Here is a 72,089-nt window from a genome sequence, read left to right on the forward strand (position 1 = left end):
GGTTAAATGAGTCATATTCTACTATCTATTCACAAATCCTCTTGATGGACCCATTGCCCTCACTAAATAAGGCCTTCGCACTGGAAACCCAACACGAACGGCAGATAAGTCTAGCACCTGTCAAAAACAATGAAGGGGATAAAAGCAATGTGTTTGCAGGATTCACAAATGCACAGAACAAAGGATACAAACAGGGCAACTCAAGGTATAATAATCGGAAAACCAACAGCAAAAACTCATCATTGTGTACATATTGTGGCAATACAGGACATACGGAGGAGATTTGTTTCAAGAAACATGGGTACCCACCAAACTATGGCAATAGAAACAAAGGTAGTCCTTTCAGAACTAATCAATCCAAGGCGAATGCAGCAGTGAATCAGAACAAGGACAACGGAGAATCAGGAGAGGAGGATGATAGACAGCCAAACACAGAACCTTTCTCCCTCACTAAAGAGCAATACCACACACTAGTCGCTCTATTGCCACAGAAGCCTTTGGGAAAAGCTCCGGCCTCGGGGAGTAGTGTTAACACCTTCGTCAAAGGAGAAGGTTCTGGTAACGCTCAATATCCTAACTCTTTTTCATCATTTTGGATAATAGACACAGGGGCCACTGATCACATCATTTGTGATACTGGACTATACAGTTCGTATGCCCGAATAGAAAAGTGTTGGGCCAATTTACCAAATGGAGAAAGGGTTAGAGCCCAGTATGTAGGCATAGTGATCCTTAGCACACAACTTATACTACATAATGTCCTATGTATACCTGCCTTTGATTACAATCTAATCTCAACCAGCAAATTGTTGAAAACAGGAAAGTTGCGCATAGTAATAACGGGTTCAATGTGTGAAATATAGGACACAATAAGTTGGAAGAAGATTGGCTTGGCTAGAGAGCATGAAGGCCTATATTACTTGGAACACCCACTACCAAACACCTTTCATTCTGTTTTTTCAATTAAAGCCGATTTGTTGCATTTACGTTTCGGTCATCCCTCTTACGAGCGATTAAAGGGCCTTAACTTACCATGTAATGATTTCAATTCCTTCAAGGCAATACTATGTGATATTTTTCAAAGAGCCAAACAGAAAAAACAACCATTTTCTTTAAGCCACAGTATAGCAACATAATGTTTTGACATAATTCATGCTGACATATGGGGACCAGTAAAGGAATCTCACTCTAGCAAGCATTATTTTCTAACCATACTTGATGACCACAGCAGGTATACATGGGTAACACTAATGCAGACCAAAGGTGAGGCAAGTATAGCACTGCAACACTTTTGCAAATACATTGGCAATCAATTCAGCAAAACTGTAAAAGTGATAAGGATAGACAACGGCCCCGAGTTCATCATGAAGGACTTCTATGCCACAAATGGGATTATACATCAAACATCATGCCCAGAAACACCACAGCAAAACGGACGTGTAGAAAGAAAACACCTCGACATCATGAACACCACAAGGGCCCTCATGTTTCAGAGTTATTTACCAAAGGATTTTTGCTCAGAAGCAGTCAGCCATGCCGTTTATCTTATAAACAGGCTACCCTCAGTGCCTATTCAGGGACAGACTTCTTATGAACGTCTTTATGGGAAGCAAAGCAACTTGGAAAATCTCAAAGTATTTGGGTGCCTAGCTTACGCATCACCCTTAGACAGGCACAAGAACAAATTCATAAACAGAGCAATCAAGTGTGCCTTCTTAGGCTACAGACATGGCACAAAAGGGTTCAAATTACTGAACCTAGCAACTAACATTGTTTTTTTTCTAGGCATGTCAAATTCTTTGAGGATCACTTTCCTTTCAGCAAACAAACGACAGGCACATCATACTGCAGTGAGGAGGAACTAGACACTCTACACATGGCATCTATGAGTGATGATGAAATTGATTTAGAGGAAGAACAGTTGCCACACGAAGAGATGCAACAAGTGGATATCATGCAAGCAGAGAATGAAACAATAGATGAAACACATGAACAACCATAGCAGTTAACAAACAGACCAACAAGAATAAGGCAACCACCCTCATATATCAGAGATTACCACCTGGCCTTAGTAGAAGGCACCACTCTGCCTTGCCCTACGAATTTGCCGCATGCTCTCTCAAAGTATCTCTCTTATGACAAGCTGTCTCCCACCAAACGCACCTTCACCATCAACCTCACTTGCCACAAGGAACCTGCAACGTACAACGAGGCCAAGTCAAACATACAGTGGCAACATGCCATGCAACAAGAGCTTGATGCTTTGGAAATGAATCACACATGGGACTTAACTTCATTGCCGGCGGAAAAAAGACCCATTGGCTGCCGCTGGGTGTATAAGATCAAGCACAACGCAGACGGAAGTGTTGCACGATTCAAGGCCAAACTGGTGTCCAAGGTCTACTCGCAACAAGAGGGGGTGGACTTCACAGCTACATTCGCCCATGTAGCAAAATTTACAACCATCAGAACTCTTTTGGTTGTAGCAATATCGAAAAACCGACATTTACATCAATTAGATATTGACAATGCATACTTACATGGGGATCTTGACGAGGAAGTCTACATGCAGTTGCCACTGGGAATATCACCAAAGGGTCCTCACCAGGTTTGCAAGTCACAAAAGTCCCTTTACGGACTCCGGCAAGCCAGTAGGCAATGGAATGCTAAGCTTACAGTAACCATAAAAGCCATGGGTTTTGTGCAATCCATTGCAGACCCCTCTTTATTCACAAAACAGGTGAAGGGCACACAACAGCTCTTTTAATATACGTTGACGATGTTATATTGGCAGGGAGCGACATGCAGATGATTGATTTCGCCAAAAAACACCTCAATAAGTCTTTTCACATCAAGGATCTGGGGCACCTCCATTATTTCCTCGATTTCGAGTTTGCACGAAACAGGCATGGACTCCACATGTCACAAAGAAAATATTTATTAGAGTTGCTATAAGAAACAGATTTTCTAAATAGCAAACCAACCTCTTCACCCGCCTTACCAAACCACAAACCTAGCCAAACACAAAAGCACTCCCAGACATCACACCTTACAGACAACTCATAGGCAAACTATAATACCTCACACACACAAGGCCAGACATTTCATATATCATAAACCAACTCTCGCAATGTCTTACCCAACCAAGTACAGACGATCAAAATAGGGTACACAGAGTACTACGTTACCTCAAAGGGACGATTGGTCTGGGCCTCTTCTTTTCTGCATGCAACGATTTGCTCCTCCATGCTTTCTCAGATTCTGATTGGGAAACTTGCCCTGAAACTCGTAAGTCCGTCACTATCTACGCGGTTTTTCTTGGCTCCGCCATCATCTCCTGGCGTTCAAAGAAACAGAACACTGTTTCCCGTTCCTCCTCCGAAGCCGAATACAGAGCCATGGCGTCCACGTCGTGCGAGCTCCACTGGCTCACTAATCTCCTCAGAGATCTACATCAACCGCCGTCTACGGCGTCCCTTCTCTTTTGCGATAACACATCGGCTATGCACATAGCCCAAAATCCAGTCTTCCACGAACGCACAAAGCACATAGACATTGACTGTCATGTGATTCGAGAGCGTATTCAGGCCGGCCTTATTCGTCTCATGTCGATCTCCTCCGCTCTCCAGCTCGTAGATCTGTTTACAAAAGCACAACATGCACCGCATCTCCGCTTTCTCATTGACAAACTGGGCTTGAAGAATCTCTATCAAGTCTAGTTTGAGGGAGGATCTTACAGTAATAAAATAGAAACCAGAGAGGTTTTTTGTTACAATGGAAGGAAGAAGGCCGAATAAGAAGAAGAAGAAGAGAGACTTTTCGTTTCCTCTCAAAGTCCAAGGAGAAGAAAAAGGGGATCCGCATAATATCAAGTACAGAAGCCACATTAAGTACAACACGCCACTATCTATTTATTATATGATAAGTCAATTATTTTAATTAATTTTTATAAACCCACATTTTATAGCATAAAGAATGTAACTTAATGTGTATTGATCATATAATATGACATGTAATATGAAATGAAAAAAAAAATCTCTAGAAAGACATTTAATATGAAACGGAGGGAGTACCATTTAAAAAAATTGTTTCATTCATAATATATCGATATAAATAATTAAAAAAAAATCACAATCCAAAAATACAACAAAGGCTTAAATATGAATCTTCATTATCATAGATCGTGATAGAGTAATATTAGACCGTGTTTGAAAATGTTTTTGGCACAACAGCGAGAAACACACTTCATTCAGAATCGACTTCATAATCTTTTTCTCGAAAAATGTTTTCATTGTCTTTCAATGGGCCAGATCTATGTGATGATAGATAAAATTTGTTTGTTTTTCCATGAAAGAGCACATAACATCTATATAGAGAGGCAAACGACAATCACTCATATAAGGAGAAAGAACAAAAAATACTAAAAATAAAGAAGAAAGCAGCGGCGAATGGCGAATACAAGATTACTCACTTGGGGACCAAATTTACACATGCGTGTGGATTTTTTTTATATAAATCGAATTCGCTTATTTGTTTACATATATATACCTATTATTTACATCCGAACTTGATTTAGAGCAATATTAGACCGTGTTTGAAAATGTTTTTGGCACAACGACGAGAAACACACTACATTCAGAATCGACTTCATAATCTTTTTCTCGAAAAATGTTTTCATGATTTTTCAATGGGCCAAATCTATGTGATGATAGACAAAATTCGTCTGTTTTTCCATGAAGGAGAACATAACATCTATATAGGGAGACAAACGACAATCACTCATATAAGGAGAAAGAACAAAAAAACTAAAAATAAAGAAGAAAGCAGTGGCGAATACAAGATTACTCACTTGGGGGACCAAATTTACACATGCATGTGGAATTTTATTTTATTTTTTATAAATCGAATCCGCTTTTTTTTTTTTTTTGCGTATATATACATGTTATTTACATCCGAACTCGCTCAAATCAAGTCTCCAATTTATCAATTAAAATTTCTACCTAATGCGAGCTGAACTAGTAGCGAATATGCGCTCGAGGCAATCCCCACTACAACGGCTCTAGAACTAAGAGATAAATGTACCCTGTCATTATCAAGTAATAAATCTGGTTAAGTCTAGGTATCAAATCCATGAGATTTATACCCACAAGTATTAAACTACTCGGTTTTATACGTTATTTAAGCGATGAATACTTTAGATTGGTGTGGTAACAATTATAACTACTCCTAAACTATGGGTGAGATATGTATTTCAAACCCTTATGGAATGATATGGGTGGTGATAAGTTACAACATATGATAAATGAGATACTTTAGAATATATACGAGTAACAATTTACTCTTGCAAAGATGATTATTTATAGACCGAACAAATCGGTGAGGTTCTTAGATCGTGGTTCCTTCTTAAGGCGAGTCTAATTCTTAGGTTCAAAAAATAGGGCCTGTAAATTCCATGGCTTATCAATTCATACGGTTTTCGGTTTGTCAATTCCGGTAAGGCAATACTTATATGAATCCTATTGGATTTCAGAGTTCGTAAGCGACCTACACAATAATCAATTATGAGAATCAAAGCAAGAAATAAATATCAACACGTATAGTGAAACTGAAAACTGTAAATCATATATTATTACTATGAAAAGCGTAAATGTGGAATACAACCGAATCTAGCACATAGGAAGAGTACAAACTAGTTAACAAGGTAAAAATGGGAGAAGAATCAGCCCTTAGAACTAACTAATCGGACTCAAAGTCGTCGCTTCGAATTCGGAGGTGGAACTCTCGAGCTTCGTGAACGAGGGTGGAACGTAACTTCGTCGAGGAAGTGGGAGAATTACAACAAGCTCTCAAGGTGTAAGAGTTTTATTACACAAGAACTGAATATAAACTAATTAAAACTCCATGTAAACTACTCTAAAAACTCATCTTATATACTCTCCTCTATAGTTGGATTCTTACCTAGTTTATGTAGAGAAAATTACAAGCCATAGTGGCAAAATTGAAATTACATAAAGTAAGAAGACTTTGAATGTTGAAAGAAGACTTTGAATTTGCATGTTGAAGAAAGACTTTGAATGTGTATAAAAGTTGTAAGAAGACTTTGAATTTGATGTAGAAGATGGGCCCCACACGAAATAATGAAGCATATGATGCTTCATTATTTGCCTCTTTTCTCCCTTTCACACCTTGTTCCCTTTGCTTGTCTTTTCCTTTGACTTAGGTGTCTTTTCTCCTTGGTCTGGAAAGTTGATTTGTCGTCGCTAAAGGTCAATATTCTGTCGCTGAAAATCAACATTCTGTCGCCGAAAGGAACCACGTCGTCGCCAAAGATTGAGCTGCTGCCACAAAGCGCTCAGAATTCAACCAATTTCAGCACGGGCATACCCACACGTCGTGTCACTTAAGTGGCACGCCATGTGGATCGGTTTCTGACCTTAAGAGTGTATTTTCTTCGTGCCAGCTCCTCATGCCACTTCTTTGTATCAGACCCTACTTCATACGACGTGCGAAATGATTGGAATGTTGTGTGGGGCTGTTTTGTCCATTTTCTCGCTTGATTGTCCGTGCTTCGTCCCTCTTCCAACTCCCCTTGCTCGGACTCATATCCGTGAAGAGCAGTAATTTTCACATGCACCTTAATGAGCAAGTGAATTTTTTCATTCACCGTTAGATATAGGCTTATTAAATCTAAGCCTCGGGATGCTTTGAATCTCCACCTTAGGATTCTAATAAGCATAGATCTAACGGTGAATGAGCAAATTCTACATGCTCATTAAGGTGCATGTGATCAAGACTGCCGTGAAGAGATGCTCCGCATCACGTGGGTAAAACTAAAAAAAATGAAAGTGGATGAAAATGAACAAAATTAACTGAAAAATAACTAAAACCAACTAACTTTGACTCAAACTCACTAAACAAGTTCAAACAAATACTTTAACTAGAAATATAATAAAAAAAATGACTTAAATTAAGCCAAAAGACTCTAAAAATCGTAAAGATAGGGATAAAACGTCCCTATCACTACCCTAATTATCAAATTTTCAATTAATCAAATGTATCAACAATAAACAAAACCAAGTATTCTATAAACAAACCCAAAGATTCTGTAACCAACCAAAACAAATTGATATGACCTAACAAGTTAATTTTTGTCAAGTTCATTGAAGTATCCTCAATTGGCTTCCAAATCAACCAGACAACACATCAAATACATCAATTGAATCATAAAATTGCTCAAATTTAAAGGAAAAAAATTCAAAAATTACATGGTCTTACGAGTTGTTCACTTAAGAACCCTTGGTGGTTTTGAAGAACTCTACTTGGAAAATTCAGATTCTATATAACACTTTTGTGGTTCCCTTATGCTCTACTTATAAACTCCATTTTTTGAATAATACGACTTTACTTGATGCGCAAATATTCAGACATCCAACCTTGTTCTGACAAGCCATTTTTTTTTTATCTTATACCTTTACCAGATCTTTAGCTTCAGCGAACACGATACAAAGGCTTTGTGACAATTTGACCTTTTTTCTATTGAATCATGATTTTAGTGCTGACTTCTCTACTCGTTTGGCAACGTTAATCTTGTATTTAAATAATCCAACCTTTATGCAAGGTTCTATCACTCCAGTCTTTGAGTGTCGGGTTCTTTTCTTTTTCAGTAGCTTTTGCCTTATTATTTGATAACCCGACCTTTCGACAAGGTTTTACCAGATCTATCAGATAATGAATTATAGCACTGCTAGAAAAAACATCATTTGCAAAATGAAAATCATGGTTTCTTGTAACCTGTGAACCCGCTATAATTGTGGCCGTTACAAATAACTTTATAATGGGATTATACATGTTACTTTTATTTATATATATATCGTGTTTTTTTTGTCTTTAGATTTTAGTTTTTGTTATTTCAAAAAATAAAAAACTAAAACGTAAAGGTTAAAAGCACAAATAATATATTGATACAAAGTGCACACTGAATGCTATAAACATTAAACAAATAAAATGTGTATAATTAACCATTAGGATATGCATCAAATTACACAAAATCATTAAATGTGTATAAACATTAAATAGTTATATTAATCTTCAATATTACAATGTATACAATGTTATTTTAAAGTGAATTATTTTAGATATTGATACATATTTTAATTGTATTTATATGATAATTTATTTATTGGCAAAAAATATAAAAACACAAATCTGATTAAATTCCCGACTAATCCCCAATTAATTCATGAGGTCCATGTCTGTCCGACTAATGTTTAACGTTTTCTACAACCTTCTTCTCAGTTGTGTATGGACCCTGGCTCTGAAGCCTAATGTTAGTAAGATGAGAGTCCTCTTAGGATGTTGTTGAATAGTTTACACAATAGATTATTGCCTGCTCCTGCCATATCCATCCCGCCCTTATAGATCTTCACATGGGTGGTAGGATCCCCACCTCCTTCATACTCAAGCAAATTAGGTTGCCATTTTCTATCGGTAGGATGTTTCAGTATTTTCAAGGAAAAAGACAGATCTTCCCACTTTATTATAAGTTGGTTTGTAAGAACACCATACTAATCAAGGGCATTCTTAACCGTTTTTATGTAGGAATCATCGATCTCATTCGTAACTAGATGCATTGTATTGTTAGTATTAGGAGCAGGAGGTGTTGGTCTCGACCTTACTAGAGGTAGATGTGGATGATAGCCATAGGGATACATATAATGATAGTGGTGGAAATTTTTGGTCTCCATGGTGTAAAAGGCCTGAACATGATGCATGAATGGTGAAGAGAATGGACGTATCATCATAGTGACCGGCATGGTTGGTTGTGATACGATATCATCCTTGCACCAAAGGCAACATTCTCAAGCATGGAGGAAAAGACGAAAGGATTTCATGGAGTACCATATGGTGTGGCTGTCAGGAAAAGTTTCCTAACTAACCTTGATGAGGAGTTTCTATTCCCATTGGAGACTACATTGTGGATAGTAGTCTGGTAAGGGATGTTGGTCGTTGGGATGGTGGTAGTAGTTGGGGTACATCTGATAGTTTACCCCTCCTCCGACCTATCTTGAGGTCATCCTAGAAAGAAACCATATTAGATCACTAGCCTGCTCCAAATTCGGGATGTTAGTTAACCTCTGAAGGAACTATTCATATGGCTCTCTTGCCAATGGAGTGTTTCCCATAACTCTCGACAAGAAGAAATCACTGAGTACGTCCCAAGGGCATAGTTGAGACGCCAATACTCTCCGTCATAATATGAGAAACAAGGGTGATAAGAGTGACATCCATATGTACAGGGGAAGCCCTAAGGATTTGGTGGTGGTTGTGCTTGTGATTGCAGTCACTACTCTGATGTCGATGCCTGAAGTACTCATAATGATGGTCTTAAGTCCACGCTCACCATACAAATGATGATGTTAAAGGAAATTTTGACGTATAAGATCTGGAGATTGAGATATAAGATCTAGATATGTTCTTGAACCAGAGTAGGGTGTGTGGAAACCTGATGTGTGGTCTATCTTCCTTGCGTGAGTCCTGCAAAACAAACCTTAGTCGGATCCCTAACGAGGGATAATTTTGATGCTCTAGCCAGTCTTGACCTGGAGAGAGAGAGTAAAAAAGAAAGCAATTTGTACTTAGAGAGAGATAATATCGTATTGTAAAACAATGTCGTAATGTATCTTAATGAAAGGAGTTGGACTCCTTTATATAATAGTGGAGACTCCTAGTCCAAATAGGAGAAAATTGACTTTATATCTAATAAGAAAAAGATATTGAAAAAATCAACATTCTTTAATAGGTAGTGACATCTAAGCGCACCGTGTAGACTCCTAATTAGAACAAAATTTCTTATCTCGATTGGATAAGAAAAGAAATCTGACTAATGTAAAAGTAGAACCTGACTCTACTGAAGACCGAATCTTCAATATTCACCTACATTATCAACTTTAAATAATTAATGTTAAGTTGATCATGAAAATATTAATACTTAGATTAGAATTAAAGGTCGGAAGAAATGGGTATCTAAGTGTGAAATTATTTTCCAAAATGCGAGGACCCTTTAACCATGAGAGATCTCAGACCAATTGCTCTCTACAATGTGGTTTATAAGATTATTTCGAAAGTCCTAGCAAACAGGATGAAGCCCCTCTTGGCAAATCTCATATCGGAAAATCAGTCTGCCTTTATCAAAGGGCGCTCAATTTATGATAATGTCCTGATCGCATTTGAAACAATCCACAGTATGAAAAAGAATGTTAATAGAAAGAAGGGTGAAGTGCCATTGAAAATCGACATCAGTAAAGCTTACGATCGGGTTGACTGGAATTACTTATCTGCTGTGTTGACAAAATTGGGATTCTCTGAAGATCCGCTATCTCCCTACCTTTTCTTATTTTGTGTGGAGGGGCTCACCGCGTTACTGTCTGATGCAGAACAGAAAGGGCGTCTGCATGGGGTTCGGGTGTGTAGGAGGGCGCCTCCTATTTCTAACCTATTATTCACATATGACTCTTTTTTATTTTTTCAGGCTTCAATTGATGAAGCTCGAGTTTTGAAGGGACTGTTGGAGGACTACGAGTTAGCCTCGGGGCAGGCAATAAACTACAGTAAATCGGGCATATTATTTAGTAATAATGTCCATCCCTCTTTGTCAGAAGCTATCTCCAGTATCACTGGTGTTCACGCCCCGATCAACACTGGATGATATTTGGGCCTTCCATCGCTCGTAGGAAGGAAAAAGAAAGCCATATTTGCTCACTTCTGGGACCGTCTGTGGAAAAAGCTTCAGTTGTGGAGAGGAAAGCCTTTCTCTAAGGTCGGACGGGCTGTTTTGATCAGGTCGGCTGGGCAAGCTATTCTAGTTTACTTTATGAGCGTATTTTTACTCCCGATATCCACCGCTGAAGAACTACAGAGAATGCTAAACTCGTTCTGGTGGGGAAATAACTCAAATGGAGCGAGGGGGATCAATTGGTTATCCTGGGCGAAGCTGTGTGTTACTAAGAATGAAGGGGGGCTGAATTTCAGGGATTTCAATGCTTTTAATATAGCCATGTTAGGAAAACAAGGATGGCGTATGTCGTCTTCTCCAGATTCTCTTGTCAGTCGAGTTTCTAAAGCCAAATATTATCCGAAAGGGGATTTTTTGTCGGCTAGGCTAGGTTCCTCACCTAGCTATATTTGGAGGAGCATCTGGAGTTCCCAACTGGTGATTAATCGTGGGTATCACTGGAAGATTGGCAATGGAAATTCTATCAATGCTTGGAAGGACCCTTGGATCCGAGATAAAGCGATTCGTCGTATAGCATCATCGGTAATTTCAGGGCTCGAAGATATCAATGTCAGTGACCTGTTCATTCCAAACTCACTGGATTGGGATGTTGAAATGCTGCTGGAACTGTTCGCACAAAATGAGATTGATGCTATATGCAAAACACCGGTAAAATTGGTCAGGGGCGGAGGATCGTAGAATTTGGGATTACTCGGTGAATGGGATTTACACAGTTAAGAGTGCATACCGGCTGGCTACTGAATAGATTGAGGATAATTCGGACTTGAAAGTTGCAGGGGACTGGCATTGTATATGGAAGGCGGAGGTCCCATTCAAGATAAGGTATTTTTGTTGGCGGTTGGCCAGGGACTGCCTACCAACGTGTATGAAATTACGAGGGCGTGGAATTGACGTTGTCGGATGCTGTGCGATATGTGTGGGGGATGTCGAAGACCTCTGGAATTTTTTCTCCTATGCCCGCAGATTCAAGAGGTTTGGCGAAAGGCTGGTTTAATGGCGAGAATCCTTGAGTTTTCCTCGAGTGCAACAAATTTTGCAAACTTTTTCTTCAAACTAGCTTCAACTAATATGTGCGGTATAGCGATGGTTATTATGTGGTCTTAGTAGAGAGCACACAACTCTGCTGTGTGGCGTAATATTGAGCCGACTACTGAGGAGACGGTGTTTGAAGCAAATCGTTGCCTGAATGATTGGCGGTACTTACACTGTAACCAGAGGTCGTCGAGAGCGAACCTGACTGCTTCTCTAAGCTATGCTTCGTTGTGGCATCGTCCCCCTCCGAAAACCCTGTCATGTTGCAGAGTTGTGGCGTTGTTTGCGGGCAGAACAGCTGAGTTGATTGGAGTAATGGAAGTCAAGGAAGGGGAAGCCCTTGCAATTCTACAGGCGTTAAGGTGGGCGGTTGAGCGGGGGCTTTCAAAAGTGGTGTTTGAAACGGATTCCCAATTGGTATGTGCGGGGATTGAAGGGAGAGAGGCTGATTATTCTGAGTTCAGGGACATAATTGATCGTTGCAAACTCATTCTTAGTAATAATAACGGTTTTTCGGTCCGTTGTCTGAAAAGACAACCAAATGGACTGGCTCATGCTCTTGCTAGGTCGGTTCCACCAAATACTGGTCTTAGTTGTTTTGATGTTTTTCCGAGCTTTCTATCTTATTCTTTATTAAATTTCTTTAATAACATGATTCATTAATAAAGACTTGATTTGGTTAAAAAAAAAAAAGTGTGAAATTATTAATTGAAGTAATTAGATTAGAGATATGGTTTGGTTTGAATTGAATAAGTTATTGTGGAAATGAGTGGGAAAGAGTATGATCCACCAAAACCTAGGCTGGCTGTCTCTCTCACAATCAATCACAATGATACGTGCCTTTTTTCCTTCAATTGTGCTCTTTGGGGCCTTGAATAATTTCGGATCACCACATGACCCTTTCTTTCCTTTCTCTTTCTCTGTTTCCACTTTTCTAAACAAACCCGTTTTCTCTCTCCATCTTCCTTTTTCCATACTTGTATGGGTTTTCTCGATTTTGTCTTCTTTTTACCTTTTTAAGATTCTTTCTTACCTTCCCTCCCCCCATTTTTTTTAATTTATACATACAATTGGGTTTATCTCATTTCTTTATTTTCTAATTCTGGTTTCCGGGTCATTCCATTTCTTGTTCGCATTGTTAAATGCTGCAATTCTAATTCCTGTATTTGATGTGTTGTTAATGTGATGGGGTTTGATGAGAAAGGTGAAGAGGAAATTTCTGAGATTAAAAAAACTGGAAAAGAAGTTCCAGATGGACCTGAATCTGAAATTGGTGGAATTAGTAGAGACATGAGTGAACACTCTATTTGTCCTACTGAGGAAGAAGAAGATGATGACGACAGGAAGATTGAATTGGGTCCTCAATGCTCTCTTAAAGAACAACTTGAAAAAGACAAGGTTCTAATTTCTTTTCGTTTTTCTGCATTTCTTCATTTTCAATCCAATCTTCTTTCACTTTAATTCTGTTCAATTAATCAATCCCTTTTTCCTTACAGGATGATGAGAGCTTGAGGAGATGGAAGGAACAGCTTCTCGGGAGTGTGGATATCAATTCTGTGGGAGGTAATCATATTACTCTGCTGTTTTTTAATGGCAAAAAGCATCATCATATTCAGCCCCGACATTAAATTCGTTCATGGCCAAATTAGGTGGTTATGAACATCTAATTCAGTCGAAAACATTAAACATACTAACATAGTATAAATTAACTTTCAAACTTCAAAAAAATAACAGAATTTTATGTTTAAATGTGACAAAATCAGAATGATGATATGCATTTTGCATTTTTTAATTTTCTGAAAAGATGTAGGAAGAAATGAAGCATTCTTATATGGTAAATTATTGGATGAACAGAAACTCTAGATCCAGAAGTGAAGATCTTGAGTCTTGCAATAAAATCTCCTGGTAGAGAAGATATAGTTCTTTCAGTTCCTGAAGATGGAAATCCAAAAGGGACATGGTTCACCTTAAAGGAAGGCAGCACATACAGCCTCAAGTTTACTTTCCAAGTTGCTAACAACATTGTAGCTGGCTTCAAGTACACTAACACTGTTTGGAAAACTGGTGTCAAAGGTTCTATTTCTTCCTTCCATTCTCATTACTTAGATAAACCATCACTTTAACCCTTCAATTTGCCTGCATTTTGCTTCAAAATGGTTTTATGATATTACTTTAGTTCGCAGTTTGCCTTTCCGGGTTTCATTGGTCCAAAGTTAATTCGTGTTCGTTTAAATGTGTCATTTTGGACTAATTTGACAATAAACACATTACTGTCTAAAGTCTAAAGTTTTGTTTGAGGCAAACTAATCGATGCAAGCCAAGTTGAAAGTGAATACCAGATAGACGAAAATTTCGGTCCTAGTCTAGTTCTGAACCATTCAGGTGGTGACATATCACATGTAATCTTGTAAATGGTTAATGAATTGGTCTCGGACCATAGTAGAATTTGGCCTGTAGTCCCATTAAAAGATTGATTTGAGGTTGTGTATGATTGTGAATGGCAGTGGATAGTACAAAGGAGATGCTTGGAACTTTTAGTCCTCAGGGTGAAGCTTATACTCATGAGATGCCTGAGGAACATACTCCATCTGGTATGTTTGCTAGAGGATCTTACTCAGCTAGAACTAAGGTCAGTTGTCATTCCTCTATTCTAATCTATTAATTCCCTTCCCTAATTACATGCATGAATTAATTTAGTGATAGAAGAATTCAATTATGATTTGGTGTAGTATGTCATAATTGGGAATTGTTATGATTATGATATACTTATGATAATGAAGATTAGCATTACTAATTACTATTATTTAATTGTGACAATGTCAGTTTCTTGATGATGACAACAAGTGCTATTTGGAGATCAACTACACATTTGATATCCGTAAAGAATGGCTATCAACTTGAATTAGTTTTTAATTTTCAATATTTCATTTCTTTTTTCTTTTTATTTTTCTTTATAGCTCAATTTCATTTCTTGTTCAAATTACGATTTTATATCTTCATTTTGTTATTCTATTCACGGATTCTGCATGAAAATTGGTGCTTTATACAATGAGGACAGAATTAATTAAAGCAATGAATGTGGAGATACATATGTTTCTTTGGTACTCATACTTATGGTTAATTGAATGACACTACTAAATGGCTCAACATTGCATCCGGAATTTTGTCACAGTAGGGGTAAAATGGTCAAAGTTAAGGGTACCATTGTCATTTTGATTCCTTCGGCCGAAGGTTAATACACTTAGAGCATGTTTATCGGATATTATTTTTAGAGAGTGGACTTAGAGTCTTGTAGATGCACTTATCGCGTCTCCGCTGAGCGAGGGTCCGGGGAGGGGTCCCACCACAAGGGTGTACTGGGGGCAAGTCTTCCCCTGCCAATTTATTTGGCAAGAGACCGCTCCTAAGACTCGAACCCGTGACCTCTTGGTCACACGACAACAACGTTTACCGTTGCGCCAAGGCTCGCCCTCTTAAATGCTACTCCCTCCATTCCATTATATAGGTCATTCTAGCAAATTAGTTTTTTCCCTAAATATAAGTCATTCTAGGATTCCAAGAACTTTTACTTTAGTTTTTTGGTCCAAATATTAAATTTTTTGTATTGGTACATGTGCTTTTTAATATTCCAATGCTTGCTCTTCAATAGTGACATGAGAGAGAATTTTTTTTAATTAACCAATATATTTCTTAATTTGTGTGAAATACCCTAGAATGACTTATATAATGGAATGGAGGGAGTATTTGTTTTAAAGAAAAAAAAATGTTTCAAAATTTTCTTCTCTTCTGAGATTCAGTCTATGCATCTACTTGATTTTCTTTGGTTTCAGGTTTGCCACTCTAGATTAGAATGGGAAATTAGGGCGAATGAATTTGTTTTTTCAAATTTCAATCCAATGTGGAGATTTGTAAGTTCAAAAGCGTGTGTGATTTGAAATTAGACCATCAACCCACTTATAAAATATCATTTTAACTAGAGGTGGCAATTTCTGACACGAAAACACGAAAACAGAGCCAACCCGACTGACACGACACGATTGACACGAAAGTCATTTTTCTAACATTTATAACATATAAAACCATATGGAACATAAATATGAGATAACACGATTTTGACACGAAACACGACAATTGCCAGGTCTAATTTTAACCCCTTTTTTTGTTCACACGTTTCCTTATTCACGTGTAATTTTTTCCTTTTAAATATCTTGCATTAGCATATGTTTTATGCATCAAAGTAATTAACAATGCAATTACTAATTGAGATACTCTCCTAGAGAATTGCAAGGTTTTTGTTATATTGGAGTTAAGGATATTTGAGTATTATTTTTTTCATTTCGTTTGTATCACTTTCAGTTCTGTAACGAATAATTATCGATCTCTTTTATCCATGGAGTAAACACACTGTCGAACCACGTAATCATTATGTCATTGATTTTATTATTCTATTTAATTTATTGTTGTCATTTTATCTAACCAAAATAAATACTTTGTTCTATTGCGGGATTTTCCTAACAACTAATGAAAAACATATGTAAGATAAATGAATTAAAACGCATAATTTGTCCATAATTTGTTCCGTTGCGGGATTCTCTCAATTTGAATTTTAATTTGAAAGGTCATCGACTAAAAAATCAATCATTAGGTAACGAAATATTTCACTCATTTCACAATGGAAATATTTCATTGTGGATTTAAAATTTAATAATTTGTCAAAAATAATACCTAATTGGAATATAAAAAAAATAGAATATAATATTTTTTTAAAATAAATCATGTTTAATTGTCCTGCCGTTCAAAAGGGAGCATTCCTAAAACCATAGTAAGAACAATCACTGGCGCCATGAAAATTTTTCTATTCCGTCATCCTGTTAATCTGTAGGTAAAGTTTTTTGGATTAGCACGATCGATAAAACCTTTCTATTACTTGTAGAAGGCGTTAGATAGCCCCTACACGGAAAAAAATTGCATGCAATTTTTTCTTTCCAAGATGCAATTTTTATTTAGTGTGAAAATATTGTGTGACTAACAAATCAAACCTTGAATTGTCATCCAAATTATTATTTTTTACATACGGTGGAGGCACTCTTCCCGGGCGAATTTTCAATCCTAGCTTTACCACACTGACAGAGCATAAGCTTTCATCATAACAGTTGGATAAATCCGTACTCACAACTTTTCTAAATTCAACTTGACCCGATCCTCGTAGACAAATTGGAACATTTATTTTATATACGTCAGATGTTGACTTGGTTTTGTGCTTTTGACAATCATTTCGTCAACCTCAAATTGAATGCTTTTGCCAATTTGGTCTTTAATTAAACACCTTATTGACTCATATTTCTAGGTTGCTTTCTCATTCTTGAGTTCTATAACAGTGTAATAATATATCCTTCATTTTAGGGATCTAGTTAGGCTGCGGAGCCGCGCATGAACGGTTCGGTCTTCGTCTCGATAAAAGTTTGATCTTATTTGGCTCGATTTATAAACGAACCGAGATTGAGCACAACAAAACTCGACTTGAAAGGTCATGAGTGAAATCGATTATAGGTTCATAAACAAGCTAATGAGCAAGCTCAAGTATAATATTCATGAACAAACTCACGAGCCAACTTGGTTCGGTTATTATTTTAATAATGCATGCTACTATTTCTAAGAAGGTGAAAATGTAAAACAACGTAGTTGTGTAGAATTTAGTTTCATAAGTTTCAAAACTATGTAGTTTTGTGTTAAAGAAATTTCAAATCAATATAATTAATGGACATAATTAATGAATGGTTCGCGAGCAAAATTCATGAACCGAGCAAAGCTCGTGCACAAGATAGTTAACACGGATAATAAACAGACCTTGAAAATTCAAAGAAAACTACATTATAGGTTTAATTAACACGGATACTTGAGAAAGAAATTCACACATGATTTTCACAATTTCCCAAGGTCCGAGTTCAGTTGTATATCTACAGGTAGAGACTACATAATGACTAAAAATGTGCAGCCAGCCATCAACCTCAAAATCATGTCCTAAAGCCTAATTCAATATTTGTGGAGAGAGAGAAACATACTGCAAAACATATTTGACCACCAAAATCTTCTTCAATTTTCATCATCATCATCATCATAACTGGCATTGATATCATCTTCACAGTCATAAGTGCAATCCTCATAAAAAACTTCATCTTCACAGAATTCATGCCTCAAATCATTCGATTCTGAAGATTCACTGCTTGCTTCGTCTGCTTCATCTTCTTCTGATACATTAGACACTTCTCCACTCTTCTCGTCCTCTTCCGGTTCTTCTTCCTCTTCCTCAGATGTTTCATCAGGATACTCATTTCGTGGATGAGCCTCAGCTATTATCCATCAAAAGGGATGAAAGACAATAAAAAAAAATAAAGGACTTTGAATTTAAGAAAAGACACAAAAATAGAATTGATTATACCATTTGAATCCTCGCTTTCATAGTCTGACTCATCATCTGGTCCGTCATAGAAATCTTCTTCCTCCACTTTCACCCTGAAATAGAAGGTATCAAACACAATGGAAATGACTAGTTCTTTTCTTTTCTTATTTAAAGAAAAAAAAAATGGAAATTTCAACAAATATAAGGAATGTTATATTTACAATGGGAATGGGCTTAGAGATTCTTCATCGGCCAAATCCATGTCATCAGTTACTGTATAGTAGTCGTATACATATTCATCTGCAGAAGACATCAAAGGAACAAGAAGCCATGAAGCAATTAGAATAGAATATATTATTTGTGACACCAAGTATTAAGCAAAAAGCCCTAAAAAGCCATTATTGATAGTAGTAAGGGACAGAACCTGTCTTGGATAAGTAATCATGTATATCAGATTCAATATCATCTACAGCACTTGGAATAAACTCTCTAAGCATAGGCAGATATCTACTAAGCATCCTTTGGTCCTCCAAAGATATAACTCTGCAATCAAATCTTATTCAGCAACTTCAAATATATTTCAAACATAGAAAAAGCAATCAAATACCATAATACCAGAACTCACTTCTCTTGAATCACACTAGATCTTTCCTCAACATCAACACGTACAACATCATAAAAACGGCATATCTCTTTTACTTCTTTATCATGTGATGCCTCTTTGCTTACACCATGGATTCTCCGTATTTGTTCAAAACGAGCATTTTGAGCCAATATCTAATAGAGAAATGGACAAAAAGATAAAACAAAACTGTACAAGAAGAGAGAAGAGAAGCAACAAGAACTTTTTAAGCATGCCGAGAACCTCCAATATGAATATTTATCAACTGCGAATACATTCCAATTTAAAACCATGGATCTCACTAAAGAAGAAAGTTACTCGGGCTCAAATTCAAAATTCATAGAGTCCTAACTATACTGGTCTTGGTGTCTCAATCTTAAAACAAATCTCAAAGTACCTAATACAAATACCAAAATGCCTATCAAGTCAAATTCTTTAGCGCTCGACATTGAGGCTGAGCATGTTCAAATTAGATGGTAACACCATTATTCTCAGAGGTGATTTGGAGCGTGCTTTAGAACAAACCACTCAACGAGTTACAAGAGATCTGACTCTAACCTATAACTGAAATTCTTGCTCACTTTGCCAAGAATGTCAGAAAACAGATACAACATATCATATTGTTTACAAAGCAGAAAGGCAATATAACAACCTAATGAAGATGAAATAGTATGTAGATGTTATAACAAACTAATGAAAACAAAACATTATGCCTCAAGTCTCATTAGAGAAATCAAAATCTCATTATACCTCTTGATCTCTGGCCTTAGTAGAGAACAGCTCCTCTTTTTTCTGTAGGTATTATATTGGGAATACCGTATTAGATACATTAACATGGTTTCAGCCAATAAGAGCAAGTTTTGCTCGAGTCAAAGTGAGAGTACACAACAGACAGAAAGACAGAAACAAGGAGGGCTTACACAATCCTTCTTAACTGTCTCCTTCCACTCTTCAATTTTTGATACACCTTCAATAGCATCAGCAGAACCAGGCTGAAAAAGGAAGAACAAATCAATTGAGATGAGACCACAACTAAAATGTGATAGAAGATAGCAAAGGAAATGAACAAAAACAAATCATGGAAAAAAAAAGGATGAATGATGTATTCCAAAAGGGAAATCATGTGGATATGCTATTCTTGCAGTAATAGATGGTTGGAGATGGAAAAGTAACCACATACAACAAAAGATCGCAATCTCTCAATAGTGGCCTCCGAGCTGCTAATTGTCTCAACATGGTGTACAAAAACCTTCCTCTTCTTCAAGTCCTCCACTAAACAAATGAAGTACAATGCATTAATATATGCAACAGGGTATGTGCGCATGCAGTTCAATAGTAATTATCCAGATTGCATAAACTGAAAAACAAAAGAAGAATGTAAATGAATGATGCAGGAGCATTGTTTATGTTTTTTGCTTCTTTTTTTAATTTCAGTTTTTAACATTTAAGAAGTCATGTTACTAGCATACAACCTATGATGGTGAATGGTTAGAATTAGTTAGCCTTTTTATCACTTAAAGGCTGAATTTTATTTATTAACTTTAACACTAAGTAGTCTGAGATAATTGTTTTTAACAGGAATCCATGAACAAAAGGCAGAAACTAAGGCGTATTGCTCCATCCTCAGTCACTTAGCCTACTTTTTGGATTGCTATTTGTCTTTAACCTACTCTATCAATGATATCATCAAAGTCCATAAGATAAGTTTGATTTAGAAAAAAGCTCAACACGCTCAACCCCAAGCCCAAAAGCTATCTATGATTTTCAAACTCAACATTACATAGCCAACTAAGTACCTCCAAATTACAATCCAGCTTTCACTTCACAATTATTAACAGATCTAATTCATGAAAATCATAGCATTGCATGTTATTTTCAGTTTAACATTGTTTTAAAAGGACTAACAAATCATTGACCTAAATAGCATAAAAATAATAACAAAAAAAAAACAGGTCCAATACTCCGTACCTTTCTCATTAGTTGATTCACCATCAATTGACAACTTCTGAAAATCCAACAGAGGGCGCTTTGAGGGCCTCTCATTGATTTCCAGCCCTACAACATAATAGCATAATATTAAAATCCAATACCAATTTCTTAACGATCAAAGTATACAGAAAGTGTGGGAAGAGCAAACTGGGAGAAGAAAGTGAAAATGGAGAAGTAGAAAAAGAAAAATAGGAAAAAAAGTAATTAACTCACAGAAAGCGTCGAGTCTAGATTGGAAAGACTTTCGCTTAACCCTAACAACCACTGGCTTTTCTGCGGTCCATTCCATGGAAGTGGAAGAGCTTTCGCCAACGCTCGCCATGAATTCTAATTTGCACTTGAATTTTGTGTTGTATACTTGTTTTCCTCAAAAGGGAGGGAAGTCGGCCTTTGATTTAGCTTGAAAGGCTTATAGGGTTATCTCTCCGCTTGAAAGGGCGTTTAGTTGCTACTTTTCAAGTCGGCCTTTGATTTAGCTTGAAAGGCTTATAGGGTTATTTTTCTGATTGAAAGGGCGTTTGGTGGCTACTTTTCTATCTCCTGCCTTCTCATTTTAAAAATGAGAATTTGGTTACATACTTGCATTTTCAAACAGTAAATAACAAACAATACATAATCTAATGAAGTCTTAAATTTGTAATTCCAACCAGTGGCGGAGCCAGGACTCAAACCTCGGGGGGCTCCATTGTACGTAGAAATTTTTTTTTCGTACAAGAACTCAAGAATTTGATTCCTACTGCAAATGTATTTATATACAAAAGTTGTTTTGGATTTTTTTTTTTGGTATATTCACTGTTCAGTAGTAATTGATGAGCTAAAATCTAAAAATACCTAAACATGACCAATTCAATTCAATCAAAATCCCTAAAGCCCCTAAATATCACTTATTCAACTCAATTCACCAATTCAATTTAATCAAAATCTCCAAATATCACCAATTCAATTCAATTGACCAATTCAATCCAATGTAATTCACCAATTCAATTTATAATCAAAATCCCTAAAACCCTATAACATTATCAATTCTATTTAATGAAAACTCCTAAAATTTAACATATTATCAATTCAATTTAATCAAAACACTTAAATATCATCAATTGAATTAAAACTCATCACATTATCAATTCAAAATTTAATCAAAACCCCTACAATTTAACATATTATCAATTTCATTAAAACCCTAAACTATCAGATTATCAATTCAATTAAATCAAACCCCTAAATATCATCAATTCAATTAGAGACCCAACTATCACATTATTAATTCAATTTAATCAAAATCCCTAAAATCAAAACCTTAAATTAAAAACTTACCTCTATCTCCCTTCCCCAACTTCCGGCGGCGACGGCAGCGGAATCCCCCTCACCGGCAGCGACGAACGGCGGCAGCAGCAGGTTGAACGGCGGCGGCAGCAGCAGCAGCAAATCGATAAAAAAAGTTGGTGTGGAGGCCAAAAATTTTACTGCAAGGTTTTATATTTAATTAAGGGCAATTAAGTCATTTCTCCAAATTTTAAAAAACCCTAACATACACCTAAAACTACGTCGTTTTTCTTATAGAGGCTGCAAAAAAAAAAAAAAAAAAAAAAAGGTCGAAGAAGCTCTGCCATGGTATGGTACTAATTTTTGTAAGTATGGTACTAATAAAATAATTATACGCACGGATACAATTTTTATCAGTATGGTACTAATAAAATAATTATAGGAATTCTATCCCGTTAATTAACTGTTGCGCAGCGAAATTGCGGTTAAAAATATTAGAATATGTTAAGTTTTGATCTTTGTCCATTAACCATTGACTGAATAAAACCGTTTTGTCCATTAACCATTGACTTACCCGTTTTGTCTCTTTTAGACACTGCTGAATAATCTACAAAGTAATTGATCTCCGAAGTCTGGTGCAAAAACAGTTATCGAGATGTAACCGATGCTAGTCGAAGAACAGAACAGTATGAAGATTATTTTGACCTGGCCGAAATACCCATAGCCAATAGGGGCGAAATTTCTTATTGCGGTATTAGGTTTAACCCTAATAACACAATACGAAATTGGTCAATTACAAATTCAATCCAATTCTAATCTAATTACGTAACTAAATACCAAAAGTATTTATATTATGCAATTAATTATAACTAGATTAAATTTAATTACCACAATAAAATAAATTACACTAATTTTTTTTTTTTTGGTAAGAAGGGAAGAAAAAAAACAAACAAACAAAAACCTAACCCGGGATCAGTCTAGGAAGACTGACCCCAATCCTATCCTCAAGAAGAGAAGGTAACAGAAAAGAAGGAGGAACGGAAAGGGTAGAAACACCTAACATCCCCCATGCCCAGCAGCTGCCAAGCGATCCGCCACACGGTTTTGCTCCCTATAAATATGGGAGAAGGTAAGAGAATCGAAGGCAGGACGAAGCCTCAAGATGGCTTTAATGAGATTCTGACTCTTAAGACAAACAGCATGTCTATCCGAAATCCTGTTGATAGCCTCCAAATTGTCAGACTCCACCGAAAGTCTTTTAACACCCATGCGAATGGCGAGTTTAATGCCAGACAAGATCCCCCCAGAGCTCCGCAGTAAAGGAGGAGCCCGTACCTAAGTTATGGGTAAACCCAACCAGCCAGGCGCCACCAGCATCCCGAAGAAAATGAATTACACTAATTAATAAATTGACGTATTGATTTAATTAATTATTCACCAAATGTAATTCTATTAATTTGTGAATTAATTAATTACATCCTCCAAACTAATTAATCAATTAAATATTCAACTCCTAGATCCATTAATTGGTTACCTTGATACAAAGTAACAATTAACCAATTAATTTACCACTAATTAATTGTCTTGACATTTTACTGTCAATCAATTAATTAATTCTATCTCTCTAATATACCGTTCTATAAGTTCCAATTTAGATTTTCTATGTACATGATCCTACGGATCTGTCCTTAGTTAGCAATAGGCACAAGGCCCACAAACTGTAAGTGGGTTCTAGTAAATCATTACAGCCCCCAACTAAGACAGAGTATCAACAATCTAAAGATATAGAGACCTTGTAGGTATCTCTTTACGTTTTTTACCAATTGATATCGATATGATAAACAAGAGGCATGGCGACTGTCATCCTCTCTGTTGTTTATGATATTTATCTGAAGTAGATTGATGAATCAGATAGATAAGTAAACTACTTATGAGGGTATGGCCATACACTTATGAATCTCACTTATCAAGTGGCATGTGATATCATCTCACTATTACGTGAGTGGTAATTCCATCACTTCACTATCAATGTTAGTGTGTTCACTTGTTCGCCCAATCATACCCGTATTTGGCATTCTGTTACAGACCTGTTAGGCGTATGTCAAAGTGAACCGGATTCCACAATGAAATCTTGTCTGAAGACAATTAGAGACTGATAGGGGTCAAAAACCTCTATATTTTAGTACGGTTTTAGGGATGATTTTGTATCTTTTATTATCTTTTTATTTGCTTTAATAGTAATTTATCATTGTTTTGTCAATTTTAGATTTTTAAATTACTTTTTATCATTTTATTAAATATTCCTAACTTTTCAAGTATTTTGTCACTTTTGATAAATTAATCTCTACATGTTATTTTGAGCTTAATCTGTACCCAAAATTAAGGAATTAACCTACAAAAAATAAATCAATTTTGACTTGGGAATTAAAAAGGATTTTTGGTAGGATAATTAATTAATTTTGGATGAATTATCTAAATAATATTTTATGAGATTATGTGTAGTTTTTAGAGATAAAGGTGGAGATTTTTAAGGATCAGAATCATGATGCTTTTCTGACCAGATTCATTGGATTCAGCCTTTCTGACCAGATTCATTGAACCTACTCAAGAGTTCAAATTCAAATAAAAATCATGCATAATATTTTGGCAGATTTTTAGGGATTATCTTTGGGCTTTTTGTATTTAAATAATTGGATTTTTTTATCCCCAAAGATAAATTAGTTTTTATTAGATAATGTTAGAGTTAGTTTTTCATTAGGATAACTTTTTATTAATTAGTGTTTCATTAGAATAGTTTTTTTAATTAGTCTTTCATTAGAAATAGGTTTTATTAATTAGTTTTTTATTAGGGAAGTTTTTAGTTTTTTACTATAAATAGTTCCATTTTTTAGGAATAATCAGTCCAGTTTTTGTTAGCCAATTTTTATTAGTTAGCCAGTTTGTAAATTTAATCTTTTATTTTTTTGTAAAAACCCTAAGCCTCCTCCTTGAAGAATCCTCTCCACCTCTTCCATCCATCATTGAAGAACACTCAAGCTCCGCTCCCCGAGGATTATTCAAGGTTCATCCTTCAAGTCCTAAGAAGACGACTGCACTGGTCGACAGGTCCCCTGAAAGGGATTTCTTCTCTTTTACATTCTGTTTATCTCTGATCCAGTCTAGGAATCTTAGGCTAATTGTATCACCGTGACAAACAATTTCTCCATCTTTAAGGTTAATTCAATTTTCTGTTTTGTTCAATTGATTGTTCTATCTTTTAATCTTTGTCTTACGCTTTGCTTAATTGGTTTAACTCATTCATAAATCCAAACAAACACTTGGCACACATTATGAGCTGAATCTGACCTAGTCAGAGCTTATAGGATTGACGACCCTATAGAAGATTAAGCCCAAATTTCTGAGCCTTAGAGCTAGTTTCGGCCTTACAAGGGAATCACGAGATAGGAACCACATAAGGATAAATAGGGTTAATCGCCTTAGCCATAAGTGACTTAGATTAGATTAACAATTGGTTGTTCAAATAGGTTGAATCTGTCATTATCGTATCATTCCACTTTCCTCAGGGTAATTGCATCATTAAAAGATCACCTAGGAGTAGAATAACTTAGTTAGGAGTAGATTAATATAAAAACAAAACCAAGCTTAAACCCCCCAAAGCCTAGATAACACTAGAAACTGAGTAGCTTGATACTTGCAGGAGTAAATCATGTTGATTCGATACTTGGACTTGTCTAGATTATTAGTACTTGATAACGACGGGGTACACTTATCCCTTAGTGCGTCTACCGTAACGCTATCCATAGGCCCATCAGAGACCTACTTAAGAAAACGTATGACACAACCACCTTGTAGTTTTCTTGGACGAATCGATCCAGTCACATGTATGCAACATGTACCCATATTCGCAACTGATTTAACAAATACTATGGCTAATATGGATTACTACCATACAGTTATCAAATATATAAATATGTGGTCATAATCATTCCCATGATTAGAATAGACTTGGGATATGGTTTTACGATTATCAATCAATGGATTCTTTAATCATATTATAGCACAAGTTATAAATGAACTAGATTAATGTTTTTATTAATGTGATACAATAGTGTATATATACAAGAAAAAACAAAGTATAATACAAAATACAAGAACCAATACCTATGAACTAGGGCACACCAATAATAATGTGATCATCTAAACAATCCAGCCTATAACTAAATATGTATGGTCGGTTTATACGTAATGTAAAATCAGACTTACATTGGCTAACATGTGAACACATAGCACACCTTAGACTCGGAGGATAGAGTGATCAACTTTCTAGTTTTGGAAACTAAAAGAGAATATTGTAATAGGTTTACATATTTAGATATCTTAACAAGTAAGTTAAGTTGATGAAGCTCATTGGCTCAAATACATGGAATGTATCAGGTCCAATAGACTAAAGTGTATCTAATTGGATCAGAATGACAAACACACGAGTCAATGTTAAGTTAAAGGTGATTCTTCCAGATCCTTGAAAGAAATAGTTATTTTAAAACTTCTAGGATTTTATAGAAAACTAAAGTTACATTGGTATTGTTAAGAAATTTATGAACTTATAGAGCAATTGAGACTCAAATGATAGAGTGCTTGGTTCTCTAGTTTTAAAAAGTAAGCGAAATCTGTATAAGTTTATACCTTCTTAAAAATAAGTTTAAATTAGCTTTAGAAGTTAAAATTAAACTATAAAATGAACAGCTCAAATACATTGGATGTATTAAGCTCATCATGTACATGGTGCGTATATCATTGGAATGATAAAACGCACATAATGTCGATATACAACATGAATCTCCATTCAAAGACCTTATATTAATCAATAACCACTAAACGAAACAGACAATATTGGTTGGAAACATAATATTAGATATGAGATGTCCAACCAATGAGTGTTTTACAAGATTTAGAATCTTAAACATTGTTGTCCATTGAGAACAGATGGTTTGTTATCAACTGCTTTATGAAAAGGTGACATCACCACATATAGAAAGATACTGGGGGAAATATGGCGATAGAATTCAAGCAAGAAAGACTCATTAGATGAGAGCTTGAAAGTATCGCTTCTTTCAGAGGGAAGTGAAGTTAGGGTAAGATAACTCATCGGTTTATTTAAACACCATAATCTAATAAAGCTCGGATGAGATCCTTTTCTCCAAAAAGGTTAGTGGGAGCACGAATTGGATCCTTACATAGTTAGAACTAATTTTAATTTTGAAAGCCATTTAAATAACAAGATGTGTTTCCTGTTTGTAAGTTTCAAACAACACATCGTAGTTTAGTTTATCTAGAATATGGAGTATGTGGAAATATTGAATGTGATGGATGATATCTTGGATATCAAAGAGTATTACTAAATTAGGAATTGAAAAAATTACCATTCATATTTTTCATCCTAGTCACATTAAACATCTTTATGTGATGGAGACGGGGCAGATGAACGTGCTTTAGGAGCCCTAATCACAAAAATATATACACACACTCAGGGGATTACATCTTAATGCAACTTGATTGAATGTTGAGGATATAATAGAAAATTAGATTGGTTTTGACGTGATGGCCATATCAATGTTGAGGATCTAATAGAAAATTAGATCGGTAATGCAAGTGGGGGATTGTAGGAGTATGACCTAGTCCCGAGAGATTATACCTAACGAAATTGTTAATTGTAAGGCAATAATCTGTTAAGTCAGCTTACTTGTGCAAATTGTTTAATAGAGTATCCAAGATTAGTGATCTCCTCAAGTTTGGTAGGTTAATGACCTGGTCAAGTGAAGTCGTGAGGAAACAAGATACCAATCTAAATATCTCTTGTCTATTATTATCATGGGAATGATAACGAACTAAATACTAGTATGTGCCTTAATTGTAATGGTGTTTCACCGGTTATAGACATTGGATGTCAAATTAAGGCATTAGGGTTTATGAAATAGTGAACTCTAGATTGATTCGCTATGAGAACACCATATGATTAGAATAGTTGTAGGTGGTTCTCATGTAACACTGAATCCGTAGACTAAGATCACTATGGCGCCTAGATGGCTTACATTGTACTTTGATTAATCGCTTAATGGGCTTGTAATAAGGTGTCAAGTACAGGTTCAATTAGGTGCATTGTAAGTCATTCTTAGAAACCATGAGCGAAGCAAGGGATTGTTGAATCTCATATGGAGATCAGATCTCATTGGTCAATTGACTAGTGAGGATAAGAAGCGTGTTGATGTGATATCAAAAGCACAAGAGCATGGAACAAAGGAGCTTGGAGTTAAGGAGCCTAGTAGAAGCATGAGGGATCCATTGGAGCTGTCAATTGGACCTATGACGAAGAATCGTGCAAAGAAAGACCAACAAATGCTTAATGGACTCATCTTGAGCTTCTTTAAACAAGGAATGAATTCTAGCGAAGTCATTAAAGATGGTGTGTTTTTGTGTTGTATCCAAGCCCAAACCCATAATAGTGATATGTAAAAAGGTTGATCATATTTTAAGAGAAGCTTTGGACTTGCATGTGTTTGGCATGTGCAAAACCCATTGGGACTCATTAAAATTAATGCTATAACCTTATAGGTTTGATTGGGCTTATTTCTAGCTAATTAAAAGGCCCAAATAATGTTAATTAATGGGCTGAAATTGGGCTCTAAAGGACAAAAACGAATTTAATGTTTTTCCTTGTCTAATTAGGATTTCTTTTACCTTGATGCACTAGGATTCAACTTTCTTTTTAGTTTAGGTTTAGGTTTATTTTGTAGCCTATATAAAGGCTTGTATTCTTCATTATTTTCATCAATCAGAAATCAATATTTTTATGAACAAAAGTTCTTCTTTTCCTTTGGGAATTATTTTCAATCCGGGATTGAATTCTTTATTGTGAGCTTGAGAGACCGGGTCATCATTCTTGCAATATTATCTTGATCGTGAACAAGTATTTTGGTAAGGTACTTGTGAATCGCCAAACACTCAGGTTCCAATTTAATTATTCGAAGGTGTAAGGTCAGATCTCCTTTCATTGTCTTTAATTCTTTGGGATTGGTTTGTTATCACCAATTTATGTTTGTTATTTGATTCTATTAATTCCTTAAGATAGATCGGGAAAACTTGTTGATTTGGTTATTATCTCTTTTTCATAACCAATATCACATCAATTGGTATCAGAGCTTTGGCTCTTAAGGAATTTGTTGTTTTTGTTTTGTTTGTCGAAATTAAAAAAAAAAAAAAAAAAATTACCCCAATCTAGAGTCTTTAATTATTGATCGAGTTCCTCATATCTTTGCATCTAGTTATTTAGGTTCTTAGTTGTAGCGAACTGATTATTTTTGGATTCTATTCTTACTAGCCAAACCCATTTATGTGTGTGAATTTCTTCAATTTTTTTTTGCATGCTAAATCATTAGTGCAAGTTTAATTTGTTAATCAATTCCAATCTAGTTTAAAAAAAAAGGGGAAAAAAAAAAAGAAAAAAAAAAGGAAAAAAAAAGGAAAAAAAAAAGGAAAAAAAAAAAAAAAAATCGGCTCATTGTTTGTACTAAAGTTACAAGTTTTCTAGAATTTGCATGCTAAACACACATTCTTAAAATTTCTTTCAAACATTTGTCTCTTCTTCGAAAATCGTCTTTTATTCTATTCTTAGTGTGCTAAACTTTGGTTATCGTTACAATATTAGTCTTCTTTGCTTCTAGTTTCTGCTCTACTTTATTTTGTCATTCTTTTGCTTCATTGGCATTTATATTACCCGAGATAATCCTTGTGATCTATCAAGATAATATAAAAGAGTGATTGAACCGGTTGTGAGGTACTTCTTTTACTTTCTTTTTCTTCTTTTCTTGCTTTAGACTAGATTTCACTTTTCTTTCATTCTTTATATATTTTGTCATGTCTAACGAACCTAAAAAGGACAACGTTAACGATGTTGATTCTAAAGAATGGCAACAAGCTATTGTAGGTGAGATGAAGAGGTTAGGGGCTATTGTGGCTGATTTGGTTTCAAACCAAAAGAAATCAAGCCAAAAGAAAGGAGGACGCGGGAGATTGAATTTTGATGATGAACTATCCGAGTCTGAAGAGGAGGAGCAGTTTGGATACCGAAAAAGGGGTAACGATCGAAAAGATAGTAATCTTAATGCTATCAAACTTAAAATGCCTACTTTTCGAGGAGCTAGTGACCCAGAGGCGTATCTTGATTGGGTACGAAAGGTTGAAACAATCTTTGACATACATGAGTATTCCGAGGAGAAGAAGGTGAAACTTGTAGTATCCGAACTAACTGAATATGCGGCTGTTTGGTGGGACCAATTAAAGCGCACAAGAAAAAAGATGGTAATGAACCCATAAGAACATGGGGTGAATTGAAGAAGGTCATGAAAAAGAGATTTGTGCCGGCTCACTATTATAAGGAGTTGTTGAAAGAACTCCAATCCATGTCTCAAGGTAACCAATCTGTTGAAGATTATCACAAACAATTGGAGATGGCACTAATCCGAGCTGATATACAAGAAGATGAGGAAGCTACCATGGTTAGATTTCTCATGGGAATGAAGAGGGAGATTCGCAACCCTCTTGAGCTACAAACTTATTTCCACATGGACGAGATGCTCCATAAAGCGATAAAAATTGAGAGACAACTTCAAGAGGTTGAGAAAGGGAGATCAAAGTTCAAAGGCACTACTTCCACTCCATGGAAGTCAGATCCAAGAGGTAATTTCAAAACTAAATCTGAATTTAGCTCTAAAAGTGACCAAACGCCTCAGGTTGATTCAAAAGCATTTGGGAAGTTGCAAATTGGTGGAACTACTCCAAAATACAAAACTACTGAAAAACCCACAAGAACTCGTGAAATTGTGTGTTTTAAGTGCCAAGGGAGAGGGCACTATGCAAGAGAGTGTTCGAATCAAAAGGCGATGGTTATGAAGCATGGTGAGTTAATATCCGAAAGTGAGTCCGAGCATGAATCAGATGATATGCCCACCTTAGAAGATTGTAGTGATATAGAAGAGGTGGATAGTAAAGGAGGACATGGAGTTAACTTAGTCACTCGTAGAACATTGAAGATGGGAGTGAGTGGTGACATTGAGCAACGAGAGCACATCTTTCATGCTCATTGCAACATACTTGGAAAAACATGCTTACTAATTATTGATGGAGGAAGTTGTTGCAACGTGGTAAGCAATGTGTTAGCAAGCCGATTAGGGATATCAACAATTCCACATCCCAATCCTTATCGGTTACAATGGTTGAATGATAGTAACGAACTCAAAGTTACTAAACAGGTGCTTCTGAACTTTTCTATTGGTTCTTTTTCTGATGAGGTATTATGTGATGTAGTACCTATGCAAGCATGTCATGTGTTATTGGGGAGGCCTTGGCAATCGATCGATCAGCACTACATCATGGTCGAACAAATAAATTTACTATTGCTAAGGATGGGAAGAAGTATATTTTGCCACCTTTATCACCTGCTGAAGTGTTTGAAGATCAGCTCTACATGCAAAGAATGTTACAAGAACAATCTGTGAGAAGGGAAAAGGTTAAGGCGAGAGAAAATAAGAGTGATAAAATCAGTGAGGGTGTGAAGAGAGAAGAGGTGAGTGAAAAGGCATTAGTGAGGTCGAGAAATGAGGGTGAGAGGAGAGAAAAAGAGAGGAGCATTAACAAAAGCCAAAATCTATCTTTATATGCTAAATTGAGGGATGTAAAGCAAGCTGATTTTGAAAACAAAAATTTATTATTATTTTATTGTAAGAGTTTTTGTTTATCTTCTGTAAGTCAGTCTAACCTTCCTTCTAGTATTTCCCCTCTTTTGCAGGAATTCAAGGATTTATTCCCCGAAGAGATGCCTAATAAGTTACCCCCGATTCGAGGAATTGAGCATCAAATTGACTTTGTTCCCGGAGCACAAATTCCAAATCGACCAGCCTATAGAAGTAACCCTGAGGAGACAAAAGAACTACAAAGGCAAGTCGAGGAACTAATGGCAAAAGGGTTGATTCGTGAATCTATGAGTCCGTGTGCTGTACCAGTCATCCTAGTACCAAAGAAAGATGGAACTTGGCGGATGTGCATCGATTGTAGAGCCGTCAATAAAATCACGGTAAAGTATCGTCATCCTATCCCTAGGTTAGATGATATGTTGGATGAATTAAATGGGGCTGTTATTTTCACTAAAATAGATCTTAAGAGTGGGTACCATCAGATTCGCATGTCATTAGGAGATGAATGGAAAACGGCTTTTAAGACTAAGCATGGTTTATATGAGTGGTTAGTTATGCCTTTCGGTTTAACAAATGCACCTAGTACTTTCATGAGATTAATGAATCATGTTTTGAGAGAGTTTATAGGTAAATTTGTTGTTGTTTATTTTGATGACATTCTTATCTATTCTAAATCTGAGGCAGAACACATAGAACATGTTAAGGTTGTATTAGATGTTTTGAGAGAACAGAAATTATACGCTAACCTTTCTAAGTGCTCATTTTGCATGAAGAAAGTTGTGTTTTTGGGTTTTATTGTTTCAGCACAAGGAGTTTCTGTTGATATTGAAAAGGTGAAAGCCATTCAAGAGTGGCCAACGCCAAATTCAGTTACCGAGGTGAGGAGCTTTCATGGCTTGGCGAGTTTCTATAGGAGGTTTGTGAAGAACTTCAGTACCATTGCCGCACCACTAACCGAGGTAATAAAAAAGAATGTTGGCTTTAAGTGGGGCAAAGCACAAGAGGATGCTTTTGAGATGCTTAAGGCAAGACTAACTTCTGCCCCCGTTTTAGCACTTCCAAACTTTGATAAATCGTTTGAAATTGAGTGTGATGCGTCGGGAGTAGGGATTGGTGCTGTTTTAATGCAAGAGGGTCGACCTATAGCCTTCTTTAGTGAAAAACTTAGTGGTGCAACCTTAAACTATCCCACTTATGATAAAGAACTCTATGCATTAGTTAGGGCTTTGCAAATGTGGCAACATTATTTATGGCCTAAAGAGTTTGTGATCCACACCGATCATGAATCCTTGAAACATCTTAAGGGTCAACAAAAATTGAACCGAAGACATGCCAAGTGGGTGGAATTTATAGAGACGTTTCCTTATGTGATTAAGTATAAGCAAGGGAAGGAAAACGTAGTTGCTGATGCATTAAGTAGGAGAGTTAGCTTATTGAATGTGATGCATGCTAAGTGTTTAGGATTTGAGTATATCAAAGAATTATATGTTGATGATCTAGACTTTGCATCTATTTATAAAGCTTGTGAACTTACTGCTTTTGGAAAATTTTATAGACATGAGGGCTACTTATTTAGAGATAATCGATTATGCATGCCTAAATGTTCACATAGAGAATTTCTTGTGAGGGAAGCCCACGGTGGAGGCTTGATGGGGCATTTTGGGGTTGCTAAGACTTTGGACATGATTTCTGAACATTTCTTTTGGCCTCATATGAAACGTGATGTGGAAAGAATATGTGCTAGTTGTATTAATTGTAAGAAAGCTAAGTCTAGAGTTATGCCTCATGGTTTATACACTCCATTACCTGTGCCGAATGAACCTTGGACTGCTATATCCATGGATTTTGTGATGGCTTTACCTAGGTCTAAGAGAGGTAATGATTCCATATTTGTGGTTGTAGATCGCTTTTCTAAGATGGCACATTTCATACCATGCCATAAAACTGATGATGCTATTAATATTGCTAACTTGTTCTTTAGAGAGGTTGTTCGTCTGCATGGGATGCCAAAGAGTATAGTTAGTGATAGAGATCCTAAGTTTTTAAGCTATTTTTGGAAGACTTTGTGGAATAAATTGGGGACTAAACTGTTGTTTTCTACTTCTTGTCACCCTCAAACTGATGGTCAAACCGAAGTAGTAAATAGAACTTTAGGACAACTTCTTAGGGCAGTTATTCAAAAGAATCTTAAGTCATGGGAAGAATGCCTACCATTTATTGAGTTCGCTTATAATAGGGCTATACATTCATCTACTAACTTCTCACCATTTGAAATTGTTTATGGTTTTAATCCTTTGACACCATTAGACTTGATCCCTTTGCCTGTTGATGAAAGGAAAAGTTTAGATGGAAAGAAAAAGGCAGAAATGGTGCTTAAGTTACATGAACAAGTGAAACAACAACTGGAGAAGAAGAATGAGCATTATGCAAAGCAAGCTAACAAGGGTCGACAATGTGTTCTATTTGAACCCGGTGATTGGGTGTGGTTGCATATGCGCAAGGAAAGGTTCCCCGCTCAGAGAAAATCAAAGCTACATCCTAGAGGCGATGGTCCATTTCAAGTAGTCGCACGAATTGGGGATAATGCCTACAAGCTCGACTTGCCAGGTGAGTATAGTGTGCATGCAACTTTTAATGTGGCTGATTTATCTTTGTTTGATGTAGGAGATGAAGATTTGAGGACAAATCCTTTTCAAGAGAGAGGGAATGATGTGATATCAAAAGCACAAGAGCATGGAACAAAGGAGCTTGGAGTTAAGGAGCCTAGTAGAAGCATGAGGGATCCATTGGAGCTGTCAATTGGACCTATGACGAAGAATCGTGCAAAGAAAGACCAACAAATGCTTAATGGACTCATCTTGAGCTTCTTTAAACAAGGAATGAATTCTAGCGAAGTCATTAAAGATGGTGTGTTTTTGTGTTGTATCCAAGCCCAAACCCATAATAGTGATATGTAAAAAGGTTGATCATATTTTAAGAGAAGCTTTGGACTTGCATGTGTTTGGCATGTGCAAAACCCATTGGGACTCATTAAAATTAATGCTATAACCTTATAGGTTTGATTGGGCTTATTTCTAGCTAATTAAAAGGCCCAAATAATGTTAATTAATGGGCTGAAATTGGGCTCTAAAGGACAAAAACGAATTTAATGTTTTTCCTTGTCTAATTAGGATTTCTTTTACCTTGATGCACTAGGATTCAACTTTCTTTTTAGTTTAGGTTTAGGTTTATTTTGTAGCCTATATAAAGGCTTGTATTCTTCATTATTTTCATCAATCAGAAATCAATATTTTTATGAACAAAAGTTCTTCTTTTCCTTTGGGAATTATTTTCAATCCGGGATTGAATTCTTTATTGTGAGCTTGAGAGACCGGGTCATCATTCTTGCAATATTATCTTGATCGTGAACAAGTATTTTGGTAAGGTACTTGTGAATCGCCAAACACTCAGGTTCCAATTTAATTATTCGAAGGTGTAAGGTCAGATCTCCTTTCATTGTCTTTAATTCTTTGGGATTGGTTTGTTATCACCAATTTATGTTTGTTATTTGATTCTATTAATTCCTTAAGATAGATCGGGAAAACTTGTTGATTTGGTTATTATCTCTTTTTCATAACCAATATCACATCACGTGTGGCCACACCCGAATGGAGCAATGTGTAATTGCTCATTCAAACTTATCAGTTCACTAGATATCAATGAAATTTTCGAGCAACATATAAGGGTAACTTAACCGTGCCTCGTGTTGGACTTGATATCTCATAGCAAGGGATTACTTACGAGGTTACTATTAGGTTCTTGAAAGTTACATATGATATTACTATCACGATCGCTCACGGAAGAGATTGATCACTACGCCAAAACCCTCTTCAGACGACGGTTAAAAACCGTCGTCCCACGAGATGTAAATCTGATAATGGGGCTCGCTGCCGTCTATTGCACCTTCAGACAATGGTCAGGTTCTGTCATGTTTCGTCATCACACATGACATTAGCCTATTTTCTTACTGTCATCTTACCATTGTTACGATGCAGCTTATTTATTACTGTCGTCACCTTTAATGTCATCACATGACATTCTAACAATTAAAACCGTCAGGTTAGCGTGTGGGAAATCAGCATATTTAATTTGAGATGACAGTTCGTATAATAATTTCTGCCGTTATAGCCTGTTTAGATGGCACATGTCTTAATCAATCATGTCAAAGGATTTTTTTACATGTGACATAAACATTTATTTTAATGTCTTTTTATTGCTGTTTAGATGATATTTTTAAAAATTAAAATGTCACTTTATGCCTTCTTCTTCGTTTGAATTTCTGATTTTTATACCTGAATACAAAAACATTCTAAAATATGAAGATTAAATTCTGTATATCAATGGTTTTAATTTTATTGGAGACCAATACTCATAATATGTTTACATTTGTGCCTATAACGTCAATCCATATCTTGAATAACTAATACATTCGCATGGGTGTTAAAAAGCTCTCGGTGGAATCTGATAATCTGGAGGCTATTAACAGGATTTCAGATAGCCAGGATGTTTGTCTGAAGAGCCAGAATCTCATCAAAGCTATTTTGAGGTTTTGTCCTGCCTTTGAGTATCTTAATTTCTCCCATATTTTTAGGGAGCAAAACCGCGTGGCGGATCGCTTAGCAGCTGCTGGGCATGGGAGAATGTTAGGTGTTTCTACCCTCTCTGTTCCTCCTCCTTTTCTTTTGCCTTCTCTCCTAGAGGATAGGATTGGGGTCAGCCTTCCTAGACTGATCCCGGTGTAGGTTTTTTGTTGGTTTTGTTTTTTTTCCTTTCCTTTCTTACCAAAAAAAAAATACATTTCTGAATTAAAACACAAAAAAAAAATAACTAATAAGTCAATCCATATCTTGGAGTAATAATTAGGCCTATAATCCCAAAGGTCTTGGTATCTGCAAAAGCCAAGCAAGTCATTAATATTACACACATCCCTAAACCTCAGTAGTAATTATGTGACCCTTGCCCTTTCACGGCCTTTCACTTACCACAATCATATCACTATAAATATATGCATCATAATTCAGAATCATACCTTCAACAACCAGAAAACTTACCAAAGCTTTAGAGTATGCGTAATCAGCCACATGCTTAATGATCATTCATACATAAACTCTATGAGTCCTAGCTTCCTAAACAGTTATATCTAACCAATTAGTTCATACCAATCATTTCATCATCACCCACAACATCATACATATATGTAATCGTTCAGTCAAACCCACTTAACAATATATATACTAAATCAATGAGTTCTAGGTTCCAAAACAGTACATCAAACATACAGAATCACTTCTAAAGGCATGACCAATCAGTTTAAACCAACATAACATTAATATATATTCAGTAAGTTAAAGAAATCTTCCCATATGCTAAAGGCATGAACCGATTGACAATCTCTTCAGTCAGCCTTCCCATGTACTGAAGCATTCTTACTATCCCTGCAAATATTGTGTTCAAATAAAAAGGAATCAGATGAGTTCATACCATCTACTATATCCGGCACTGTCTTGCCCTAGATTAAAAAAGATAAAGACCGAAGCTTTACAGCAGTGAATCTAAATACAATAAAATCAGTGTAGCTAAGCGAGAGATCTAAACCTTTCAACGATAGGTCTGAAAATCACAAGATCCTTATACCAGTTGCTGAAATCCACATATACAAAAGTAAATCGGATGAGGAAAAGGTAGAGTAAGGAACAATGATACTTTAATACATCTAGGAACGAAGAAAATATGGCTTACCCAGTACCGTGTTTCGAGCTCACCCAGTGATTGCATGTTCAAATCAACCATGGAGATAGAGAGGGATGATAGGGATGAAGCTTACGTAACCTAAACTGGGGTTTGAGATTGGGAGAGGGTTTATATATCAGCTGAAATTTCAGTCAAATGATATAGAGCGCCTAAAATGTGGTATGGCCGCGTAAGTGAAATTTCATTTGCCATTTTTTTATTTTCGGCATACAATGACATTCGTTTATTAGCAGTGTCATCTGTTGAGCGCATCAAATTTAACGAAAAACGCGCGTTTTCTTTGGATGACAGGATTCTGTAATCGTAATGTCATCTGAGAATCAAGCGCATTTTTTATTTCGCCTTCAGATGACATACAGTTAAAATACTGTCACGAAAAATATTCAGACGACACGAAAACAAATGTTTGTCATGTATCTTGTGTCATGTGAAAGGGAAAATGGCATAGTGGGTTGGAATAGAAGGTTTCTTAGAATGTCTTCGAATACATATAAATGGTTAAATGAATCTAAGTATACTTAATTAGTGTTATGTGGACTTGGGTGAATAGAGGAATTCAATTGGATTTAAATCAAGTTCGGCCTGACCCAAGTAAACAAACAAAATGGGCAAAATTATCTTAATGGAATATATGGGTTCACTCCTAATGGATATTACTCATCCATAAATAAAAAAAAGGGCGGCCCGGTCGCATTACGCGTCCCCGCTGAGCGAGGGTCCGGGGAGGGGTCCCACCAGAAGGGTGTATTGGGGGCAAGCCTTCCCTTGCCAATTTAATTGGCAAGAGGCCGCTCCTAAGACTCGAACCCGTGTACATCAAATAGAGATTCTTTTTTTTTTCAATTAATGCAATTTATTATCCAACTATTTTACTCTAATTCATTTTCTCTCTCGTAATAATTTTTTTCTAGGAAATGAAAAATATAAATTTTGAAAGTTAGCGTCTTCTTGAAAAAAATAATTTGAATTAATTTTATTTCATGTGACACATCAACCAATAACAATTTAATTATGTATAATAAATTAGTTAATTATTTATATGAAATTCTAAACCACAAAATATAATTCTAGACCTTAAAATATAAACACTAAATCCTAAATTATAAGAACTAAACTCTAAATATGTAACATGTCATCAAATCATTGGTCTGATGTACCACGTTATCCATACATTGAACGTATATTAAAATTTCTCATTCAGTGGTGATAGAAAATACTGCTAGAAAATAAGCAATTTTTTTTTGCTTCATCATTACATCCATCCACACAGCTAGTAATTTGATGATAGATAGCACATCATTGCGTCGGGCTAATAATTTGATGACAAATAGTACATCAACCATTTAAAAAATTAACATATGCAATTAATGAATTAAATATTGATTTTATTCAAATAATATAAGGATCCATGTGTCCTCATCTTAAACCAACTATGATGTCCGAAGTAAGGAAGACCATTAGATTAAACTACACATAATTCATGAATAAACATCTCTGAATTCTCTTGAGATCAGAACCCTCCAATCACGCCTAACCATTGTATCATACTCTCCCATTGGAGAGAGTATGATAAAAAGTAATATTTATCAACCACTCAATATTTATTGAGCTTTTGCTTATTTATATATATATATATATATATATATATATATATTATTTTTAAAATAATATGAGTGGTTTAATTAATTGGTGGATCAATTATGATTGGTTTAATTAATTGGTGGATCCTTTGTGATTGGTGGGTCCATTATGATTGAGTGGTTATGAAGTTTAACCATTGGAGTTACATAGTTTAATAAAATGAAGTTTATTAAATAGATGATGTGGCATGTACATTGAGTGGTTGTGAGTATAAACCATTGGAGATGCTCTAAGAAGTATTATTGGAGATGATATGTCTTAGTCACTCTTAAATCACTAAGAGTCAATTATTTATATTATTTTTAGAGAGTGTACTAAGAGTCTTTTGGAGATGCTCTAAGTTATTTAAAAAATAGCATTACAAACCTATAAATGGAATAAATTATTATATACGTTGTTTAAAATAGAAATAACATTCATTCTCAAAATTAGGGCTTGTTTGGTTCAGCTGTTAGCTAATAGCTGTTGCGATTGCTGTTAGTTGTTTACAGTTACAGTAAGCTGTTAGTTGTTGCTATTAGCTGTTTAATTACTAGTGTTTGGTAAAATTATATTGAACTGTTGCACTTCGGATTTAAAATGTCTAATATGGGCATATTTTAAATTAATCAACAAAGAAATTATAAAAGAGAAAATGTGAAAAAATGCCCATAACGTTTACAACTAGGAATAATTTTACTTTTAACGTCTAAAATGGTACAATTTTACCTATAACGCTGGTAATCGGGTATCGAGCTACAATGGTCGGGATAGGACCCACTTCGTATTCGATAGCTCTTCGAGATGTCAAGTCCTTCGAATGTCGTCTCTGTGGGGGGATCGATCCCTATAGACACTCCGAAGATTAAGAAAGTTAGTGGTTATAGGTGGAATGTTTAGCATATAGTCGAAGTGCATGAAAAATGGAGAGAGCCTTACCTCTACTCACTGAGTGTATTTATAAGCTCCTGTAAATGAGCTTGGGCCTTAGCTTATACTTCGGTGGGCTTGATGGGACCGTTTCATATACTTTATCAAGTAGTCCCCCCCCCAAGGTCTTTTGTCGAGTATTGCATGCGAGGTGCCAACAACGTCGGTTGTCCTTCTGGTTGTGTAAAATGTGTGCATTTTGTCCACTCGTGCGGGATGCTATAAAAACCTTTGGCCTTCCACACGTGCGCCCCTATCTTTCTCTGCATTAAATGCTCTTGATAAATGCAATATTGCACACGCCGTCAATTTGTACCCATTGGTCCGTTGTGCCGGTGCTTTCATCACTATAAAAGGGGTTGAGGGGGTTCATACTCGTCTTTTCCTACTATCTGCACTTTTTATCCTGAAATTCTTTGCTCCCTTTATTTGTGTTCCTCGCTCATTTCTTCCCTGCTCCCGTTTGCCATTACCCGGAGTCTTTCTTGGTCGGTGTTCGTGCATGTGGGTGGGAAGAGCCCGTATTGTGTCGTTATCGCAAAGAGCGAGGTCAGTAACTCGTCTTATTCCCTGCATTTTGCTTTTTGTTTAAATTGGGGGGAGAGAGGATTATGTTAGAGGGTTCTTCGTGAGGAGCCTTAAAACGGTTGCCCCGTGTGACTGCGGGTGATTTTGCCCTTCAAGACGCGGCACACAGCCGCGTGCCGAAGCGTAAGGGGTGAGTAGATACAGAGGGCGAGGCCAACTCTCAGTAGCCTAAGAAAACAAAAATCTGACGACCTCTGATGCCTCGGCCCGAACCCAGTGTAGCGCGACCTTTGGGTGGTGTGGCGGCGGGCACCCACGAGGTGATCGTCGAGGTGCCTAAAGGATTGATAAAGGAGGGTGAAACCTTTGGAACCCTGTACGAGTGGATGAGGGCCAAGGTATGGTCAAGGTTGCCCGGTGCCGTGGGGTTCGACGGTAAACACTTCGACAAATCTAGACGGCCCAAACGGCCTGACAGTTATACCGTCGAGGACGCATACAACACGATACTATCCGCGGATCTAGCTTCTCTTTAAGTGGCCTATCGAGTAGGGGAGCCTTATGAGCCGAGTGCGTTACATGGAGAGGATCGTGCTTATCATACAAGAGAAGCTAATGAACTCATCGTTTATGAGGAACAAATGGAGTCAGGAATGCGACTGCCCTTATTACCATTCTTTGTCGAGGTAATGAGGGAGTTCGATTTGTGCCCTGGTCAGATCCATCCGAATGGGTGGAGGATGCTGGTGGGATTTTATTCCCTATACAGGTCTCCTGGTTTCCGAGCAACTAGTTTGGTCGTCTGTCATTTCTTCCATCCGAATAAAGGTCCTCGCTCGTAGCACATGATGTTCTCTCATCCCAAGTTCAACGTGCTCGAAGGGCTTCAAGAAAAGATCCATGAGTGGCGACACCGTTACTTTTTGGTTCGCTAGCTGCGTGGTGTCTTTCCTTTTCGGGTGATTTGGAATGAGGACCCCATGGATTCGAGTCGCTGGTTGGTAACCCGAGAGATGCTAGATCCGGAGAAATAATTAGTAACGTATCTGAAGGGTCTTCCTTGTGATAAGGAAAGCAAACAGGATGTTGATCGGTTGATCGGGCACTTTATGGCCTGTGGATACTCGATTTGGAACCAATGGAGGATGGCTCAACTATCGGGGTGGTCTTCGAAGGACTTTGAGTCATGGAAGAAAGGGCACCAGTTCACCGATGGGGAGTTGGCTGAGTTGGAGTCCATCACCGTGAACATGGCCGTCGTAGGTGAGGCATTCGGGTGTTTCGGGTAACTTTTAATTTCCTTCTTGACTTGTGTTGTTCCTAAATATCTCTTTGCTTTTTCGCAGAAGCCGGAGATCTGAGGGTTAGCATGGACTTCGATACTAACGAATTTCATGTTGGACTGGTTACTCCAGCCGAGGCATTCGAGGGGACCTCAGCTTCTTTAGCCTCATATACCTCTCTAGAGGATGCGAATCAGGTGGTCCAAAGTATGGGCGTGGTAATTGGTGTATCCGAGGATGGAGGGGTCGGTGATGTTATTCCCTTGCGATGCCTCTGGTGAGTTCGCAGGAGAAAGAGGTTGTTGGCGGGGCTGAAGTTGTGGTTATAAACGAGGAGGATGTGGAAGGGAAGTTGGAGCATTCTGGCCGTAGGAAACGGAGAGCAGGTCGAGAGGAGAATTCGAAGATGGTGCAAGGCGCTGGAAGCGAGGTATGGAAAGCTGAAGCCGATGGGGGAAAAGGCAAGAGCTCTAAGCGGGCACGTACTGAAGTGGAGTCTGAGCTGGCTGCCGACTTGGTGGATATGATTGGTGATCATCCTGAAATGGTTTCAAGGATGGAAGCAAAGGTAGCGCGATATGTCGATTTCATCCAAAAATTTCCAGTTGGGGCTGACACGATGAGTTCGGATCTCCCGTGTGCTCTAGTGAGATTCGAGAAAATTCTCGGAGAATCGAAGCGGATGGCTGACGTATCGAAGATTAACCTCGGGCTGGAGGTGTTATCTACCTTCGAAGTGGTAAGATCCTTGTATCCCTTTGGTTTGATTCGTAACTCTTGTTCTTAATTCCTATTATGGGCACAGGCTCTGGCCAATTCAAATCGAATATTCGATATGTGCGTGAATGATGAGCACTCCTTTCATTCATTGGAGGTCGGTATGCGGAATGCAATAACTTATTTGGAGAAAGCAAACGTGAAAATAGTGGAGGCAAACAAAGTCCTGGATGCGCAGGTCACCGAGTTGACGCAGGTGCGCGATCAGCTAAGTCTGGAGAAAGGGGAATGGGTTAAGTTGGAGCAGAAGATAGCCGAGGATCTGGAGGAGCTTCGTCGTCGCGAGTTCCTCCTGAAGAATGTTGTTCGCTAGGTACGGCAGGTGAAAGGGGCCTTTGTGGAGAAGAAGCCGCAGGTGGCTGCTCTGATTGAGAAGAAGACATCCTGGTTGGTGGAGAAACAAAGGCTCGAACGGGATCTTGAGGTGGATCATAAAGGAGCTGCTGACCTTTGAGCCTTTGCTGCGAAGCGCGAAGATACTCTAGTGAAGATGGACCAGATGATGGTCATTATTGCTGCGCATGCTGCTGGGTTCACCGTCCCACCCGAAGTGGTATTTTCTCTGAAGGTCTATTATCGAGAGGAGCAATCGAAAGCTGTTGCGTACTGTGAGTAGTTTAAGAAGAAGTAGCTAGGTTGATTAGACTAGCGTTTTGTAATCATAATTTGTGCTTATCTGAATCTTTATGTGGATTTTGCAACTCCTATTTTCAACCTTGGTATGATTTTCTGATTTGGATTTGACTGTTGCTTTTTAGTGTTGTCTTTCATATCGCTCAAGCTTGTTCTATAAATGGGTTCCTTTTTCTTCCCTTTAATGCACAAATTCCTGACCCTTGATGCAAGTGTGTTTTTTACTGCGATGTCTCTTCGTGACATAGTCAATTTTGCGAAGATCTTGGAAGTGCAGCAGGCTATTTCCGCGATGCCTCATCCCTATGTTTACCATCCTCCTCCGATCGTGGACTATACTAGAAAAAGGAAAGCTCGATATGCGTTGCCGGTTTGGATGGATCAAGGAGAGAGTTCCAAATCTCGGATTGTGGAGAGTGAAAACTCTGCTCCCTATACTGGCTCAACCACCGATTCGTGTGATGTCGTCGCGAGTGCTCTGTCTACTACTGATAAGTATGCATTGTACCAAGAGGGGATCGGGTTTGTGGGTCCGGATGAGATGGTCGTGCCCGTGTTGAATCCTCATCCTTCGTGGATTAGGAGGCTTCTAGCCGATGAGACGGATCAAGTGTTGACTCTGCCTTTGGAAGTAGACTATCAGTGCATGGGACGCCACACTTCGCCGTCTCGGCCTAATGGACCAACATATGTGGACCCGTTGAAGCCACTCAGTGTTGTGTTCTTGGAGTTTGCTAGACAAGGTGTGATAGGACCTATTCCGGCTAATCCTAGTCATCGGGTGACTCATGTTGGTAAGGCTTGCTTGTATCATAGACAGAATAGGCATAACACAGATGAGTGTCATGACTGGCGATCGGTACACCAAGCTTTGATGGATGATGAAGCCATTCCGAACCCGGATTACGTTGCCCCTTGCTAAATATTAGTCCAATCTTATGTGTGATCGACGTGCATTGCTAGCCTGTATTTGGAAATGTCCTCTAATGTTTTGTTCTCTTTGTTTTGTGGATTTATGATCTGCTCTATTGTAACCAGTGTTAATTGTCGTAATACATCGTCTTCCTGTTTTGAATTTTTTGAGACGTTTTGTTAGGTAGAAAAGTGCTTGCTACCCTCTTCCATGTCTCTTGAATGTGGCGGAGGGTGGCCTTGTCAGCTTGGTTTTCGACTATAACAAATGCTAAGAATGTAGTTTGCTGTACTACAACTCGTAGCATGCGCTTGAATTGTTTTCATTTTTCAACATGCGAGCAGCTGGAATTGTAGCTTCAGAATGGCCAAAAAAGCTAGTCCGCTAGGTTATAATTGACAATAACTTGGGGTTATTGAATTATTTTTGCTTTCGATATGCGAGTAGTTTAGATGATAGCTCGCTAGGTTATAATGGACAATAACTTGGGGTTATTGAATTATTATTGTTTTTGATATGCGAGTAGCTAAAATGATAGCTCGCTAGGTTATATAATTTACAATAACATACGGTTATTGAATTGTTATTGCTTTTGATATGTGAGTAGCTAAAATGATAGCTCGCTAGTTTATAATTGACAATAACATGCGGTTATTGAATTATTTTTACTCTCGACATGCGAGTAGCTAAAATGATAGCTCACTAGTTTATAATTGACAATAACATGTGGTTATTGAATTATTTTTGCTCTCGACATGCGAGTAGCTAAAATGATAGCTCGCTAGTTTATAATTGACAATAACTCGGGGTTATTGAATTATTATTGCTTTTGATATGCGAGTAACTAAAATGATAGCTCGCTAGTTTATAATTGACAATAACATGCGGTTATTGAATTATTTTTGCTCTCGACATGCGAGTAGCTAAAATGATAGCTCGCTAGTTTATAATTGACAATAACATGCGGTTATTGAATTATTTTTGCTTTCGACATGCGAGTAGCTAAAATGATAGCTCGCTAGGTGTGGAACTGTCGCTTTTTATTAATGTGGAAAGAACAAAGAGATTTACAAAAGCTATTGGTAGTACTTTCTTAGTGTCTAAATATTCCAGCTGTTGTCGAAGACAAGACCTTCTAAGGAAGCTATTTTGTAAGCCCCATTGTGGAGCACGGTGTGGATTTTGTAGGGGCCTTCCCATGCTTGACCTAGTTTTCCCTTGGCGAGAGGGGATTGTGAGGCGGCGGCGTCTCGGAGTACGAGGTCACCCACTTGAAAATTGTGAGGGCACATTCTCTTGTTGTGGTATCGCGCTAAGTTTTGCTTGTGAGTGGTGATATGTAGTAGTGCATTAAGGCGCTCCTCCTCCAATCTGTCTTCGGCTTCCCCGAGAGCCTCACTGTTACTTGCTTCATCGAAACTATTATAGCGTGGGGATCACAGTGTCACCTCGGAGGGTGCCATAGCTTCGGCCCCGTAGGTAAGGAAGAATGGTGTCTTTCCCGTTCCTGAGTGTGGGGTGGTTCGATATGACCATAATACGAAAGGAATATGGTCTGGCTAGGCTTGTCCTCTGTCGAAAAGTCGGGCCTTAATTCCCCGTAAGATGGTTTGATTGCTGACCTCTGTTAAGCCATTGCTTTGTGGATGAGCGACTGACGTATAACGGTCTTTGATGCCCCAGGTTGAGTAGAAGTCGTGGAATTGGGCACAATCGAATTGTCGCCCGTTGTCGGCAATGAATGAGTGAGGGACTCCAAATCTGTAGATAATCATTCGCTTAATAAAAGAGATTACGTTGTCTACTGTGATTTTGGCGATGGCCTCTACCTCTATCCATTTGGTGAAGTGATCGATTGCGACTACCACAAAATGCTTTTATGCTGGAGCGATGGGAAAAGTACCAAGTAGGTCGATCCCCCAGACAGCAAAAGGCCAAGGCGTGACGATACCTTTGAAGGGTGCTGCCGGGGCGTGGTAGGTGTTTTCATGGACTTGGAATGCTTGACAACTACACACTATTCTGACGGCGTCCAAATGCATGGTTTGCCAATACAGTCCTTGGAGTCGAGCCTTTTTTACGATGGAACGTGCACCCTGGTGCGATCCGCATACTCCTTGGTGTATCTCCTTCAGGCAATGATCCCCTTCCTCTTTCGAAATGCATTTCAACCAAGGCTGGCAAGATGCCTTGCGATACAAGTCACCGTCATGTATGGCGCATCACCACGATCGTCGCACGACGAGGGATGCCTGTACCTTGTCTTTGGGGAGGGTTCCATTTTACAAGAAATTGATGATGTCACTTCGCCATCCTAAGGCTGCAGCGTCGGCTTGGTCGATCTGTAGCAAACACTCCACTTTTATCGCGGGAGCGGGAGCAGGAGCGACTTCAATGAGAGTACTCATGTCACTAGATTGTTCTCCTGCTGCGAGGGCAGCTATGCCGTCTGCTTCCTCGTTCTCCTCTCGTGGGACCAAAACCAAGGTGAATGTAATTCCCTTCCTTGCAAGGTCCTGGAGGAGAGCCTTCGCCAATGCTAGATATAGGCACATGGTGGGGTCTTTAGCTTTGTATGGGCCATTGACATGGCACACTCTGAGCTTGGAGTCTGAGTAAATCATTAGGTATCCTATTACCCAGGTGATCAGATTCACCGAGCTTCCTGTGTCTATAAGCACTCGATGTACGTCGAAGTTTGTGATGCTCAAGGTGATGACGAGGGCCTCTGAGTGGCTGGTTCGGAGCGAGGGCTATAGTGTCAAGGTCTCATCTATCGCCTTTCTCTTACGGGGTGTTTTCGGAGAACCATAGTGTACTAGGGTCCCCTCTCGGATGACATGGATTTCCCCTTGAAACCTCAGCCTTTTGGCGTCTTCGGTTCGATTGGTGTCCTTCTGCTTCGGGCTCTGCTCTCTCTGTCTAAGAAGCATCGGAGGTGCGCTCTGCTCCGTGATTCTGTTTATTTCTTTCTGCAGCTGGTGACATTTCTTCGTTGAGTGTCCGGAAGACTTGTGATATTTGCAATATTCTTTTTCGACACGGGTTTAGCCCTTGTCTCCCGACGAGGTCTGATGTGTGTATCTTCTTGGGGCATGCTGCGAGGTGTAATGGACCTCCTTCCTATATGCTCTATCACCTTTTTTTGTTAAAGGTAACTGCTTCGATCCGCGGGTGGTAAGGGATGGGAGCATCTCCCGACACCTTACCTTTCTCTTCCCTTCGAGAATCTCCTCTAGCCTTGTCCTTCTCTGACTCCCCGTAGCCCGCTGGGCGGTCGCAATCGTCATACTGGATGAAAGTTTGTGCTCTGGTCATCAGTTCCTCGAATGATCAAGGCATCTTTCTGAAGCATTTCTGTTTGAGGGGCTCGCAGGACGTGCCCTTTGCTAGAGCGTCATGTTCCACCTCCAAGTTAAGCCCTTTCACCTGAGAGGCCATGTGGTGGAATCTGGAGAGGAAGTTGCGCAGCGGCTCTGTGGGTCGCTGCTTGAGGCCATTGAGGTCGGAGCTAATCTTTCTCACCTTCGCGGCCGCAGCGAATCTTGAGAGGAAAAGATCCTTCAAGAGATCGAAAGAGTCGATGGACTCGAGCGCCAAGCCCCGGTACCATTCTTGTGCGCTCTCGGAGAGCGTTGTGGGAAAAACTTTGCACATAATATCCTCATCCTTGGAATAGAGATTTATGGTGCTCATAAAAGAAGCTACGTGGTCATTGGGGTCCTCCGTCCCTGTATACTGCGATAGGCGAGGCGCCTTCCAGTCTCATGGAAATCTGGTCTCAATGATCCTTTGCACCAGCGGAGTTTTGCTGGATGTGATACTCCCCCCCATGACCCCTCTGAGGGCCCGCTTGTCTAGGAAAAGGCTGAATCTTTAGCTCCAGTAGCTCTTCGCTACTAGCGGTCACCGGGGGCTCGGGGCCCGCGGCTCTCCCTACCAGCGACATTATCGAACTTCTTGGCTGGCCTTCCGTAGAGTCGTTCAGGACGGCAAGTTCTCCAGCGGCCATGCCCGCTCGTTGTGGTTCTGCGACATCCTTGAGATACTGCCAGATTTTAGCGTTTTTGTCTTGCAGGCTTCTTTGCTGCTCCATGATCTTCACCTGAGCTGCTATGTGAACAGCTTGGGTGGTTTGGAAGCCGCGTATTGCGCTGAGGAGCTGCGAGGTGCTGTACGCTTCCTCCTCAGCCGGGTCAACCTCCTCCAACAGGGGAGCTAGGTTCCTGGGGGAGATGGGGAGCGCTGGCACGGATCGAAATTCATTTGTCATGGAGCTCGCCGCTCCGGTCGTTGGTTCCTTAGCTTGGGTAGACTCAGTTGGCGTCTGCATCCTTCTAATGTGCTGAGGTCACTTGTACTCCACGATCACCGCACAAAATAATCGGGTATCGAGCTATAGTGGCCGGGATAGGACCCACTTCATATTCGATAGCTCTTCGAGATGTCGGGTCCTTCGAATGCCGTCTTTGTGGGGGGATCGGTCCTTGTAGACACTGCGACGATTAAAAAATTTAATGGTTCTAGGTGGAATGTTTAGCATATAGACGAAGTGCAGGAAAAATGGAGAGAGACTTACCTCTACTCATTGGGTGTATTTATAGGCTCCTGTAAATGGGCTTGGGCCTTAGCTTATACTCCAGTGGGCTTGATGGGCCCGTTTCATATACTTTATCAGCTGGTTTGGTTAGGTTTATATAACCGTCGCGTTTTGCATTTTCTCTGGAATCTGCAGCTTTTTGGAGCTTTTCACAAAAAGTCTATTTGGAGCTTTTTATAATCAAATGTTTGTAGTTATTTGTTATTGACAAAATTATCCTTCTTATTTTCACAAAATATGTTTATTCTTTAACATTATTTATATTTCTACAACATAATTACCGGAAGAACAAAGTTTTGTTGCGTTCAATAAATTGTTTATTTTTTATATAGATTATTTTCATTAATTTGTGTGATACATTTTTTATTTTATAATAGGATAAGGTGCAAAAATACCCCTAAATATATAGTTGGGAGCAATTTTACCCTTAACGTCTAAAATGGTACAATTATACCCCTAATGTTGGGAGCCAATAGCAATTTTACCCCTAAACATTGACAAGTTGAGTCAATTTGAAAAATAATTTATCAAATTGTCTTCTTAATCATGAATATTGTCATTTACACTTCACATGTGCATCATTTGATCATCATTAGTAACAAACCACAAACATATGATTAGACGTGATTTTTTTTAAGAAAATAAAAAATATATATTGTCTTTTGTATGAGTTGGAAAAAAAAAATTCGAATATTTTGCCGAATTTATAAATATTAATTTTCAATTTTATTATTAAATCATGAAAAAATATGAAATTTCTTTTTTAGAGCTACTGATATTGTGCAATTGGTGTAGAATAACAAATAAAATATCTATGTTTTCTAATAATATCTGAAATTGACCCAACTTGCCAATGTTAGGGGTAAAATTGCTCTTAGCTACCAGCGTTATAGGTAAAATTTTACCATTTTAGACGTTAAAAGTAAAATTATTCCTAGTTATAAACGTCATGAGCATTTTTTCACATTTTCTCTTTTATAATTTCTTTGTTGGTTAATTTAAAATATGTGCATATTAGACATTTTAAATCCGAACTGTAACAGTTCAATATAATTTTACCAAACACTAGTAATTAAACAGCTAATAACAAACATCTAACAACTTACTGTAACTACAAACAGCTAACAACTATTAGCTAACAGATGAATCAAACAGGCCTTAATATGCACTTGATATTCAATTGTCAAACATGTTTATATAATTCAAATATTAATTAAATTAAAATTCATATAACAAAAAAAAACAATTAATAGCGCATCTAACATAAACTATGTATATTTTATACCAGAAAGCTATTATTCATCAATAAAAATGATAGAATGATCATGCTCACATCCGGTTTTGCTCACATAACATGATAATTAAATGTTAATAATTATTTCCTTTTACATATTTATCATTTTTCGAAATTATTTTTTACTCTTTAATTCTAAATATAAAATAAAAAAAAATATCTGGTAGAATTTAAAAATAATTGCTCTTAGTATCAAACAACAAATAGCTAACACAACAATAACAAAAGTTATAAAATATGAAAAAGTTATAAAAATGCCTATTTAAGTATTCTCTTTTTAATCATTAGAGGTTTGAAACATGGCGCATTCACATTTTGAGGGTGTTTTTTTTTTAATCTTATAAATCAAATCAAATCACTTGTCAATAAGCTTACAATAGTTTGAGGGAAAATATCAGTTATAGTAATAACCGGAGTTGATAAACGTAGTCTAGAAACAGCGTCTGTCACTCTGTTAAACGTCCTATATACAAACTAGAATTTACACCTAAGAATTTGGTTCGATATCGTCCGACAGTCGGCTAAAACAAGTCCCAAACTAGACAAATCATCTTCAGGGTTATTACTTAACGCATTTACGACGGTTTGGGCATCTCCCTCTACACTGACTTTTTCGTCTCCTCTCTCCTTAATCTAACTTAACGCCTCTCTACATGAGATAGCTTCTGCCACGACTGGTAAAAAATTACCCGGCAGTTATCGGTATCGAATTGCAATAGCCAATCCGTGTCGGTCCCGAATAACTGCTCCAACCCCAATCCGACCTGATTCCTCGCTTACTGCAGCGTCGAAATTTATTTTCAGTCCCGATTCGGGAGCTGACCATCTATTCGCTCTGGGATGCGTTGTCGAAGTCACCGCCTTATAACACAGTCCCTGCGCCGATATCCAAGACTGCATAAAGAGTTCCGTGCGATGGCTGATTTCCGGGGGATCAATAGATCGTCTGTTCCATACCCGTTGATGGTGTTTAGTTGTAGGTTGTATTTATCTTTTCATTTCAAAATGGAAAGTTTTAGATGTTTGGTTACTTATCTTTTGTTTGATTTTTACATTCGAAAACTAGCATTTTAGAAAAAAAAAAAACAGAGTAAAGTTCATGTGGTGTATAACGTTTACCTCATTTCACACTTCGATGTACAACCTTCATTTTGTCACACTAAAATATATCACCTTATAGGTGACCTCCCACTATAGTGTACATCAAGTAAAAATGACCGGTCAACCTGAAGTCAACCCGCCACATCACCATTTTTTCATCCTACTCATCAGTAAAAGTGGGACCCACAAATTATATATATATAAAATTATTATTTTCTCTTTTTTACCCCTATCCCTCCATGTCTTCATCTTCTTCCCTCTAATTCTTTCTCTCTCCTCAAATTTCTTTCTCTCTCTAAACTAACTCATCTCTCTCTAAATTCTCTCTCTTCAAAGGATTCATATGTGTATTTAATAAAATCTCAAATTTGTTGCTTGTTGACTAAACTCCATTTCCAAATTCCTCCTTTATTCCTAAAATGGCTGCTTGTCATAACTAGTAGTTCCAAGAACCAACGCATTCCTTGGTCCTAGAAAATGCAATTAAAAAGAAAAATGTGAAATAAAGGTACAACAGCCCTAGTGAAATTGTACCCAAATCCTGCTCCTGGAAACAGAAACCAAATTCACAGGCGAAAAACCAATCAAAACAAATTCAATTTCAATCTCGAAGTAAAATAAGAAAAACAAATTGCAATAAATTGACCTTGCAATTAAATCAACTGAAATAACAAAACGACTCACAGTATACTCTCCAGATTCTGAGCTGCTCCATAGGCAGGAAGACGAGCAAAAACAAAGCACTCGGTATATAAATATATGTGGTATATGATGATATTTGCTGTTAGAATTAAACTTACAGTCCCTAGTTTTCATATAAAAACTGCATTCTGGTTGGCCAGGTCGTTATGGGCATTCCTCAAATGGCGAACGAAGACCAAGATGCAACATTTGATTGTGACAAACTCTGCAAAGAAGGAGAGCTATCGTTACTGAATGCTGAAGATGGATCACTTCACCCAACAGCAGTAGCATAAAGCGGCAATTAGCTCCATATTTGCAGGAGCCATTAGGCATATAATATGGGCATTCTCGCTCTCGTTGTGATTAATGTGACATGTTAATAGTTTCCGCTATCCATTTTTTTAAAATAAAGTGAAGTCCTACAAAATTTGAATTGTAGTCTGTTGTAAATGACACGTTGACTTTGGGTTGACCAGTCATTTTTACTGGTTATATACTATAGTGGGAGGTCACCTATAAAGTGGTACATTTTTGTGGAATTGACCCAGTACCGGTTAAGCGGTTTGGTCTGGTTTGCTTTTAGGCATGTTTACTTAAAAAATATATATAAATTTTGATAAATGTAGGATTTGAACCTTGGACCTTTGATCTATAAACTCTAATACTCATCACTATACTATCATTTCACTTATGTCTATTATTAACTATTTAAGAATAAATAATAATGGTATAACTTAAATAATTAAAATATGATTTAGTATTATTTTTTTCAATTTAGATAAATATCATTAAAAAATTATTATATTTTCGGGTTAAAAAATTATTATATTAATACAGTTTAATTAGCATTTGATTTACAGAGTTTGTCACAATCAAATGTTGCATCTATGGTTACTTTGTTTTTGACAAAGTACCATTACAAAATAATCACTATTAATTTAAGTTGAATTATAAAATGCATATCCTATTAGCATATTTACATGTTAGTTATTAATAAAAAATAATCACTATTAATTTTAAAAGTATATATTTTCTTTAATTTTTATATTTATTTATCATGTTAAATTTATTAATTTGATATCATATTAGTATAGTTTTTATGAATATAGTTGATATTATACTATGTTATAAGATTAAATATGAATAAAAATATAATTTGCACATGATTTTTAATACCGGTTGAACCCCGGTTGGATCCCGGTTAAACCTCAAACCCTTGACCCTTTGTCTTTTCCGGTTTTTTGACCGGTCCGGTTTTGACAACCATGGTTTTAAGTTAGGAATAACTATTCTTGATACTATATTTTGGTAATTTACAAAATTAACTTCCATTAAATCTCTAATTTTTTTTAGCCAATTTCTCAAATCCTATAAATTTTGGCAAATACATAATTTATATTTAAAAAAAAACGTGAAAACTGAAAAAAAATGGGCAAAACGTTAAAAATGTAAAAACGCGAAAAATATGAAACACGAAAAACGTGAATAACACAAAAACGTTACAAAATGCGAAAAATACAAAAACGCGAAAAAGGAAAAAACCGAAAAAACGCGAAAACGCGAAAAGATACAACAATGTGAATAACACGAAACCGTGACAAAACAAAAAAATACAAAAAATGTGAACAAATGCGAAAAACAAGAAAACTTGAAAAACATAAAAAAAACATAAAAAAGCGAAAAACGCGAAAATACGAAAAAACTTATAAACACATATTTTCGTGTTTTTAACGTTTTCGTGTTTTTAACGTTTTTTCACGTTTTTGTGTTTTACGTTTTTTTCCTTCAGAGTTTCGCTTTTTTTCACGTTTTCGTGTTTTCTACTTTTTTCATGTTTTCCTGTTTTTAATATTTTTTACTTTTCGCGATTTTCATATTTTTAATGTTTTTTTCGTGTTTTTTTCTGACTTTCATGTTTATTATTTTTCTGTTATTTTATATATTTTTTAAAATAATATATATTAAATATTTGAATAATTTATAATAATAATTAAAATCTTAAAGAAATAAGAGATTACATTTGATTGCCCTTTGAATAAAAAAAATTATCTATTCTGTTCTATTTTATTCCACCAACTAAAACAAAGAAATAATTATTTTTAAGAAATATCAATTTCATTCTTTGCTATTCTACTTTCTGAATAGGTATTCCATTCCATTCCATGAACCAAACGACACCTGATAATAATAGCAATAGCAACAAACTCTTTATTTATCATCGCTGCAATTAGGGCTGGGCGCGGATCCTAGAGATAGTGGACTGGATCGAATATCCGAGGAAAAAACTCAGGAATTTGACCGGACCGTTGACTTTTTTGGAGAACCGAACTGGATTGGACCGTTGACTTTTCGTCAAAGAATTGGACCGAGCTGTACCGAAATTTATCCAGAACCGGATTGATAATCGAATTGGATTGGATTGGATCGAACTGGACTGAAATAACCGAAAGTTTAACAATAATAAATTTATATTTCATATATTAACTTTATTTCCACTCTATATATTTTTTCATTTAATTTTAAATGATATTATTTGATATTATTATAAAATATATACTATATATTATACCTATAAAGAAAAATATTATATAATTAATAGTTATATATTTTGTAAGGTTTGGTAAACTAATTACAATAATATAAATTTATAATTTATTAATAAGGTTAATGAAGTATAACATTATTAAATAAAAACCATTAAAACAAAAAGTAGTAAAAATCATTATTAAACATTATAACCCTTAGCTGTCACCGAATTGTAAAACGAAAAGTCTCTCTGTTCTTCCTTTTTTCTTCCTTCTTCACCACCGGCCCTTATCTTCTCCACCTAATCAAATCCGCGATTTCTATTGCTCTCTATTCTCCCTCTTCATGCAAACATTTGTCGATTGCTATTTCTCTGGGTGTTCTTCAAAGCTTCTTCCTTTCTTGAAATAGGTATTTTTTTTTAAAAAAAATTTCCTTTTCTTTTGGTCGATGCATGTGTTAAATCTGGACTTTTATGATTATTTTTGTGATACGTTTTGGTGATATGTGATCTAGATTTCCTTTTTGTAGTTTCACAATATTTTAGCTTCTAGATCTGGTTTTTTTAGTTTATGTAATTTTTTAATTGATCAACGTTTCGAGATTTTGATATTAGAGTCATGGATTGAAATTGAGATTTTGATTTATGTGGGATTTGCTATAATTTCAATATGGAGTGAGTAAGGGTTTAACTGAAGTATAGAATCGTCTATACTCTAATATCAATAGCTCCTTCAATTTTATAAGAAGACCCAACCCGTATTTAGTGAGTTTATTTACAGCTTTAGATGATTTTGTGTTTAATTTCCCTTTCAGTTTGTACCCAGTGATTAATTTAGTCAATTTAGCATAGAAATGATCATTTAAACTGCAAATCAATCTATATGATGAAAATCAAAGTATCTACAGAAATAAGATCCAAGTTAAAGGATTTTGATATCATGAAATATTTTTTATCTTTTAATTTTGTAGGAAAATAGACAAGGTTAGGCATAACGGAATAATAAAATTTTATCTATTTTATCTATTTCCCTTTTCCAAGATCTGTTAATTGTTATTTCGTATAAAGAGGGATAGAAAGTAATACCTTTATCGAAGAACTATCTACCGTTGCAAACGAAGTGCCCACAACTTGTTATTATCAACTCGTGAACCACGAACGTTTGATTCATTACCCCATATTCGTGAAAAACAATTTTTCGATAATTCAGGTGTTACCATAAGACCCCGAGCTTGAGTTTACTCAACAATCCAAAGGCCCCCAGTACTACCGACTGAATTATAATATTAGGGAGGGGCAACCAATTTTAATAACTTGCTTATTTACTTAACTTTTGATTAGTGAGGGATTTTATTTAAGTCTCATTATCTAACCTAGTCTTGATTTGCTTTAGCACATATCAAACATTCATACATTCAATATTGACAATTATGGACATATCTCTAAGTTTATTCCGTTGAGCCAGAAACGGAATAAAGGGTCACCCTAGGGAAATACTAACTATTACATATTTCTCTTTAGGTCCTCCGTCTTCTCCTTGGCGCCTTGAATTACAACAATATTCAATTTCTAAGAAACTTCAATTTACTTGAAGGGATTTGGATGAGAAGATAAATAGAATAGAGAGTAAGAGAATGCAGGACACGCAGATCATATTTAAAATACCAAAAGACTAAATAACTATTATAGAGGGTCTAATATAACCATAACGCCAAACATGCAAAGACTCAATTAAATTAAATTTAATTGGTTGATTACATAAACTATTTATGTAATATTTGAGTTAATCAAATTAACAACTTAAATTAATTTACATCCAATTTTAATTATGCATACCCTAATTAATTCCTACAATTCATTTAATGATTTGAATTACTTATATCAAATATTTATGTAAAACAAACTTTTAAATAAATTGGTTTTGATAATCAAAACAAATTATTATATTCTGAAACATATACATATATATATATATTTAAAACCCGGGCCTGTTTTAAAATAATTTTAAAAACCCGTATCAGTGATTGGGCCGGGCCGATTTAATCGTCCCGACCCAAACGTTAAGGCCGTTGCCCTAGGGCAACAGCCGGCACCGCGGCGCTACCGCTTTAACGGCAGCAGCGTCGCACTGCTGCTGGTTGCTGCCGCTGGCAGCAACTAGCAACAGTGGCGCGGGGTGGCTGCCTCGCGGCAATGACCCCGACGCTACTGTTTTATATATATTTTATAAATTATATATATATATACATATAATTGTTTCAAACGATTTCAAAACAATTTTCAAAATATCAGTTTTTATCTTTGAGATTTAATAAAACAAAACGTTTTAATTATCTAACCATAAAACCTTTAATGTTTTGTTTAAACGATTATCAACCGAAATAATCAGGAACTATGCATAATCAGTTTTAATTAACAAGTAATCAAAACCTATTTATCGTTAGATTAATTGAACTAACCGATTAATTAATTTGTCCTAACAATAAATCTATTCAATCTGATTGAATAACCCTTTTATTTACATATATGAAATAACAGATTAACATAGGCTCTGATACCAATGTAGGAAAATAGACAAGCCTAGGCATAACGGAATAATAAAATTTTATCTATTTCATCTATTTCCCTTTTCCAAGATCTGTTAATTGTTATTTCATATAAAGAGGGATAGAAAGTAATACCTTTATCGAAGAACTATCTACCGTTGCAAACGAAGTGCCCACAACTTGTTATTATCAACTCGTGAACCACAAACGTTTGATTCAACACAAAAACCAAAACTAATCAGTAATCAACCTTTAATAAATAGCAATCGCAATGATTGCCTCTAACAGAAATCGATACGAGATCAAAGAGGGAGTAAGAAATAAAGTAAATTAGCCAAGACGACGACGGAATAATTCCTCCTCCTCTTGTTTCTGTGTTGTTCGAAATACTGAGGTTAGGGGGTCTATTTATAGACTTCCAAAACCCTAATCCCAGTTGTGTTAGGAATTTAATTAATTGGAATCTTATTCTGAATAGGATTCCTAATTAGATAATTAAATAAACACTTTAATATTATCTAAACAATAACTAATTATATTTAGATAATTATTATTAATCAAATTAATAATTAATTAATATTAGGGATAATTAATTAGAGTTTTAATTGCATAAAACATCCAATTAATATTATCAGATAATTCTTTAGTTTAATTCATAATCATAATCTAATTATAATTATTAAACTAAATTAATATCCCTAACTAATATGTAAATTTCGGCCCATGTGTCTGTGTCCCGCTAATTACGTTTTCGTCCTCCGATTCCAAGTCCCATATGCGACCCATTAGGTTCTTTATTGCCACTAGCCGTATATATCCTTTGAAATTATTCATCACGATTAATTCTAACATATATATAACGGAATACCGTCGCGAGCTGTTACTAGCAGAACCTATGATATTCCCCTGGAGCAATTAAGAAGTCAGGTTGATAACTGATGTTAACCTTTCTGTATTAGGTACAGTATAATACGATCCTTCATCAACTATATACTGTCGGTCAATTCCTTATAACCATGGAATGTGTCAAGGTTACATATAACGAAGAGTCCGGTTTTACTTGTACAGGTTGAATTCACTCTGAAAAGATAAGTTAAGTGAAATGTTCATTTCTACTCTTAACTGTATCACCTTGCAAGGATTTCAGTCAATTCACCACAAGCGGCCATTTGGATATATCTCCCACTTATCGGGAGTGACGAATGCTCAATCTGCCATTAACTATTCTGCAATTACTTTGTGTGATACCCAACCCTGCTCTCACACACCCTAGGCTCTCACCTATTGGATCGTGCTCGCACAGAATCAAAGTATCAGACTCCATAATCCAGAATCACTAATTAACGAATGTTTGAGTCTGAGGATTAGTTATACCTACTAATACCAATGAGATGAACAGTTGACACATTAGATAAATCAATCCATTCTGTTATCTCAAGTCGGGTCCCAATCCTAATGAACTCCTTCACCGGATCCATGTAACTATCTAGATATCCGAATATCTAAAACTTGTGAGATCAGCTTTCTGTCTCGACAGAAAACACTGTTACATGCAAGTCTCAACAGCAATATGCCAACCCCTATAATATATCACTTGACTTGGGTTTACTTTAAGTCTATTGGTCTATTATAAAGTACAGTTGTAGACACCGAGTCGGAGGACCTGTGACGAAAACCCACGATAAATGGCCAATTCGGTTGATTCCATTAATTAGAAAATTTAAATATAAACAGAAAAACTCGGGGAGCCGGCACTTGAAAGCCCCGCTAACAAATTCGGCGTCTCCTGAGTGAGGTCGGGCACGTTCACTGTTACGACAGTGAGCGATAAGGCCCCGGAGGCCGAGCGTCAGCCGGTGAGTGACGAATGACGCTCCCACCAGTGATCGTCGCTACGTAAACAACGGTGCGCGGCACGTCGGGCGCCCGTCTGACGTACCGAGCGTCGGACGTCGCCCGTTGGAGAGTGGGCGTCGCCCGTCGAGCGTCGGGTGCGGCCCGACGCACGGTCAACGTCGCTCGACGGCCGTTCGACGACCGCCCAGTCGTGTCGGGCATCGCCTGGCCGTCGTCGGGCGATGCCCGACGACGTTGGGCGAACGCCCAACGTAAGTTGGGCGATCGCCCAATGCGAGTTGGGCGTCGCCCAACTTAAGTTGGGTGTCGCCCAACTCAAGTTGGGCGTTCGCCCAACATAAGTTGGGCGTCCGCCCAACCTGTTTTGGGCATCACCCAACTCCCGTCGGGCGACGCCCAAAACTTCTTGGGATCTGTGCCTATAAAAGGCACGGATCCCCATACATTTAAGGAGGATTTTTTTGGGGGAGCTTCTCACTCTAGACATTTTTAGAGAGAGAAAGTTAATTTTTTGGGAGAAAACATTTTTTTTCCTAAAAAATCCAAATTTCCTAAAAGTTAAATATTTTACCAAAACACCAAAAACACGGAAAAATCATAATTCGTGGAATTAACCGACTTCAGCTGTCAATACCGATCTTGAGGTATTATGCGAGGACTAGACTCGTTTTATTTTATTTATTTTCTTCATTTATTTATTTTTAGGATGTAGTTTTATTTATTTATTTAGTTATTTATTTATCACATTTATTTATTTTCCCGTATTTATTTAAAATTCCGTCACGCATTAAATAAACGTTTGGTTTTGTTTTGAAATAAAAAACCTCGTCTTAAGTCCCAATACGAACCGTGATCCCGTTTGAGGGTAGTTCGGGATTAAAACGTTGTATATATATAAATTTTAGAAAAATCCTTTTTAATTAACGTTTTAAAATAAAACATCGTTTAGGGAGGTTCCGTTGTAGACTATGACCCGATTTGGGGTAGTTCGGAGGCCCAAAATGATAGAATAGAGTAGATTTAAAGCCTTCTAATGAATCTGGAAAGTATAAGGACTGATGTTGATATTCTGCCATTTATGTCACTAACAGCAGATTACCGACGGATTGTCCGTCGGTAATCTGATGGAATCCGAAAATTCCCCTTTTAACCCTCTTTTCTCAACTTTCTGATATTTATACTTATATACATATGTATTTAATTATGTAATATATTTATAAAAATTATTTTTGAGTCCTATAACTATTTTTTTTTTTTGGTAGAAAAGGAAAAGAAAAACGAATAACAACAAACTACCCAAGAATTAGCCTAGGGAAGCTAACCCCAATCCTATCTTCTAAGAGAAGATGAGAGATGAAACTAGGGGAAACAAGAAGGGTAGTAACGCCTAAAGTCCCTTCATGGCCCGCCGCCGCCAAGCGATCAGCAACACGATTCTGCTCTCTAAAAATGTGTCTGAACTCTACGAACTCAAAGGAGGAGCAAAGCCTTATAATAGCTTTGATGAGGTTGCGACTGTTAAGACCCATAGAATGATTCTCAGAAATCATTTTGATTGCTTCCAAATTATCAGACTCCACAGAGAGCCTCTTAACACCCAGCCTTTTAGCAAGATTGATTCCAGTAAGAATAGCCCAGAGCTCCGCAGAAAAGGAAGAACCCAACCCTAAATTCTGGGAGAACCCAGAAAGCCAGACGCCCCCTACATCTCTAAGCACACCTCCAGCCGCAATCTTACCGTTACTGAGGCAGGAACCATCAGTATTCAGCTTCACAACCCCCTCTCTTGACCTGCTCCATCCCACGAGATGGACATCACAACACTGAGAGGCTCTGACAAGGGACTCTCCTTTGAAACTATCGATAATAGAGAAAAGTTTTTTCGAGAAGAAATCAGCTAAGTTTGTCATAAAAACAGTTTTATCTCCAAAAATCTCCTCGTTTCTCCATTTCCAAACTTGGTGACAGATAATAGCAAAGAAAATGTCACCATGCTCCATGTATGGAAGCAACTTTCCTCTAACACCATCAGAGAACCAGTCGACCTCAGAATGTGCCATGAAGGAAGAGAAAATATGGTGTGGGAGAATTTTCCTCCAAACCTCTTTACTATTAGAGCAATCTCTAAGAGCATGGCACAAAGTCTCAATATGGCCTCTGCATCTACTGCAAGCTCCAGAATCAGCCAAGTGCCTTCTGTGCCTATCCGAATTAGTAAGAAGCCTGTCCTTAACGCCCAGCCACAGGAAACTCCTAATACGGAAAGGAACTTTAAGGGTCCAAATCGACTTCCACACATCCGAGGGAGGATCAGATCTAAAGAGAGAGAAAGCTTCAAAGGCCGATTTGCAAGAATAAACTCCATTGTTAGTCAGCGCCCAACAGTGCCTATCCAAGTCTTCCTCTTGATTACTCACCTTCACTCCCCGCATTCTAAGGAGAGTCTCAAGGCTAAAGAAAGTATCAAACTTTGACCAGATCCAGTCCCCTTCCGAGTCAACCACATCGGCAATCCTCCAGTTGCGTATATCACTAGGCGGGGGGGAAGAACACACCTCAATTAACGGTTTATCCCCAATCCAGTTATCAAACCAGAAACTAATGGACTTACCATTCCCCACCTCCAGGCCAACTCCCAAGCAGAACTCATCAAACACAGCACTAAGTCCTTTCCAGAGGAAGGAACAATTAGCAACTCTCTCTTTCGGGCCCCCGAAGATTTTGTCTTTCCGATACTTACCACAAAGGAGGCGAACCCAAAGAGAGGAGGGGTTTTGCCACATACGCCAAAGGAGTTTCATTAATAAAACTTTATTATTGTCCTTTGCTTTCCTAATACCCAGACCCCCAGAATCTTTAGGCTGGCAAACCTTACTCCAAGGCACAAGATGGATCTTCCTGCCCTCCGCAGCTTCCCCCCACAGGAACCTACGGTTAATCTTGTCAAGATCATTAAGCACAGGATCCGGAAGCTTACAAGCCTGCATGATGTGATTGGGAGCAGCACAATTAACAGATTGAATTAACATGAGGCGGCCAGCGAGAGACAGAGTCTTGGCTTTCCAAGTGGCACACTTCGAATTAGCTTTATCCAAAGTCTCTTTGAAGGAGCCTTTAGACACACGCTCACTATGGAGGGGAACGCCCAGATACTTCCCAAGAGAATCAGTAAGAGGAATACCTGAGAGATCACTTAATCTCTTACAGACTCTCTGATTCATATTCTTAGAGCACATCATCCTAGATTTCTGGATATTAAGCTTCTGCCCAGAGGCCGAACAAAAACAATCCAGAATATCCATAATGACTCTCAACTGCTCCTCATTACCCTCAAGAAAGATAAGGACATCATCTGCAAAGAATAAGTGAGTCACCTGGGGACAGAAGCTGTTGATCACCACAGGGTGGAAACTCCCATTATCAATCGCATCCTGAATCAGGTGAGAGAACCTCTCCATAGCAATAACAAAAAGGAAAGGGCTCATAGGATCCCCCTGACGGATTCCTCTGCCCGGGGAAAATTCCTCCGACATATCCCCATTGACCATAACTTGAAACACAGGAGAAGAAATACATACCTTAATTAAACTTCTCCAGCTGTCCGGGATTCTAGCTCTCTCAAGGCTCTCCATCAAGAAATCCCAATTAATTCGATCATAGGCCTTCTCTAAATCCAGCTTCAGAGCCACAATGCCTTTCCTCCCCTTCCTAATCTTCATCGTGTGGACCATCTCTTGGGCGATCACCACATTATCCATCATTTGTCTACCAGGCAGAAAGCTACCCTGATTCTGACAAATGATCGCAGGAAGAATGCCACGGATTCTATTAGCCACAATCTTTGTAACAGTTTTGTAAAGAACATTACAAAGACTGATAGGTCTCATATGCAAAAAGGAAGAAGGCTTATCAATCTTAGGAATCAGAACCAGGAGGGTTCTATTAACCAGCTCAATATCCTTCGAACCACTGAACACCCCCAAGACAAAATTATAGATGCCTTCCTTCACTACATCCCAATGCTTATGGTAAAAGCCCGCCGGAAGACCATCAATCCCAGGAGCTTTAGAAGCCCCAATGCTGAAGATAGCTTGGTCAATCTCTTTTCGGGAAATAGGTTGAAAGGCCTCCTGACTACAATCCTCACTGATTAAAGGAAATGTAGCAATAGAGTGAGCCCTCTCCAAAAGAACAGGTTCCTCTTTGAACAGCTCTCTGTAGAAATCCAGGGCTAAGTTCCGAATAACCTCATCTTCATAAACCCAATCACCATTAGAATCCTTAATGGCCTCAATTCTATTTCTCTGCCTTCTGATCAGGGTAGAGAGATGGAAGTATTTGGTATTACGATCCCCATCTCTAATCCAGGACTTCCGAGACTTCTGGAACCAAAGGAACTCCTCCTGCCTAAGCACAGCCTCCAGCTCCTTCTGAAGGGTTCTGAGGAGGCCCTCAAGGCTATGATCAAACCTCCCCTCCAACCTGCGTTGAATGCCCTCCATCCTCTTTAATAACTTGTTCTTCCTTTTGATAATATGCCCAAACACATTCCTATTCCACCCCTGCACCTTATTCCTGAACCCTTCAGCAGCTTGCAGTACATACGAATGAGGTCTCCAACTCTCATGAACGAACTCTTTAAACTTAGGATGGGACTCCCAAGCCAACTGATACCGGAACGGTCTCTTACCCCTAGGATGCTTACCTCTCAAAAGTCTAAACAAAATAGGACAATGATCCGAATGACGGAACGGGAGGTTCAACACAGAGCACTCGGGGAAGGAAGTTAGAGCTAAAACATTAGCGTAGACTTTGTCCAATCGAACAAAAGTATTATTACGCTTCCAAGTGAATTTATGACCAGAAGCCCCCAGATCGGAAAGCCCCCATAAATCCATACTATTCTTGTGATGCAGACAGCGATTAACATAATGATTGGATCCCCCTCTCTGATCACTCATAAAGGCGATATCATTGAAGTCACCCGCCACAAACCAGGGCTCCGAAATGCTGACACTCATAGAATAGAGAACCTCCCAGAGCCGTTTTCGATTAGACAAGATAGGGTCAGCATACACAAGGGTAATAAAAAAGGGAGTATTGCCGGAAATACTCACTTTACAATGAATGAACTGCTTATCCATGCTAAGAATATCAAAATGAATCCGATCTGGCCTCCAAAAAAGCCAAATCCCCCCAGCCCGGCCAGTTGCCTCCGATCTAACACAGTGCCAGTTCTTAAACTTCTTAACCACCTCATCTGCTTTCTCACCACTAATCTTAGTTTCCAAAAGAGCAAAACAAGATGGATTAAACTGCTTAATAAGATCATTAATATGGATACGGGTAGCCTTGCTAGCCGCACCCCTAACATTCCAAAATAACAAATCCATAGAAAGGAGGACAACTGACCACACCCCTACCCTAAGCTAGGTATTTACTAGGGGCTCCTGAGAGCCTTACCGAGGTACCCCCGGGCCCCCTAACGCCAAAGTGTTAAGGCCACTTTTTTGTTTTCCTTTAAGCTTTTTCATATTAGTTTTGTTAACTCCCATAGATTTCCCAATCCCAGGATCAATACCAGGAATAGGAATACTAACCTCATTTGAATTCTTCATCCTTCTAGCTGCAAGGGTCAGGGTCCCCCCCTGGGCTTCATCCTTAGAGACAAAAAGTGGGTTCACAGATTCAACCACCTTCTCGACTGGATCTACAGACTCTAATCCTGGAATACTCTCATCCATATGATTCTCATCTTGGTCTGACTCTTGAACTTCCTCAATCATCAGGGCCCCAAATCTGGACCCAGGCAAGGCTACTGAAGAAACCCCAGCCTCCTTTCTAGCTTTGAGGACAGGCTTCTCCTTGACATTTGGAATAACAGTAGCTTTAGGAGAAAGGGACTTAGAATTTGTGTTGATATCAGGAGGACGATTGTGAACCACTGCAGGTTGATTCCTACGTCTAGCGGGCCTCTTTGCCACCATCCAGGGACCAAAGTTCCCTTCATACCCCTGGTTCCCTCCAGTAATCCGCACACTACTCTCAACCCTCTCTATAACAACCCTCTCCCTTTTAGGGCAACCCTCCTGAGAATGACCATACATGCCACAATCATAACAGATGTTATGTAAACCTTCATACTCAATAAAGAACACTTTATCCTGAACACAGAACTTAGAAAGTAAAGGTTTAGCCAGATCAACATCTATACATACCCTAGCAAACTTACCCCTAATGGCCCCAATTGTAGTCGTGTCCACATGGTGGACCTTACCAACCAAACCTCCTATTTTACTCAGAAAGTTTTCACTGTAGTACTCAATGGGAAGGCCCGGGAATCTTACCCAAGTCAAGATCCTGTTAACCGAACAGTCGTGAGGATTAAAATTAGGAACCCAAGGCCTTAAGGCCAAAACATGATTGGAAATGATATATGGGCCTCCCTTGATAACCGAATTATAATCCTCAACCCTAGTAAATTTAATGACATAGTAGTCATTTTCCAGGTCAGTAATACTGACTTTACCTTTCCTTGCCCACTGCTCTTGTATTCTTTGGGCAAAATAGTTAAAACTAATTCGCTTACCCAGGACAGTAACAATCAAAGACACCTTCCACTTCTCTCTAAGCTCACGCTTCTCTGCAGCGGAAAGTCTAATGACCGGACAGAGAGGATCCTCCTAGCCATTATCTTCCTCATCAGAATCCGAGAACATATCATCAGAATCTCCCACCATTAAAACTTCCTCTAAAACCGGCTCTTCCTCAGCCACCCCCATGACCGTGTCCTTCCAAGAGTTTTTACCAATCTCGCTCATCTGAACCCTAGGTCTGGGGGAGACCGTCTTCCCATGAGCTACTCCTACAACACCCACCCTTCCCGAATTATTAGAAACATCCAGACCCGAGGCAGCCTGCCTCCCCGTCGTAGCCCCTGCCTGCCCCTCACAGCCCGGAGGAGAGGATCCCGCGCAAGGCACTGCGCCGACAGCCCCAGCCCACTGCCCGACCGAGGAGCCGGCAGCGCCTGGGCAGTGCCCGGCACTATCGGCGCATAGCCCTGCGCCAGGCACCCCCGGCCCCACTTCTCCCCTCGAGATTGGGGGAGCCTTACCCCCGGCATCAGAAAACCCAGCCGCCCGTATCTCCCATTGATCCGCACCCAGCCGCGACAACCTTGTCGAATCTGCCGCCTGTGGATCGCAAAGATCCGTCCCCAGCTGCACGGGCGGCGCCCGCGAGAACCCTGCCGACGCACCATCCATGCCCACGAGATCCCTACCGACGCCCCTGGATTCCCCTGCCTCCACCCCGCCAAGCGCCCCGCCCCGATCTACACCAGGTGCACGCTCGCCGCCAACAAAACTTGCCTCACCCTTCTCGCCCCAAACCACCAGGCCACCGCCCCCTTCCTTGCCGCAAATCCCCTCCAGATCCGACCCCCCCTCGCCGGCCACAGCCCCCCTCTCCCTAGATCTATCCCTAACACGCTTTACCATGAACCCTAGCCGAGAGAGAGAGAGATAGAGGAGATAGATCTAAAAGAGAGAAAAAGATCTAAAAGAGAGAAAAAGATATAAAAGAGAGAAATCGATCTGAGAGAGAGAGGATAGATCTAAAAGAGAGAAAAAAGATCTAAAAGAGAGAAATAGATCTGAGAGAGAGAAGATAGATCTCAAAATTCTCCATCTTCATAAAAATTCTTCACCATGAGTCCTATAACTATTAATTACGTATTATGTAGCTATATATTTCATATTTGGAATTTAATTCATTTTGATTTGGTTTTGTAAAGTATTATATTTGTATACATATATAGTTTTTGGCTCATTCAAGTTATATTAGTCATTATTTAGGATGGAAGTTATTTTCTATATATTTATTACTTAAAACTAGTTTGAACCAAATGATATTCTTCACATTTATGAACTTTGTTCATTGTTTTACATGTTTTGAATTAGAATAAGAATGCATTATATTTAGTATTTTTCATTTTCTTTATTATACCATATAGTATCTTTTACTCGTTTTCATCTATAGATATATCCTTATTTTTGGATAAAAATGTATATATATATATATATATATGTATTTTCACTCTATTTTTGTATATATGTGTATATTTCAAATGTATTTGGTTGGATGAATTTGGCCTTGATTTGTTAATTGTTGTGATTATGAAGGTTAAAGAGAGTGAAAATGGGGGAAAATAAGCCACGCAAGGATTTCAATTCAATTGTGTAAATTAAAGGCATTTGGAGACTTTCAAAAATGTAAATAAGAGTTTTTTATTTCTTTTTGGTTCCAAGTGGTTTTCTAAAATGTCACGTTTCGAAACCTTAATTCGTTCCAACGACGGATTAAGCGAACCTTGTAATTAAAACCGTTTTCATTGTAAATAACAGAGTTTTAAATCGTTTTCCTAACTAAGCAGTTTTGTACAAAAATAAATGGACTTGTATGCTTAATCACGCTTTTTGTTGTTAAAACTTTTTGCTCAATGTTTTCAAACGCTCGAGTCGTTCCAACGGCGATTTGAGCGAACATCATGTAAATTAACGGGGTTTTGAAATGTACTTAAATCGTTTTCATTGTAAATAACAGAGTTTTAAATCGTTTTCCTAACTAAGCAGTTTTGTACAAAAATAAATGGACTTGTATGCTTAATCACGCTTTTTGTTGTTAAAACTTTTTGCTCAATGTTTTCAAACGCTCGAGTCGTTCCAACGGCGATTTAAGCGAACATCATGTAAATTAACGGGGTTTTGAAATGTACTTAAATCGTTCCAACGGCGATTGAGGTACGAACCATGTAAATAAAATCGTTTTTTTGGGAGTGAGATTAGTGTAGATTTAATGTATAATACGAAGCATAAGTCACACTGTGAATAAATCAATTCTTTCTTCTCCCTCTCTCTCCTATATACTTTAAATTTATGCAAAACGAGTGATTCTTTACTAAAATGGCTTTCAAATAACATGCTCAAAACGGTTTTCAAAGCGAGAAAGAAAAAGTTTCAAATGAATTTTAAACTTAAAGAAATATGCGATTAGTCCGTTATCGCCTAACACGCTAAGTAGGAGGCCGGTGGTTCATAACCGGGCGATGTCGGGGTGCCTAGTAGCATTTCTCCGGAAAGGAGCTAGCCTTCTCGGCTCGTACCTAAGTTTCCCGAACCCACACCGGTCTCCCGCAAGGGATCGGTGTTCATTTTCCCATTCGTGGGTGGCGACTCTTCCATACTCCGAGCTCCGGCCCTGCCGAGCAGCTTGATTCTGCGATTGGTTGCTTTCGGCGCCAATCACAGCATCTGTCGTCAACGGTGTCCACCCTCCGGTCCGCCCGGGCGAGGCCGCGGCACCTACAACAGTCTCACTTCATGCTTGTATGAACACTTTATAACTACTTAAATAAACTTAGGGTTACTTTCTTTATGAAAGATTCTTGCATTTATATATAGTTTCATTTTAATGCTATATATCTGATTAATCAAATGATCAAATAAACAATTTATTCATTAATATTAATATCCTAAAACAATTGTCTTTATGACACTAAACTCCAACATTCTCCCATTTGGACTAAAGCCAATTGTTCCTGAAACTAATACCAGAAGAACTAAGATGTCTATCGTGAGCTCTTTGTGGTAATGGCTTGGTCAACGGATCTGCAACGTTGTCCTCAGTGGGCACCTTTTCTATTCTCACATCTCCCCTGGTTATGATCTCCCTATAACGAGATGATATCGCTTGAGATAATGTTTGGATGCATTATGAGACTGTGGTTCCTTTGCTTGTGCAATGGCTCCATTGTTATCACAGTACAGAGTAATGGGATTCACAATGTCAGGTACCACTCCTAGTTCTGTTATGAAGTTCCTAATCCAAACAGCCTCCTTTGCCGCTTCTGTAGCTGCGATGTACTCTGATTCAGTTGACGAGAAAGCAACACTTCCTTGCTTGGAACTCTTCCAACTAACTGAACCTCCATTCAGGATAAACGGGTATCCTGATTGGGATCTATAATCATTTTCATCAGTCAGATGACTAGCATCTGAATATCCTTCAATTTTTAATTCTCCTTGTCCATATACGAGGAACATGTCTTTAGTTCTTCTAAGATACTTAAGAATGTTCTCGACAGCAATCCAGTGATCAAATCCCGGATTCCCTTGATATCGGCTCGTCATACTCAATGCAAATGCCACATCAGGTCTAGTGCAAAGCATAGCATACATGATCGAACCAACCGCGCTGGAGTAAGGAATTACAGCCATGCGATTCTTGTCACTGTCCGTTTTAGGACATTGACCATTTGATAACTTGACACCATGGACCATTGGTAAGTTACCTCTTTTCGATTCATGCATGTCAAAACACTTTAGGACTTTGTCAATATATGTAGACTGGGATAGTCCGAGCAGTCTCTTTGATCTATCCCGATAGATCTTAATCCCTAAGATGTAGGCTGCTTCTCCCAAGTCTTTCATGGAGAAATTACTCGATAACCAAACTTTTACTATTTGCAACATTGCCACATCGTTTCCCATAAGTAGTATATCATCAACATATAGTACTAAGAAAACGACTGAGCTCCCACTTGTCTTCTTGTAAACACAAGCCTCTTCTGAGTTTTGTTCGAAACCAAATTGTTTTATGGTTTCATCAAAACGTTTGTTCCAGCTTCTAGATGCTTGCTTGAGTCCATAAATGGACCTTTGAAGTTTGCAAACCTTGGTTGCATTCTTCGACATGAAACCTTCAGGTTGCATCATGTATACATCCTCAAGTAGTTTTCCATTTAGGAAAGCTGTTTTCACATCCATTTGCCAAATCTCATAATCAAAATGAGCGGCAATCGCAAGCAATATTCTGATGGATTTGAACATGGCTACTGGAGAGAAAGTCTCGTCATAGTCAACACCTTGCCTTTGACGATATCCTTTCGCTACTAACCTAGCTTTGTAGGTACTAACCTTTCCATCCATGTCTGTCGTCTTCTTGAAGATCCACCTGCACCCAATGGGTTTTATCCCTTCGGGTGGATCAACCAAAGTCCACACTTGGTTAGTATACATGGAGTCCATTTCAGAATTCATGGCTTCAAGCCATGCTTTAGATTCTGGACTAGTAAGAGCTTCTTCGTAGGTTTTGGGTTCATCGTTTAACACGGGAACCAGTTCGTCATCTCCCACTAGAAAACCATATCTAACTGGGAGTTCACGAATTCTTTGAGACCTACGAGTGGGATATGACACTTGTGTTTCATCTAGTGAAACGAGTTCGGGTTCAACTTCTTCCGCGTTTTCAACATGTGATTCCTCTTGAACTTCCTCAAGTTCAATCACGCTTCCAATATGTGTTTCTTCCAGAAACTCTTTCTCTAGAAACACCGCGTGTTTGGATACTATTACCTTTTGGTCATCTAGATGATAAAAGTAATATCCCATAATTTCTTTTGGGTATCCAATGAAGAAATACTTGTCAGATTTGTGATCTAATTTATCTGACACAATACGTTTGACGTATGCTGAACATCCCCATATTCTCATGAAAGAGAAGATGGGTTTTCTACCAACGAACAGTTCGAATGGTGTGGAACTGGCGGATTTGGTTGGAACTCGGTTTAAGGTAAATAGGGCAGTTTCTAGGGCATAGCCCCAGAATGATTTTGGAAGAGAAGTGGTGCTCATCATGGATCGTACCATATCTAGTAAGGTGCGATTTCTCCTTTCTGATACACCATTGTGTTGTCGTGTATAAGGAGGTGTCCATTGTGAGGATATTCCACATTCATTTAGATAACTCATAAATTCTTCAGAAAGATATTCTCCACCTCGATCAGATCGAAGTATCTTGATAGTCTTTCCTGTTTGATTCTCAACTTCATTCTTAAAGCATTTGAATTTCTCAAAAGCTTCTGACTTGTGCTTCATCAAATAGATATAACCATATCTGGTATGATCATCTATGAAGCTAATGAAGTATCTGAATCCTCCTCTTGCTTGGACTGATATAGGACCACATACATCTGAATGTATTAATCCTAGAGTGTCTAGTACACGCTGACCTTTATTGCTAAAGGGTGTCTTTGTCATTTTTCCTTTTAAACATGACTCACATGTTCCCATTGATTCAAAATCAATTGAGTCTATAAGTCCATCTTGATGTAGCTTAAGCATGCGTCTCTGGTTTATATGGCCTAAACGACAATGCCACAAGTAAGTTGAATTATCTAATCTAAGTCTTTTGGTATCAATTGTGAAAGCAGAAACTTTATCATTCAAAATATAAATCCCATTTAATGATATTCCTGAAAAATAGAAAATATTATTTCTATAAAATTCACAATCATTGTCCTTAATTGAAACATGAAAGCCATCATCAACTAGACAGCTAATAGAAATAATGTTACGAGACATCTCTGGAACATACAAACAGTTCCTTAATTCTATTACAAGCCCAGAGGGCAAACTCAAAACATAATCTCCAATTGCGAGGGCGGCAACTCTTGCTCCATTTCCTACTCGCAAGTTTATGTCTCCTTTCTTTAATTCCCTAGTCTGCTTTAGTTCCTGCATATTCATACAAATATGAGATCCACACCCGGTATCTAATACCCAAGATTCAGACTGTGAAATTGAGTTAATTTCAATATAGAACATACTAGAAGTTGAAGCACCATTCTTTCCCTTCTTGAGAGAAGCTAGGTACTCTTTGCAATTTCTCCTCCAATGCCCATCTTTACCACAGAAGTGGCATTCCCCTTTGCGCTTCTTGACTTGCTTTCCTTTGTCCTGGGCTGACTTGCCTCCCTTGTTCTTCTTGGGATATTTAGGATTGGGAAAATTCCCTTTCCTCTTCTTTGATCCCTCAATCACAAGAGCAGGTACCACCTTATCTTTCTTCAGGTTGGGCTCAACAGTCTTGAGCATATTGGCAAGCTCTTCAAGAGAGGTATGTAAGTCATTCATTTGGTAGTTCATGGTGAACTGTGAATAACTTTCTGGGAGGGATTGAAGAAGCAAGTCTACACTTAGTTCATGATCCATCGCAAAGCCAATACTTGAAAGTTTGGTGATATAGCCAATCATCTTGACACAATGTGTCATAACAGATGTGCCCTCTTGCATCCTGCAGCGAAACAACAATTTTGATA

General features: G+C 37.9%; 2 protein-coding genes across 3 annotated transcripts; one reads left to right on the forward strand and one right to left on the reverse strand.

Moving 5' to 3' along the window:
• Nucleotides 1-12,743: 12,743 nt before the first annotated feature.
• LOC136205234 (rho GDP-dissociation inhibitor 1-like) lies at nt 12,744-14,932 on the forward strand. The gene is made up of 5 exons (XM_065995741.1): nt 12,744-13,222; nt 13,321-13,387; nt 13,679-13,897; nt 14,329-14,453; nt 14,648-14,932. Exons 1-5 carry the CDS (start codon nt 13,010-13,012, stop codon nt 14,723-14,725), a joined length of 702 nt encoding a protein of 233 aa, XP_065851813.1. The 5' UTR covers nt 12,744-13,009; the 3' UTR covers nt 14,726-14,932.
• Nucleotides 14,933-17,646: 2,714 nt separating this feature from the next.
• On the reverse strand, nt 17,647-22,275 carry LOC136207099 (RNA-directed DNA methylation 4). Of its 2 annotated transcripts, XM_065998373.1 has the most exons (11): nt 22,150-22,275; nt 21,049-21,379; nt 20,815-20,901; nt 20,027-20,118; nt 19,767-19,838; nt 19,597-19,638; nt 18,850-19,001; nt 18,649-18,767; nt 18,446-18,524; nt 18,264-18,337; nt 17,647-18,174 (listed from the first exon to the last, which is right to left on the reverse strand). In XM_065998373.1, the coding sequence occupies exons 2-11, from the start codon at nt 21,155-21,157 to the stop codon at nt 17,918-17,920; spliced, it is 1,083 nt and encodes a 360-aa protein (XP_065854445.1). In that variant the 5' UTR covers nt 21,158-21,379; nt 22,150-22,275; the 3' UTR covers nt 17,647-17,917. The 2 variants fall into 2 exon arrangements, with proteins under 2 accessions (XP_065854445.1, XP_065854446.1); XM_065998374.1 differs by lacking the exon at nt 19,597-19,638.
• Nucleotides 22,276-72,089: the final 49,814 nt, after the last annotated feature.

The sequence above is a fragment of the Euphorbia lathyris genome, chromosome 9 (genome assembly GCF_963576675.1).
Source record: "Euphorbia lathyris chromosome 9, ddEupLath1.1, whole genome shotgun sequence".
Taxonomy (NCBI): domain Eukaryota; kingdom Viridiplantae; phylum Streptophyta; class Magnoliopsida; order Malpighiales; family Euphorbiaceae; genus Euphorbia; species Euphorbia lathyris.

What these genes read in the sequence shown, in the direction of transcription:
- LOC136205234 (XM_065995741.1), top strand. Translation starts at nt 13,010, where the DNA reads ATGGGGTTTGATGAGAAAGGTGAAGAGGAAATTTCTGAGATTAAAAAA. An exon ending in TTGGAAAACTGGTGTCAAAG is followed by an intron (nt 13,898 to 14,328) that starts GTTCTATTTCTT and finishes TGTGAATGGCAG; the next exon opens with TGGATAGTACAAAGGAGATG. An exon ending in CTTACTCAGCTAGAACTAAG is followed by an intron (nt 14,454 to 14,647) that starts GTCAGTTGTCAT and finishes TGACAATGTCAG; the next exon opens with TTTCTTGATGATGACAACAA.
- LOC136207099 (XM_065998373.1), bottom strand. Translation starts at nt 21,157, where the DNA reads ATGGCGAGCGTTGGCGAAAGCTCTTCCACTTCCATGGAATGGACCGCA. An exon ending in TCTAGTGTGATTCAAGAGAA is followed by an intron (nt 18,768 to 18,849) that starts GTGAGTTCTGGT and finishes ATTTGATTGCAG; the next exon opens with AGTTATATCTTTGGAGGACC. An exon ending in TGATTACTTATCCAAGACAG is followed by an intron (nt 18,525 to 18,648) that starts GTTCTGTCCCTT and finishes TGTCTTCTGCAG; the next exon opens with ATGAATATGTATACGACTAC.